Here is a 70,290-nt window from a genome sequence, read left to right as displayed (position 1 = left end):
TTGTAAAGTTATTATTAAGCATTTGTCACCACAAAAGTCACTTTGATTTGGCTTTCCTTGTAGCTATTCTCCCTGCTCAATTTTGCTCCCTTGTCTTACACTGGAAGCCTGGGGAAGCTAGGGAACTGACCAGAGCACACAGGACAAACTGGAGAAGACCACTGTGCTCAGAAGGAGGAGGGAGAAAGCCAACCCTTTGGGGTTTGCTTGTCAGAGGAACATGATGTGGATTACAACGATAGCAAACACACACAGAGTCTTTACTGTGATCTGGTCACTGCTCCAAAGGGCTCAGCAACACTGTGGGGTAGGTGTTACCAACATCCACATTTTACAAATGTGGAACTGGCACAGAGAGGTTAAGCAGGTTGACCAAGGTCACACAGCTACTAAACAGCACAACTGGGATTGAGCCCAGGAAGTATGGCTCCAGGAATCAGGCTCTGGGCCAGCCTCTACCCAGTCCCTAGTGACCCTTGCAAGGATCTGAGAGAGAGGTGAGAGGTGGAATAAGGCTGCCTTCACTTAATCTGAGCAGGGATAGGGGTGTACAAGTGGGGATAACAATGCAGTAACCCCAGACTCTGTAAATATCCCCTGCTGATGGATTTTGAGGTGGGCAGGGGAAGTCCTGGGTAGATCAGCTTCTGAGGACCCTTAGTCAGAGGTGCTCTAAGCAGAGGAGATGAACATAGGCTTTGGAGGCACATAGACTGGGACCCCAGTCTCAGTTTCAAACTTCTATCTCTGTAGCTGGGAGCACATTCCTGTTGTTCTGAGCCTCAGTTTCCTTATCACTAAATGGAGAAAATATTTACATGGCAACTGGGATTATAGCAAAGATTCAAAGAGGAAATGGATAGGGAGTATCTGAGACACTTCAGGACACTGGAGTCCAAACTATCACCTCTTCTGTCATTCATTCATTCATTCATTCATTCATTCAGTAACATTATTGACACTTAATGCCTGTGTGGAGCTGCAATCAGTGTTGCGGGCTATCTAGAGTAAGACATAATCTTTGTCCTTAGGGATTCTCCAGGTGAGTAGGGGGAGCTAAGAGAGCTGGTGAATTCTAAATTTGAAGTGATTGAGTCCATCTGGAGTGATGAATAAGGCTCTATGAGGAGGCCAGGAAGGAGAAACAAGTATTCCAAAAGAGAAAACAGCATGGCCAAAGGCACCAAGGCAAAGAAGGATATAACTGGTGAGGGGCATAGTGGCTGAAGCGGGGAGAAGGTGTGTGGCATGCACAAATGCTGAACTGACTCTGAATTAGTGTCATGCACTAACTCTGAAGCTGAGGGAACTGGAGTCAATCCTGTAGGCAGTGGGAAGCCATAGATGGCTTTATAGCAAGAGTGAGACATAGGGAAGCTAAAAATCACATTTGAGAAGGGGGATGGGAAACTGAAGTAAAGATTCCCATCTTAAGAGAGTAGGAAGGAGAAGCTGGGTTTTGATCCCAACTCTGAAAAAGGCTCTCTGTGGGGAATCAAGTAAATTGTCTCAAGCTCTGGGTCGCACGCCGCTACCTTTAACACTTGTGGATTTCCCAGACTGGCCTCTAGCAGCCTTATCAGTCTATGGTGTGAGGGCTTCCTACTTCACAGCAGACCCCAGCTTGCTCCTGGATCCTGGCTCACCTCTGTCACCTTCCAGGCAGCCCAGCCTGCCATTCTCCCCTGAAAGGAATCCTGGGCACTGCCAGTCCCAGAGCTGGCTCAACAACTCTGTAGGGAAACAGGCAGCAGTTCAGGAGGTTTTAAAGAGAAGTTGGGCCCCTGATTCTTCTTCCATCCGCACCTTAGCAGATAAGTTGGCTAACAAGAGAAACTAAGAAAGTTGTAGCAACATTGAGAGTTTACTGCCATTCATACACCTTGCGGGCTGTGGCGAACACAAAGCACCCTCTCTCCCTCCCTCCCCCTCCCCCTCCTTCCTCTCCTCTCTCTCTCTCTCTCTCTCTCTCTCTCTCTCTCTCTCTCTCTCTCTCTCTCTCTCCTTCACATTGACCACAGCTTTGTTCTGGAATTAAGTGAAGTGGGGGTGGGGAAAAAAGGACAGGAGAGCACAGCACAGCCCTCATGGCCAGAGTCCAAATCTTCCCTTGGCTGGGTGCCCAGGGGTGGTCCTAGCTTAGCTTACTCTCCGCATGTGCCAGAGAGGAAGGGAAAGGAGTTGATCGGACTCAGGGTTTTGCAGAGAGTGGGGGGATGGAGGGAGTACCCTGCCTGACAAGAGCAAGAGGTGGAGTGCTCTAGGGAAATAAAAGCAGTATACCCCATAAACAAACGCTTGGGAGGGCACCTCATTTTGTAGTTAGGGTGTGTCTGTGTGTGTTTATGTGTGTGGCTGTGCACATACTCACACACTGATAAGATGCTCTATAAGCATCCCAGTCTTTATAAGCATGCCATGTGACGGGGTGTGTGAGCGGCCACAGTAATCATGGGGTCACAGGCAGACACCCGTGTGGAGTGCTATGCCTGCTGGCCTCCCCACTCTCGCTTCCAGATCCAGCCCAGCTCTCCACGCTCCAGCCACCCGGAAACACTCAGTCTTTTGATCACACTGTATCCCCCCCAGACTCCAGGCTCTTACAAAAGCTGCTTGCTTTTCCTACAAGCCTCTCCTCGCCGCTCCCCATCCACTTTTCTAGCCCACACCACTGTCTTTGCTTCCATGCAACTCAAAGCTCACCTTCTCTAGGAAACCCTCCCATCAGCTGTAAAACCTATCACCCCAGTTGAGTTAGGCTTCCCTTCCTCCAGCCCCCACTGCCCTGTGCTTTCCTCCAGCACTCACATCCTGCAACGTAATCTGCGTCTGCCCAGTCTCCTCACCCACGCGACAGCAGGCACTACCTTATTCAACTAGCATAGCTCCAGACTCATGGTGGTTGGGAAACAACTTATTTATTAATAGCTATTAATTGGGCACCCAACAGAGATCAGCCAAGGGGCCTGATACAATGGGCACAACACAGACATGGGACCTGCCATCCTGAATCTTCCCTCTATAGGAGGAAATGCAAGCTTGATCGCAGGAAACTAGGGATGGGGTGTGGGTAGTATCAGGGAAGGCTTTGGAGGGTAAGGATTGCTCAGAGTGAGGCAGCATAACTGACGGAATACATAAATGCAACTGAGAGTTCAAGGTTTGAAGAGCTGGAGTTCAAGGTCTGAGATGAACCAGCAGTCACACTGAATCGGGGTTGAAAGCCTGAAATCATGACCTGGGGAACCTTGTTCCCCATGTGAAAGAGAGAATTGGTTCCCAAATCCAAGGTCACCATTAACTGGGTAAGCAGCACACATTAACTGGTATTTAAAAAGACTAGAAGGTTGGTGTGATTATCCACGTTGAACAGATGAGGATGAGGGTCAGAGAAGTGAGGGGTTTACAGCAAGGCTGCAGAATGGGTGTTTGGGCCAGAGTGGCTCGGAGGCCATATTCTGCATTTGCACTAGATGGTATGTGTAAGACTGCTGTCCCAAGATAATTATTAATAGCACCCCCTTTTCCTCTCAAAAATTCCCCTTTTGGATCACAAATTATTTGGTCACTGTTGTGTGCTGAATTGGCCTCCCTTAAATTCATATGTTGAAGTCCCGACCCCAAATAACTCAAAATACAAATGTATTTGGAAGTAAGGTCTTGAAAGAGGTGGTTAAGTTAAAATCAGGCCGATTGGGTAGAGCCCTAATCTGATCTGCCTGATATCCTTCTGAGAGATGCAGGGATATGAGAAAAGACCATGTGACGACACAGCAAGTCAGCCATGTCAGCCTCCGAGGAAACCAGTTCTGCCAGCACCTTGATCTTGGACTTCCAGCCTCCAGACATTTAAGAAAATAATTTTTTTGTTATTGTTTAAACACCCCCATCTACAGTATTTTGTTTTGGCAGCCCTAGCAAACAAGTACAGCCACTTTATGGGACTGGAACCTGTGCCTCTGCTTGCAAAACCACACACTATCCACCATGCAGTGCAGGCAGCATTGACTCCTGTTCACTGCAGGTCACTGCCCAGCCTGGATGCCGAGGCCCTGATCAACTGCTTTTAGTTGCTGACATTCTCCCTCTTAAGGATCAGCCTGCAGGGGCTGGGGTGGGGGGGGGGAGCGCTGGTTATAATCACCACATATATGTATAACTGTGTATTAAAATGAGTGTGTGTCTAACAGCATGTAAGTGTGAGTTTGGGTGCTGTAGGAGGGCGGTGAGAGGCTGAATTGCTCAGTTTGGTGTTGCAGACAGAACAGCACTCTCTGGTAGGGGCCCTGTGCTCCTGGAGCACCCATGTAGGCCTCCTTCACACCACTGTCCTCCCTGCCTGCAATGGCCTGGTTTTGCCTGCTGCACCCATTGACTGTAAAAGTCATAGTAAAAGTGGTTAAGTGGGTTATATACCTGGATTTTGGAATCACATACATCTGGTTTTGAGCGTTGGTCTGCTTTCTAGCTGTGTGACCCTAGGCCAGGAACTTACCTTCTCTGAATCTCATCTGGAAAGTAGCAAGAATAATAGGATCTACTTAACAGGGTGGATACGATAGTGGGGACCCAGAAAATGCATGCAAAATGCCCAGCGCAATGCCTGGCACATAAAAAGCTCTTAATAGTGGGTGCTCAACATGCGTTTGTGGAGTGAAGATCTTGCACTTCCCCTTCTGGGTCTTGCCTCTCTCATTCAACCTATATGTACTAGCAGCTCGTACAATGCTTCCTACATAATTGGAGTTCAATAAGAAAGTGAAAGTATTTAATAAAATGACAGAATGAACAAGTCTCACTTTTTGCCCCTGTAAAAATGAGGGGGCAGGCTAGCTTAGGGAATCTCTGAGCCCCTCTTCCACCGAGCCAAACTAGGAATCCTAGGTGGCCCTGAGAGCCTCTAAAATGGTGAGGTCCCCTTCCTGATGCCCACATTGACCTGTCCTATCATCTTCTATTGGCAGGCATCCTGAAAAACAGGAATGTGCTGACAAGGCAGATGTCACTGGGTCCGCTGTGATAGTAGGGTGCGGGCAGACAGAGGAGGAAGTAGGTGCCAGTTTCCATGTGGGTTTTTGAGAGGCATCCATGCAAGGCCGAGGGTCTTAGACAGAGTCCACTTGCTGCCCGGCTGCCAGGCAGAAGCCTGGGGCTGTTCAAGCGCCATCTAGGAGCTCGGAAATGAGGAAACCTCCAACCACTGCCAGTCCTCTAGTTAGAAATATATTTGGAGGGCCTCCCCGGTGGCGCAGCGGTTCGCCTGCGAGGGTCCCACATGGCACGCAGACCTCTCCTGCCACCCACTGCTCCCCTCAGCAGTGTACTTTGTCAGTCTGCCTGCTCTGCTCTCTGCTCTAACTCTGGTGAATTCTCTCACCCTCCTGCGCTTCTTACTGTGCCCAGTGCTTGTATAAATAAATAAATAAATCTTTTTTAAAAATAAAAGAAAGAAAGAAATATGCTTGGACCCAAAAAAGTTGGAAAAGCAGAAAGGAGATGCCACTGCTTTAATTAACACAGTGCTATTTGGGGCAGAAGAATACATACCTGCCAGGTACCTGCGCTAGCCTGGGATGGCTCCTCTAGCCTCCCCTACCCAGATTCCAGTATTCATTGCCAGTTGGGAAACCATGACCCAGGTCTCACAGGTCACTTCAGAGCAGCCTACAGTTGTGGGAAGAAAGGTCAAGGGAAGGTATGAGCCCTTGCCCAGGAAAACGACATGTGGAATTGGAAGAGCTGGGGCAGCTGGCTGGGTCTACATCATGTCAGTTGCTTTCTCCCTGAGCCCTAGAACTGGCATTGCCCAGAGTAACAGGTCCACAGGGCACTGGAGTTGGAGTCACATGGGCATTTAATTCCCGGGTGGACTATCGACAGTCCTGTGTTTCTCTCCAACAGGGAGGAAGATCTGCCATTTGCAGGATCAGAGCATGGTTAGATATACTGACCTGACAGAAGGCTCTGGTCCATGAAGGGTAGACCCACATAGGAAGTACTGGAAGAACCCGGGGCTGAAGTTGCATTCTCTAAAGACAGTAGGCTGCCCTCACCCCACCTTCCTGGCCCTGGGTCTCAGTCTTCTCCATAGGATAAGCAAAAATGTAAGCTGCCTCATAACTTTACCCCAGTTGTAGCCAATTATCAGTTTAGTGTCTGTCTTCCCTCTAGAATATAAGTTCCATGGAGACCAGCTAGGTCTGTCTTGTACACTTGTGTCTGCAATACTGGAAATACTCACTATACTGTTGTGAAGGGAGGAAGGCAGGAGAGGAAACTGAGTAGGCAAAGGGAAGCCTATTTTCCTGTCACCTAGAGACTACAGGAGGCGGGTGGGAAGAAGAGCCAGAAGTCTGGGCTGATTTCTAGAGAAGGCTCGGAGAAGAGGCTGGAATTGCTGATCCTCAGACCCCATGTCAGCCACAGACATGTGTGGACAGGAGAGGTGAGTTTACATCATTGGGCAGTGGGTCCTCAGTTCAGAAAAACAAATGTCTCTCTCTTCTGCACTCACTCTTTACAAGGCCCCATGCCATTCCATTTGGCTGGGTGGGCAGGTTGGAAAGACCACCCTATTTCCCTCCTCCTCTTCCTGAAGCCCTTCTGTCTCAGGAGGCAGCTTCTTTCCCCCTATCTCCCACACACAGAGTCTGATTGCTGGCTTGCTTCTCCATGGATGGTTAATAAACCCTTGGGTGACATTAATTGCTATCAGGCACTAGGGACCTAATGAGAATCACCTTCCTTGACAACTCCAGCACCTTGGATCCCCAGGGCCGTTGAAGGCCTGGCCAATCTCTCCCCAAACTGCACCTCCAGTTCCAGACAGATGTGGAATGGGAAAGGACTGAAAATACTCTCCCCAGGCCCCAGGAGAAGCGGAGGCAGCAACAGCTAGCAGCTGGAGGAGGGAGGATTCCAGGAATGGTTCAAGTCTATTTTCCAAAAAGAAAATGTCACTTTTCTGGATGAGAGGGAAACTCACAGGGTCAAGAGGTCTAGGACCAAGACAGGCAGACAGGAGACAGAGATGGAGCACCCTGCCTGGCCTCCCTGTGACCCACCTTGCCCCACACTCAGTCTGGCTGAATGCTGAAGTATGGGGGCTGACCCTCCAGATGCACAGTCCCTTCCTCCCCTAGGAGCTATGTTCACAGGAGTGACGTACCTACCCCTCCAGAGCAGAGGGGAAGTAAGTCCCCGCCCTTGGGGGGGGGGGGCTGGAGCTTTATACCCAAAGACGCTATAAATTACGGCCATTGATCCAATGCCTGGCTGAAGGTTGATGGTTGACTTGTCGGGTCTGAGCTGGGTTGGGCTCCAACGGAAAGGCCTGCGGGTGGGAAAGAAGGCCACCCCGTCCCTCCTCCCCCTAGTCGGCAGGAGCCTGAGTGAGATGCAAGAGGGGTATTTCCAACCCCCACTTCATTCCCCTATAAAGGTTTGCAAAACAACCTGTAGGAAGGGACGTCCTTCTTCTCCGCCCCACCCCCAGCGGCAGCAGCAGCAAGCTTTTTCCTCGTTGCACCTGGGACTTATCCCCAAACGAGCTGAGCTGGTGCGCTCTGGAAGGCCGGAGGGGGCCAGGGCGCGGAAGCTCCGCTGATTTCCACCCCGTGGCCCCGAGAGCTCCAGGCAGGCTCTGGGGGTGAAGGCAGGGTGCCCCCTCCCCGCGCCTCTGGAAAGCAGCTGTGAAACACCTCCGCGGGGAGATTGCATCCTTTGAAACGGAACTTCGGCGGCTGCGGTGGCGTCCAGCGGGGAGAAACGCAGCCGCCGCCGCCAGCCCGCCGGCCTGGGCCCCGCGCCGGCCTGCAGCGCGGAGGGAGAGAAAACCTCAAACAGGGCCGGGCGGAATCGCGAGGTCGGCCCTCGCCAGCGTCTCATTAAGGAGCGGCGCGCGCCCCCAGGCTGGGAATGCGGGATGGACACGTGGACAGGGGAGGGGGAGACGCAGGCTCGGGGTGTCTCCGCCGCGCGCGAGTCGCGGGCCGCGCGCTCCGGCCACGTGATCACGGGGACTCTGCGCGGGGAGGGGCGGGGCGGGGAGGGGGGAGGGGCGGGGCGGGGAGGGGGGAGGGGGCGGGCGCGCAGGGCTGGGCGCCCGCGGCTGCCGGGGTGGGCGCGGAGTCGGGACGGGGGAGGAGGGCGGGCGAGCGCGAGTGTGTGTCTCTCTCGAGTCATTTACGGCGGAGCAGCCGGCGCGAGCGCGAGGAGGCGGCGGCTGCTTCGTGCCACGGTGGCTCCCCCACCTTCTATTCCTCTTTGCTCCTTGATTCTCCCTCTCCCCCGCACACACGTCCATGGGGTGCCGGCCCCCCCGCCGGCACCTCCTCTCGGTTCGGCCCGGTAGGCACCAGCTGCCGCCTCTGTGGCCGCGGGCTGCGCGGGCGCCGGGTGCCCCGGCACCTGGCGCGGCGCCCGCCTCTCGCCGCCCGCAGCCGGGGCTGGGCGCGGGGCTCCGCTCGCCCGCGCGGACTCTGGGAGGGCGACAGCCCGTGCCCGCGCGCGCGGAGACCACCAGCTAGCGGCGCTCGGGGCAGGTGGGGGCGGCGGGGAGCAGGAGGCGTCGGAGACGCTGAACCCCGGAAAAGTTCAAGGTTTGTAAGGTCTCCTCCAAAGAAAACAGGGGGCGAGGCGGAGCAGCGCGCCCCTCTCCGTGCTCAGACGGCGAGACCTGCGCGAGCGCGGGGCGACCCGGGGCTGCCGCGGGCTGGGCGAGCCCCTCTCCAGCCCCTGCGCGGACGACCCGAGGCTGGAGTCGGCGCCCGGGGCCAGCGAGGCTCCCGTCCGGCGCCCTCACCCGCTCGCCGGCCCCCTCTTCTCCAAGCCCCCTCTCCATGGGGCAGCGCGTTCTGGCCCCGGCACCGTTGCCCCAGCCGCGGGGCCGCCGCCCGCGCAGGCTGCGCTGAGCCGGCCTGGGTGGCGCCCGGGCCCTGGCGGAGGCCGGGGAGCGCTCCGGAGCCGGGGAGCGCGCGCGCGAAGGGCCGGCCGCCGGCCTCGGGTCTTCCGTCCCAGCCGCCTGGGGTGGTGGCGACCCGCGTCGCCGGTCTCGGCGCTGCACGGAAACTTTTCCTTCTCCGGATGGATTAAAGTTGCCTGGATTTTCTCTTTGCGAAAGAAATCGTTCGTGTGCACCTAGCCCGGGATTTTTATGCTGGAGCTGCTGCAGGGCGCCGGGAGAAGGAAGCCGCGCGCTCGGTGCAGGGTGACTGCCGAGCCCGAGGACACCGGGGCTTGCCTTGGGCGTCTGCAGCCTCGAGCGAGTTCGGAGCCGAGCCGGGCCGCGGGCTGCGAGATCGAGCGCTTGGCCCTCGGCGCCCGGGAGACGTCCGTGGCCTCCGGGACCGCACGTGCGGCTCCCCCCTCGCGGCACAGATCCTGCAGGGGGCACCAGCCCGGCGAGGTGGAAGCGCCTCCCGAGCAGAGCTGCGCCCCCACCAGCTCCAAGGGGGTAGCCGCCGCGCCTGGGACGCCCCCTCCGCTCAAAGTGTCCCCGAATTGCACTTCCTGGCCCCCAACGCCTCCCCAGAGACGGCCAGACCCCACGGACACCCTGAATTGGATGTGACAAAGCCCAGCCTGGGGCTGAGTCGTCGACGTCTGTGGCCCCCTCGGCTCCCTCCCGTTCCCGCATCGGCCATGGCCCGGGGATGCCGGGCCGCGGCGCCGCCCTGCTCTGCCTCTCGGCGCTGCTCGCCCACGGTAAGTGTCGCGGCGGAACCCGAGGGAGATGCGGCGGCGCCGCCGGGCTGGAGGGGCAAAGAGGAGGCTGGAGAAAGGCGACCCCCCCCCCACGCACACACTTGCAGCACCCGCTCCTGCTCGGTATCTCGGCCGCAGCTCGAGTCACCCACGGTCCCCTGCAGCCGTTCCTTGGGAGGGAAGCCGCGAGCCCCGCCCTGGGGTCCGGTCCAGGTCCAAGAAAAGGGAGTGTGTGTGGTGCTGCTGCTGGTGTCACTCCGGTCCTCTCCTGGTTGGAAAAAAGGCTCCAAACCCGAGAGTCTGGGGGCGTGACCGCCCACGGGGATCTAGCGGGATCTGAGGGATCCCCCGGATCGCGCCCCGCAGCCCCTCCTGCCACTTCTCCCACCGCAGCCGCAGGGGCCGGGGCGGTTGCGATCCGCTGGGACCGTGTCTTCCCCGCCCGTGGCGCGCGGGCTGGTGCGCAGCGGCGCTGCCCGCTGTCTCGCTGCCTGCGGCGGTCCCCGGGAAGGGAAGTGGACTGACAGGGGCCGGGGAGCAGCGGCGGCTGCCCGCCCGCCGTCCTGTGAGCTGCATCTAAATCGCTGCCTTAGCAGGGCCGGAAAGGCGGGGTCTAGGCAGCGGGTGCAGGCTGGGGCGCAGGCGGCTCTGGAAGGAGCGGGCTTCGAGCTCCAGCGTTCTGCAATCTGTTGCGTCTGTTCCCCAGGTTCGCCCCGGGCTCCCCGAGGAAGGGAGTGGGAGAGGGAGGGGTCGGGGGGTGGCATGCTTTGCAGTGGGACCGCAGGGTAGGGGTGCTGGACACCCCTAGAGTGGGAACTCTGACCGACGGGAGGAGGCTGCGGCGGGTCTAGCGCAAGCTGGAGGCGCTCCAGGAGGCGAGGGGCGCTGACAGAGAGGGGAGGGAGAGAGCTGGAGGGGAGGAGAATGGAGAAGAGAGGCTCTCTGTCCCTTATAACCTGAAACCTGGAGGCCTGGAACACATTCCCTGCGGGGGCAGGGGAGGGGGAGATTGGTTGCCCCACCAGGAGGGGTGAGCCTCGGACAGGCGTACATGGAAGGGAGAAGGGCTTACATGGAGGGGAGGTGGGCTCTTTGCTTTGGCAGAGGACTCTGTGTATTGAGCTCAGCTTTTGCCCACATCTGCCCTGGCCTAGGAATCTGTCCAAACCGTTTTGAGCACACCCAGATCTCTAACCAGCAGCCTCTCTTCCCCTGCCCAAGGTGCACTCCTCAAGGTTGAAAGACTAGGAGAAGAAATGGACCCTGGGAATCCAGGGTCCCAAGGCCAGGGTGGGGAGGACGCGATGGGGGGGGCGGTGGCAAAAGGGAGGAGGACCTCTGATCTCTCCCAAGGGGTGGATTGGGTCTTCTCTGCTGGGGGCTGTTCTGTATTCAGTTCTTTAGCCAGACAACCTTAGTTCTTTATCAAAAGAATGGGCAAGGCAGCGCAGGGAGGGCAGGAAGAGTGTAGCAGGAAACCAGAAATCTGGGCTCACCAGGAGGGGGTGAGGAGGTGGGCTTTTCATGTCTGAGCACTGGAGCTGCAGGCCTGCTCTGGTGACCCTGTGCTGGAGCGGAGGGGGCTTGGGAGCCTAGCGGAGAAATGGAGAAGCTCAGACCTGGGTCTAGGCGTGGTTCATCCAGCTCCCGCATCTTGCTGCCAGAGTTCCCTTCTCAAAGCCCAGCCTCCTTCCTGGAGCTCAGGTCCTCTTATTAGGTTCCAGCTGCCATCCTCCTGACCCCTCTGCCAGGTATTAAGATCCTTTCTTCTCCCTGGCCTGCCAGAATCTTGCCTGCTTTGTAAGAGCCAGCTCCAGTGGGGCCTTGCTGTCCTGGCTCTGCTCTTGGGACATTAACGACCAGCTTCCTTTTCTTCTTAGATGTTGTCTTGATGCCCTGCTAGTCCTGGAGTGATACAAGCAGAACTGACGGCTTAGTCTGCTCTGTCCCCCACGCAGCCAGTGCTTAGCCCAGTGCCCTTATCTGCAGGGTCCAGGGTTGGCTGGGGATCAGAAGATATTTGTGGAAGTGGGATGGGATGCCCCACTGAGCAGGCATTTCCCCCTCCTGATTGATCATCTCTCTGGCTCCCTTGCCAAGCTCCTTCCCTGAATCCTGAAGTCTTTCCCATTCTATATCTCAGTCCCCCTATCCTCACACGGGGACTTCCTCAAATGCTCAATGCTTGGGGACCCCCAAGATGGATAAGGCCAGAATCACAGACATTCCTGCCCCCTAAACCCCACCTCCCCTCATCCTTCCTGCTCCAAGACGGCCTAACACTTAGCCCCCCAACTGGCCCTCTGTCAGGAAAGGATATGTGGGGTTAGTCTCACTTCAAGTTAACTCTTGGTTGGGATTTCTGGGCTCTTCAAAGATGCTGTGTGTCGGGAGGTTTGGGGGGTAGCAGATTTTTGTGGCTACTGAGGCCACAGGCTTCTGACCACACAGCCAGACTGGGAGCCAAACAGCCTGGATTTCTGCCTGACTGTGGCACCATCCAGCAGGGTGACCTTGGATTGCCTCCCTTGTGTTCCCCAACTTCCACAAGCAATGCAGCCTGTGGCCTATCCCTCCCTGCTCACTTTCTGATGGACTGCTGGACAGATACCAGGACTACTGGGTGAACAGAGCCCCGGCTCTGCCTATGATCAGTCTCTTTGCTCCCACACTCAAACTTTCTGCCAGGAAATATCTACGAAGGCCATTCTTCTGCAGCTGGTCTTTGGGAAGGTTTTCAGTTCCAATTTTACTTTGAAGAGGACTTTGGGGGAGCAGGATGGTGGTTAAATTGATTAGACAGCTGGTTATGTCCATCTCCTACTCAGTAATCTTCAGAGCTCCCTATTGCTAATAGGATCAAGGATATACTCTTTGCCCCCTGTAAGCCCCCTTTATGATCTTATCTCAATGTACTTCTCAACTTCTAGGCTACTGCCGTCCCTCCTTCCTCCATGTACCTTAGGGAGTATTGTTCTCACTTTGCTCTTTTCTGCTTTTGCACCCACAGCTCCTCCATACATCTCCAGGGTCCTTTACCATATATCTTTACCATATATCATGTCTCCAAGAAGCCCAGTGCAAACATCACCTCTTCCAGGGAGTCTACCTAGATTACTCATTGGTTTCTCACAACAGCTCTCCTGCTCCCCAACAGAAGTCACTGATCTTTTTCCAGTGATCACGTGGCTCCTCACTCTGCCTTTCCAGCACTCCTCACCAGCTGCAGAATATGTGAAGGGAGAGCACGGGCATATTTATGTATGTACCTCTCTTTATCCCCACATTCTTACATTTATGTCAGGAGCCATGTCTTCTTTGTTTTTGCCCTACTCTTCTGTGTTTGACATATGGTAGGTGCTCAGAAGAAATGAAATGAATGGGATGGGATGGGAAGAAAAATCTGTATGGGTAACTTCTCCATTTCAATTGAAAAGCAACTCAGGTGTAGGGCAGAAAGGGGAGGTGGAGGAGACAGGCAGAGACACCAGGAAGAATATGAGGAGGTACAAGGGGCAGAGCCATGCCGTACTCCTTGGGTGGTACATACAGGATGCATGTGCCTAGGTGCCTGGCAGTAACACAGTTCCACAGCATGTGAAGGATGTGTCCCCTGATGCTCTGAATGCATGCTCTCAAATGTGGGTGTCTGTCTCCACCGTCACCAGCCGAGGGACTTCCTGATTGTGTCTACACTTCTCCCCACCTTGTCACTCCTCAAGGTCCCCAAGCCTTAGCTAATGCTTCTCCATCCTTTGGAGATGCAAGAGGGATGCAGCAGGAGGACAGAGTCCATGGGGGTGAGGGCCTTGCTGGCTCTGAGGAGATGCTGGCCCACCCCTCACACACCCATCTTCTTCCTGGCCACATGGATCCCTGTGCCACACAGTCCTGTTAATGTTTAAGACCAGTAGGTGGGGATGTGTTATAAACTTGGTGGCAGAAAATGAGCTTCATAGGAATCCATTCTGAGGATGGCTCAGTGCTTGGCGGTGGGAGGTAAGGCCACTTTGGAATTCCAGAGCAGAGTGGGAGCCAGGCATCTCCCAGGCGCTGGCTGGTGGAGGGGGTGCTGTCTGGAACTGATGGACCCCAGGCTGGAGATTTGTAGTGAATGCTCATGAAGTGCAGAAATTGAGACCTTGAGAGGCACCAACTCCAGCCTCCAGGGTTTGCCCACCCACTTGGGCAGGGGGCCAAGTGTTGAGGAGAGGGGGTCTGGCTTTGTTGCCCTGAGCAAAATGCTGTTCATCCATAATGCTGAAAGTGAAAGATATCCCAGAATCACCAAGTCCAACCCTCATGTGGATGAGGAAAGAAAAGGACTGGCCCTGGTTATTCTGCCGGTTTGTTCTGGAATAGGGGCTGGCAACAGAACCCTGCATTGACAGTCTGCTCCAGGCCCCTGGGCAGAGATTTCAACACCTCTGTTATCCTTTCTCTGTGGCTTCTTCCAAAGTTGGGCTTCTGGCCTCCAGCTAGCCTCTAGCCTCTAGCAGTGAAGATAATCAATCACCAGTAGCGTTAATCAACCTTGCCAAGCACTACAGAGGGAACGCGCAGTGAGCGGAGACCCGATTTTAGCTCCCTTTCATGAGCTCGAAGTTCAGTTGGGGAGATGAGAAAAAAGTCTTGATTCTAAAATTCAAGGCAGTTTGAAACCAGAGTCCTCAGGAGAATGCCTCAGATTCTGACTTTGCCATCAGCCTGCTGTGTAGCCACAGGAAGTCATTCCACCTCTGACTCCGGTTTTCCTCCTCTGCCAAACGAGAGGAGATGCCCTACACCCCCTTCTGACTCTCACGCTCTTTCTGTGATGGAGCAGGCACTGTTCCCTCCCCATCTATTTTCCCTGCATGCCCATACCTCCCTCCACGGATGCCCACATCAGATGCTACCACATGGATGCGATTCTTCCTCCCCACTCCCTCCCCAGGGTCTTCCTTACTTCTTCCCTGCCAGTGCTCAGCACAGAATTTTAATAAGAGATTAATGAACCAGTTGTGGGGGATTTTTTTTTAAAATAAATTTCTTTCTCTATTTTCCTGCTCTGTCTTTTTAAATGAAAAGTAGGCCTCCTTATCATCAATTCAGCTGGCTGTGCCATATTCCGGCAGTCCCCACGAATGGGGCAGTGTTTCAGGGAGCGCCAACACTCTGCTAGTTGCTGCACCAGTCTCTGAAGGACAAATGGATGGCTAGCGGAGGGAGGCTCTGAGACAGCAAGGCCAGTGTGGTGATGGAGCAGGGGCAAGCCCCGGTCAAGACACAGCAGCTGAGAGTTCAGTCCAGCAGGCATTCTCTCCTTTCCTGTATGCCCCTTTCAGCTCCTCCTCCTACCCACCTCCAACCCAGGCCCTGCTGGCTGGCAGACAATCCAGCAGGGTGAAGTAGAAAATAAAAACAATTACCTGGATTAGTCAATGCTTGTTGCACGATTGAATGAATGCAAGAAGGAATAATTCCATGCAGAAAAGGGTAGAAAAAGGAATTAAAGAAAATCCCTCTTTGCCTAAATTATCTAGATAATCATCTGCCTTTGGAAAGTTCTGCTTTTTATCACATTTGAATCCTTCCTGCTGGATTCTGGCCCACACCTTTTTGACCTGTGAAGATAAGTAACTGGTTACTCTCTTCTCCTGAATGACTTCCCATCCAGGTCAAGCTGGGGCAGTGGGCGCTCTTTGTGCTGGGTGATGCTCATCTCTGTTTTCGGGGTTCATCTTTCTGGAGCCTCAGAGCTAGGAGAGTGCTGAGCCCAGGGTCACCTGGATAGATAGCAGGGCACTGAGAATGGTCCAGGGTGCACATGCAAACTGGTGCCATAGGCATCCCTGTCCAAGAACCCAGGTTGGAACAGCAAGACCCTACAGGGCAGGCTCTGGCCTGGGTGAGAACAGGCAGCCCAACACCCTTCCCTGAACACGAATCAGCCACAGTCTCATTGAGTGACAACCTCTCTGCTTCTCTGAGGGAGAAAAGGGGAGGAGGGAAATGGTTTCCATCCCCAGGGGGATGTCCAGTTTGACAAGGAGCACTCAGTTTCATCTTCAAAAAGGCTTCAATCTGACAAAGGGTGCATAGCCCCAACCTTCAGATGTGACCTTTGTCCCCTTGCATTGCAAGGGTCTGACAGGGAGCGACAAGGTGTCTGCTTTTTGCCCAGGGACTGTAGGACCCCACCTTGCAGGCCTCCCGCTCCGTCCCCTGGCCTCTGGCTCTGGACCAGAAGTGAGTGTATTTTTGGTAGCCCAGTACAGACAATGCAGCAGACTTGTCATGACAGAGCAGTGCGGTGGAAACCAGCTTCCCCAGTGGCACTCACCTGCACAGTGGTGGCACACACCAACATGCTCGAGGTTCAAGGGATCACAGATCATGACCTCATTTGACTCTCAGTGACCACTAAGTGAAGGCAGCAATTATGATCACCATTTTACTGAATGCTAAGCCAAGGCTCAATGGAGTCCTGGCCATACCATCCTTTGCATCAGGTTTTCTGACCCTGAGGTTGGAGGTCTTCTAGGGGTTCCTCTCTGCCTTGTGCATGCAGAGAACAAGCACAGACATGGACAGACACACAGACCCATACACCTGAGGGAGGCCCACCCCACCTGACCCTGCTGATCTCTCCAATCTCCGGAGTCCCTTCCTCCTTGCTGTCTACCTTCTTCTAGTCCCTCAGATGAATCCTGCTCTTTTCTATGTCAGAGCCTCTGTACCTGCTGTTCTCTCTGATCACAACACTCTTCTACCCATATCTTCTACTTAGCTGTCAGGCCAGAGTGTAGCCACGTTGGAAGCCCACCCTGATTCTCACATGAACAAAGGCCCACTACCCCCTGAAACTCATCTACAATTTGTCCTGTTTGTAACAAGGCTGCTTGACTTTCCTGCTGGCCAGGAACTCCAGTGGACCTAGGAGGCATGTGACCTTTTCCCTGACTCTGTATTCCTGGGGTCTATCATGATCTCTGGCATAAAGTAGGCATTTAATGATTTGCCAAGTGAAACCTTCAAGGCACACTTGTGGACAAGCATGTACACATAGACACCTTCCTTGTCACTCAGATATTCAGTTTATGCCTCGTGCTGTGTTCTAGGCTGCCATAGTCACAGTCTTAACCTGTGAATACAAAAAAAAAAAAAAAAAAAAAAAAAATCAACCCATACTTACAGTGTCTCTATTTTGTGGGGATGGGGGGAGAGCAGACAGTAAATAATAAATATATTAAATAAGTGCATTATAATATGTTAGAAACCAACAAGTGCTAAGGAAATAAGGAAAAAGTAAGGTAAGGGGAATTAGAAACTCCAAGGCTGTGTGTGGGGGTGGGGGGTGGGGGGAGGGCTTGTGCAGTATTAAAATTAATGATCATTCCATAAAGTATCATTAAGCAGACTAAAAGGACCAGTCTTAGGGCAGGAGTGTACTTGACCACTCAGAAAACATTAAGGAGGCCAGAAAGACTAGAGCACAGTGTGGGACGGGAGGACGAGGGCTGGAGTGGAGAAGGAAGGTCCTTGGGGGAACATGGACCTGTAGGCTGAGTGACGTGGGGAGCCATGGCAGGGTTTGGAGAAGGAGTGACCTGAACTGACCTGCAGCTGCAGGCTTGCAGAACTCCAGAACCTGTAGGGATAAGGCACTGGCCCCCTGTGGGACCTTCTCTCTAACCCCTGCCCCTCATATTTCTGGCTGTGGCTGTCCTGCCACCTAATCCCACAGCCATAGTAAAGGCAGACCAGGATGTGTAGAGAACAGACTGCATAGCAGCAGAGACCAGACAGGGACTCGAAAGGCTGTTTTTCAGACCTCTCCGGCTAAGCTAACTATAGAGCCACCTAGGTCTTCCCCCTGGGCTCCCAACTCCTTTCTGTAAAATAGGGTTCAGCATCAGCTGCCTCCATAGCTTTGGCTGCTCAAGACCTCACCATCACCTCCGTGATAGAAGCCAAATGCCTGTGGCCTCTCTGCTGCGGCATTTAGGATGCTCAGCAAAGATTCTGACTTTTAAACTAATTATCTGCCTTTACAACAACTTTGCTGGGGGCGAAGGGGATCACCAGCACTTGTTTGGGCAGTCTGATGCAGGGAATATGATAGCTAGGATGTCTGCAGGCCCTGTGTTCAGAGAATGAAAACCCTGATTTTCCTGGATCGCTGGGTGACCCACAGCAACTCCAAGTTACCTGTGGCTTTGATCTCTCTAACTGTAGCTGTTTGTATCTGCAACTGCTCCATCAGAACCTCTCCTCCCACTACCAGTTCCCTGTCACTCTGGCCACTGCTACCCATGCTTCTTAGCCAAGGAGGTGACCTGCCCCAAGATGACCTACACTCATCCCTGCCCTGTCCTCCTAGGGAGAGACAGGCATATGGGGCCTTTGTCCAATAGAAAGGGACTTTTGGATTGGAAATAGAAAAAAAATTGCCATTTTCTCAGCTGCTAACATAGCGGAAAAATGATCTCAATTTTCTGTGGCTGTTCTCGGCAGGAGAAAAACTATCAGCCACCAGCCACATGCAGGAGAGGTCTGACATACCAGGAAAAGGAGGCTAGATCTGGGAAAGGTGTTGAGGTTAAGATGAGGTTGAGGGCCTCCCCTGGTGGCACAGTGGTTGAGCGCTGGGCTGCAAATCTGCCCGCAGCCTCTGCAGAGCCAGTTTGATCCCCGGCCGCCAGTGAGGGTCCCACATGGTGAAGGTCCCGCATGGCGCGCAGACCTCTCCTGCTGCCCGCTGCTCCCCTCAGCAGTGTACTTCGGTCCTTCTGCCTGTTCTGCTCCCTGCTCTGGCTCTGGTGAATTCTCTCACCCACCCGCGCTTCTGACTGTACCCAGTGCTTGTATAAATAAATAAATAAATCTTTAAAAAAAAAAAGCTGAGGTTGAGAAGCAGGGTGGCTGGCATAGAACAGGCTGGTCTCCCCCCGAGAGACTGCAACTCTCCCGCCTGCGAGTATTTCCCCACCCCAGCCCTCACTGACCCTACCCCTATGTCCGAACAGCTATTGAACTGTCTAGTCATCTTAAGCATCACTTCTATTAACTGAGCATCTACTGTGTTCCGTGCCCTGGGCAGGGCAGCAGGGCTCATTCTCTCAGAGCCAACCCGTCAACTCTGTTCTGGTTTATCTTGGTGCTGATAGCTGTCTTCCTCCCCTTCTCCCTTTCTCTATATTCTGCTCTGAAATCAAACTACCAGTCTCCACATCTTCCTATGCAATTTGGGGCAAGTTATTTAACCACTTTGCACCTCAGTTTCCTTATCTGCAAAGGCCTATAAAAATACCCAATTTAGAGGGTTGTTGTGATGATTAAATGAGTCATTATACCATGGCAAATACTTAGAAGAGTAACTAGCACATGGTAAGTGTCTCAAAATGATAGCTGTCAATATTAGTGTTCTAACTACCGTTAGCACACGCCAGACACTGTGGTAAGTATAAAAATGAAAATACGGTGTGTGTCCCATGAGGCTTTTCAAAGGTAGTGTCCTGGGGAGATGAGCCACGTTTGTACAGATTCTGATAAAATGCCATCATAGACATGTTGGAAGGGATACAAAGTAGAGGGAGAAACTCATAACTTTTGAGAGATCAGGAGAAGCTTCATGGAGGAGGTGCCATGTGAGGATTCTGCCTCTGAAGACTAGCCAGTCAGCATCTGCTATCCTGGGAAGACAGAAACACAGGACAAAATCAATATTGGCCGACCAGCTCTGAGTGGAGGGGATGAGAGCCAAGGCCTCCTGTGAGGGATTGGCAGGCTAGAGGCAGGATTCAGGGTCATTCTAGGTGGTCTCTTCAGAGCTCTCAGAACTGTGACCCTATATTTCATAGAGTACTGGAGCTATTGAGAGTTGTGGAGTGAGGCAGTGACATGGTCGAAGTGGATGCACAGCATTACCTTGGTCAGGAGCAATTCAGATGGCAGCAATGTTGAAGGAAGCTGTTGCAGCAGCTGGTCTGGGAGTGAGGCATATTGGGATAGGAAATGACTAGAAGTCATTGGAGGCAGCACCACATGGCAAAAAATCCACTGTGAGAACCAGGGAGAAGCGTCTGAGTGTGGGTGCCAGCTCTACCACTTGCCAGCAGCCTGACCTCGCTTCTCTGCTCCTTGGTGCCCATGTCTGTAGACTGGAGGGCATGTGTGAGTTACACAGCCCTCGGTGGAAGGCTCAGTATTGGAGCTGTCTTCATTGCTTTAGCAGCTAAACCCCAGAGAGCAGGAGCACTTGCTTATGACTCACAGCCTATGACCGTTGGGTGCGGACAGAGTGTCTTTACTTTAAGGTCCAGTAAGAGACCTGGGGTAAGTGGCCAAGTGGCAGAACTAAGACAGACAATGTCTCCCTATTTTTAACAGAGAGAGGCCTAGCTGCCCTTCTTATGTCTACCCACCCTGGCTCAGGGGGCAGTTCTGCCCAGGAGTTACTATCAATGTCTGGGCTCCAGGGAAGCCTCTGAAAAAGCCAGTCATGTCAGAGAAAGGTGGTGGGTTGTGGAGTCATGCAGACAGGGTTCAGTCTTTGCCCTGTTGCAGGGTATTGGGGTGACTTGGGGGCATTTGCCTGCTTTGTCTCCCTGAGTCTCAGCTTCCCCGTCTGCAGAATGGGGTGATAACGTGCTCCCTCTCAGGCTGGGCTGCTGTAAGGATGAGATACCTCAGCTTGTGGAAGTGCCCACAACAACATCAGTGTGCCTGCTGGAGGGGCTCGCAAACACTGTCAGTCGATTTGTTTCCTTCCTTCCTTGCCGGGAGCCAGACTTCACTGCCGTTTAAGACTGTGCCAAAGACTTCCCGGAGAGCTGTCTGCTGGTGGTTGGATTTTCTGTTTTGTTTTGTTTGGGGTCTTATTTTTTTTGCCCTTGATGCCTCCTAGCAACATGCTGCTTGTTTTAAAAACAGCAGCCGCAGCTGCTGCCCACCCCACTCCTCTGCCTTTCGCCCTTCCTTCCATCCCAGGACTGTCCCCCATTCCCACTGCCTCTCTCATGGCAGGAAGGAGGCACAGCTGGGTCTGGCAGCTGGACCCCACCACAGCGTCAGGGGTCAGGGTCCTACCTAGCTGGCAAGGCCACAGCTTTCCAACATTTGCATTATTTATCCTAAAGGTGGCTTAAAGGCTGTCTGCACACCTCCAGGACAGGCACACCTCTGCCATGTCTAGGGGTTTAGAGTTGTTTCTGACAAGCTCCCAGGCCTCCCTAAAACACTAACTCTGAGGCACCCTGCAGCCTAAAAGCTGTCCAAGTCTCAGACCTTAGAACTGCCTCTTGTGCTCACTCCTTAATCTCAGCCCCCTCGCCTGCAAACAATAGGAAGAAAAGCAAACCCATCTTGTAGGGGCTTGGGGGTTAGGGTGACAGTCCCCTGGCACAGACAGGACTTGGTATGGGGTTGTTGTAACCTTTTGTTATTATTCATCCGGAGCCCTTAGGAGTCACCAGGAGCAACACAGAGGGCCCCTCCTCTGCTCAGCACCTTCTTCCCCTCCTGGGTCTTCTCTCTCCATGGCCAGTCTCAGCCAACAGTGCACCCCTGGGACAAATCCTTTCTCCCCCTCCCTCTGTTAGAGATCAAGGTTTCTGTGCTGTCCGACCAGAAATGTAGCAGCCCTGCATATTAGATTTATGTAATTTAAATATTTCTAGTTATCCCATGAGAAATGGTAAAAAGAAACAGGGATGTATTTTAACCAATATACCCCAAAGATTTGCATTTCAACATGTAAATCAGTATAAATATGATTAATGAGGTATTTTATATTCTTGTTTTTTCTTTTTGTTTTAAATCTTCGAAATCCCCTGAGCAGTTTGCACGTGCAGCAGCACATCTCAATTCCAGCTTCCCCCTGGCAGCCCTCAGTAGCCCCGCACTTGGAGAGTGGCAGCCTTCCGAGATAGGCAGGGGGAGCCGCTCCCCCAGCAAGTACTTCCTCAGAGGGGAGGAGGTGTTTGTGCCCCTCCCCACTCCATCCTAATTCCCTCAGCACTTCTGCTCTGGGGACTGGTGACAGCCCTTGTTCTGAGTGTCTGCTCAGCCCTGCCTGAGACCTGGCCAGGAGGCTTCGTCCAGCAGAAGCAGCAGTTCCCACCTGCCTCGCAGGGCCACTTTCCTCCTCCCCGTGCCAGGAGAGCCTTATACCACAGGTCCCATCATGTCACTTCTTGCTCAGAACCCTCTGCCTCGCTGCCAGTGTAAGCCAGAGTCCTCCCGCCAGCTGCTAGGTCGGCATAATCTCATCCTTTCCGTGACACCGCCTCTGACCCTGTCTTCCCTTCTCACCTGCTTGGCTCCAGAATGCCAGGCCCCAAGCCTCAGACATGAGCCTCGCTGCCCCTGCCGCTCTGCCTGGCCTTTCCCCTAAACAAGCATGACTCATTCCCCTGCCTCCCGCAGGTCCCAGTCAAATGCACCTTGACAGAGTGACCACCCCCCATCCAAAAAAGCCCTGTCTGCTTCCCTCTGGCCCCTCACCCTGCTCCATTTCTTTCACCTGATAGACTGTGTAGCTGTATGTCTTCTTGTGCACACACTGAGACGAGCCATTAGGACGGAAGCCCCTTAGAGCAGGGGGCATACTCTTTAGTTCACTGCTGTACTCTCAGCACCTGGACCCTCGCCTGGCACAGAGGAGATGCTCAGTACAGATTTGTGGAATGAGTAAGCCAAAAGATTGCCCCTTCCCCTCCCCTCACCCTTTCCAACAAGGGGGCCACTAGGAAGTGAGATCTGGGAGCTAAAAGGGGTGGTAGGCACCAGAGGGGAAGATTCATTCATTCATTCATAAACTCGTCTATCATATCCTACTTTATGGTCTTGGGATTTAAGTTACTGCTCTGTGGCTCAGTTTTTGCATCTATAAAATGGGATGATCAGAGTATTTTCTTCTTAAGGTTGTTATAATAAACAAATTGATACATGTAATGTGCTTGGAGCAGTGCCTGGTTTGTAGTCAGTGCTCAGTAAATGGTAGCTAGGATTTCATTCAGTGCTTGTTTTTATTTTTTAATTTATTTTTGTTTATTTATGCGTACAAGAACCGGGGTATAGGCCAAAGGTGTGGGGGGTGGTGAAAGGATTCACCAGAGACAGAGTAGGGAGCAGAACAAGCAGATCCACTGAAATACACCGCTGAGGGAATTAGCGAGCAAGACAGGAGAGGTCTGCTGCGCTATGTGGGTTAGCTCCCTGGCCAGGGATTGAACTTATGCCTCAGTGACTGGCGATTGCTTGATAGCACTGAGACCTTAACCCCTGAGCCACCAGGGAGGCCCCAGTGCATATTTTTAAACCCTACTCCACACTAAACACTATGACAAACACTGAACTTGCAGCAATGCACAAACTGTCACCAGCTGATGTGGACAAGGATGCAAATATTTGCAGCATAAACAATGCCCATGTGGCTGAGGTGCAGAACAGACACTGGCCTCACCTGGACTTTGGAGAGGACAGATGTGGCTTCCTGTCATTTTGCAGCAACCACTGCCAAAATCTATGTGAACTGCTGAGTTTTGTTCCAGCTGCACCATGGAGTGACCATTTTGTCCGGAGCCTTGCCTACCCAGCTGCTGCAGTATTCTGGAAAGAGTACAGCCCAGAGTTAGAGAACCTCAGCTGTCACCAACCTTGGGGGGGGCACTTCTGTTCCCTAAGCCTCAGTGTTCCTCTCTGTAAAAGGGGCTGATAACCTGCCTTTTACATCATGGGGATTCAATGAACTCATGCATGTAAAGAGCCCAGTATTACCTGGGTACTAGACAGGAGATGCTATTTTACCCCCATATTCCTGTAGTAGTCGAAGAGCAGAGAAACAGGTATGGATCTTCTTACCAGTGCCCCGTGTGTGGCTGGAACTCCACTAGTGCCTGTAGAATGCACTGAAAGCTGGTTTGCACTCTGAAGCCCTCTCTGGACTGTGTCACTGAGGGGTTGCTCAGCACAGGAAGATACTTAAAGTCAAAGAAACTTGGGTCAGGGGAGCAAGATGGGAGTTCAGGCCAATCCAGAGTAAGGTCCAGAAGGGGAAAGATCTTAGCCCAGCTCACACAGCAGTCCCTGCTCCCTGAGACCCACTCCAGCGGACTTGTGATCGTGTCTTCAGACATTTTGCATGAAGGTGTTAGGGGGCTGCGTAACATGACCAGCAATCACTGGAGGAAGCTGGTTGGTCACAAATGGGGCACCCGTCGCCCCAGCATCCCCAGGGGTGGACTCTAGGAGATGTGCCTAGGCAGACCTGATGTTTACACAAAGCAACCGGATCCCTTCTCTGATAATCACATCACAGACAGCATGAAATGGAGCCATAGGGAATGTTTGCTAAATGTGTGCTTGGTTGGGAATAGAGAGGCTTATTTTCCTTACAGTCCCTTCTGTAGGATCCCACTGCTCTCCCTCCCACATTATACCCACATATGCATGCACACTCGAGTGTGCACATGCACGCACGCACACACATACACACACACAGCCTGCATTCCCCAGATATCCGGCTCAGGCCTCTGATCCCAGCCCAGTTAGGGTCAGTTATGTCTTGTCTCGATTTACAAGAGCAATCGCTCCTTCCTGGGGTGTGGGTGGGAGAGCTGGGAATATCTGAGGGTTCCCCACCATCCTTCACCATGATTAGCAAGTGTGGCGCCCTTGGCAGTTCAGAAGTGGCTACCACTCACCTTATCACACTTTATCAAATTTTCATAGGTAATTCTCATATGTGAAATTGGTAATCTTGGTCCCCATTATATAGATAAGGAAGCTTAGGCTAGGAAAGGGGAGGTGACTAGCTCAGGTCAACAGAAAGAAGGAGAGTGGAACCCTGGTTCCAGAAACTGTCTTACATTCTGCAACCCCACCCCAAGCCCTTAACCTCCTGACTCTGTGGTTCTAGAGCCCAAGGCCCTCCTCCAGACCCCAATGTCATAGAGGAAGGGTCACACCCATCCACCTTGGTCCCAGTGCTGTAAGCTCACCCATGCAGGCGCCCCAGTTACAACAGGGCAAGCTGAGGCACGGTAGCTCGTCCACTGGTGCCAGTTTCCCTCTTCCCGGTGTCTCAGCCCTCTCCTCAACAAACGTTCCCCACCCATCTCTTTTCATCGATCCCTGCCTGCTGCCTCCCAGTCTGACAGCCTGGTTTGTCAGACCAGAGCCTTGCAGCACCCCCCACCCCCAACACCCTTCAGAATCTAGATTTTCCCTCTCCAGATCCCTGCAAAGCTGATCTGCATAAAACCATCCCCAGGCCCTGCCTTTAAAAGTCTCCATCTTTTCTCTTCTCCCTAAACGGCCCCTAAATGATTTCTGTAAATTGCTCTAAGTAGCTCCAAAAAAAAAAAAAAAAGAAAGAAAAAAAGAAATAATAATAACTCAGCGGCTGGCTGCCTGACCAGAATGTCGATGGCTCTCCTGCCTGGCCGCAGCTCCCAGCTCCTTTCTGCTGGGCACTCAGACACATGGCCCCTCGGCTCAGCCCGGGAAGCAGGAGCGGTTTGCCCATGAGACCCAGATTTGCCTCCCCCTCCCCACCCAGGTCAGGAAGCTGCTAGAGTCAGGGTGCTGCCCCCAGCAGACAGAGAGCTCCTCAGGGCTGTCTTTCCTCTCCCACAACCCCCATCAGACAGAGGACTCTCCTCTGGGAGAGCTGTGCCCCCCTCTTCAGTTTGGGGTTCCTCCAGAAAAGACTGTGCCTCTTTTATCAGATGAAGGCCTTCCCCACGAAAGACTATGCCTGTCGTCTCAGACAGAGGACTCTCTCTGGGCACAACCATGGGGATCACTCAGAAACCCCTGATTCAAATTTTCCTTTTTCTGCAACCAGTCATTTTACAGAGCCTCATTTCATTCACTCCAAAGTAGAAATCTGGATCCTAATTCCTACACTGGGATCTATTCTGTTGAGTTAATCAAGCTATCATTCATTGATTCATTCTATAAAGCTTTCTTGAATATCTACTGTGTGCCAGACACTGGCTAGACATGTACCCTGCAGAGTTGTTCCCTTTGAGGCACTCCTGTCATCAGTTCCTGCTCCAGACATGGACAGGTTTTCCCTGGGTTAGGGCATCTAGCCAAAGGGCAGGGTCGGGCAACATCCCCCATAAACTTGAACTCAGCCTCAGCCCCTGGTCACCATCATGACCTCCTGGCCTCTTTTTAGTGTGGGGCAGGGGGAGGCAGAGGTCAGCAGAGGTAGGGCTCCACCATCTCTAAGGAAATGTCACTATGAGACCCTAGCCTGGTCCCCCCTCTCAGCTATAACCTCCCCCCAGTGACCCTTCTTCATTTCATACCCTTGGAACTCTACTATCTCCTGGCTACTGGGGGCTTTTGTTTTAGCCACTAGCCCCTAAAATGGCGGTATGACCTTGAGCAAGTTCCTTTTCCTTTCTGAGCCTCAGTTTCCATTTCTCAGATGTGACAGAATTAAACTCAATGATTTTCTCTTTTTGACCAGGGAAACTATATGATATATATGATAGATAATTCATTATAACATATAATATGTAGTCTATATAGTTCAGATAGTATAAGATGCAGATCAAAGCAGAACTGCTGGTTGAATAGAGAATAGTGGTGGTTCCCCACTTTCCCCTATTACCCTGTGGCAACCCTGGAGACACCCCCCAATGAATTCAGCTGACAAGTCCACCCAATCCATACCCAAGGCCCTTCTACTCTGCCATGGGTTGCTTGATGGGGGTGAGGGGGGCTCTCTTCACCTCTCTGCTCCCTGTTCCCTGGCATTCTACTTGGCTTTCCAGTGGGGCGGGGTGAAGCCCATGAGAAGCACTGGCTCTTACCTGGGCACCCAGCACCCCTAGGGTCCTCAATTGAACCCAGCCTCTGATTAGAACGCTGGCAAGACAGCGGCTCAGAAGGCAAGGCAGCAGGTGGGGCCAACCCCAGCCAGCCCTGCCAGTCCCTGCAGAAGGCAGGATTGTTCCAGATGAGATAAAGCCGGTTTGTCATCCTCCCTGTACTCCCTTTGATGTGCAGGAGGAGGGAGGAGAACACAGACACAACCCTCCGTTTCCTTTCGGATTTAATTGGAACCCAATTAAGTGAATAATTGTTACAAATGTGAAATCACCTTCCTCCGCCAGAGGCACCCAGACTGGGACCAGCCCCTGCCTGGTATTTTAGAGGTTCCTAAACTTTCAGCTGACACCCCAGCTGGAAGAGGTGTAGGGTCACCCTGTCCTGCCCTGCAGCCACAGCACAGGCTCTGGCTCCCAGCCTCAAGGAGTCAGTCCAAGCAGACTTTCCGGAGCCACAATGTGGACGCCCCATCCCAGAACCCACAGACTCTTGCTCTCTCAAGTCCAGGCAGATGGAAATAAGTGTCACAGTCGAGGCCCAGACATGTTTCAAGGAGAGACAGAGAGGCAGCTGAGTGGAGCATTGACAGCCTTAGGCAAAAACTTTTAAGAAGGGGCAGGGGTGAAGTTCCTGGGGCTTTTGGGTCTCCTCAAAAACAAAGATGGGGGTTTCTCCATCAAGAGTATGGAGGGTGAATCAGAGCAGGGATGATGAATTGCTCACATTAGAAGCATTTTCTAGAAGTCTGCATAAGGCACACCCAACACAGGTGTCCACGTGACCATGCACTGTCCTAGGGCCAGTGGTCAGTTCTGTGGGCATCGAGGGCAAACTGTCCTCACCGTCAGGGGAGTTTGTGTGATGGTGACCCCTGCGCTGGGGCTTTTAGGTTAGGGTGTAAAAACCTCATTGGTGACGTCCACAAAGTGAACAGCTGAGGGTGTTCTGTGCAGTGCAGAGGGTAGGAGGAAGGACGGGGGGGCTGGTATGTGTTTTGGTGCTCTGTGGATTCAGGTGTAGGGAAAGGGAAAATTTTTGCGAGAAATAGAACAACTCAGGCAGAAATTCCTGGTCTTGGCAGTTCTTTAAAGGAGGTTTTTTTTTTTTTTTTTTTTTTTTAAATAGATATTGGTGCATTGAGTGCCAGTCCTAGAATTCTGATTGCACTCATCTGGGGTGCAACCTGGGCTCGCAGGTGATTCCACAAGGAAGCAGAGATGGAGACTCACTCTGGTGCAGGGTTTCCTAGTCATATGGGCGTGGGGCAAGACTCACTTCTCAGGGCCCAGGCAGACCTTCTGAGTTAGGAGGGCTGGGCAGGGTGTTGGGAGCTGCATTTTATAAAACTCCCTAGGGTTGGGCCAGGCCTCCGGGGGTCCCCCTATGCTGGGGCCCCAGGTAAGGAGAGGCAACCAAGGGAGAAGTGTAGAAAGGGTGTGGAAGAGGAACTTGGCCTCTTTTTAAACAATTTAAAAAGAATCTTTTAAAAAATTTCTATCTCCTTTCTCTCTCACACATTTAATTCTCTATTCCAGGACCCAGAATTCAAGGTAATACTCTTAGAAACACTGTTTAGTCTCATTATACACAATGTAAGTGTTCAATACATAATTATTGAATGAATTACAGGTAAAAGCTGTTTGGTGGACTAGCCAGAGAATGTAATGCTATTGTTCATATTATTTCTATAGCCAAAGGTATTACCATGTGTCTCCAAGTTCTAATGGCTAATTTCCTATGAACTTTTGATAAGTAGCCCACTTACAAGTGAGTAACTGAGAGAGAGAGAGAGAGAGAGAGAGAGAGAGAGAGAGAGAGAGAGATGTTTTCTGTTCTCAATGAATCTCATGTGGACTGTTCCAGGAATGGGGGAGTAATGTCAGCACCTAGACTGAACCCCCTGGGACATCTGAGGAGATGGCAGAAAGGAAGAAGAGGAGAACCAGAGTGATGGAGAGGAGACAAGCAGCAGGGAACAGCCAGTAAGAAGGACTGATGTGTCCAGGGCAGGCAGAATGGGGACAGGAAGGGCTAGAACTGCTATGTGGCCTAGGCAGAGCTGGGGAGCCAGGATGGAGCCATGAAGTGCCAGAGAATTTTTCACAGGCCAAGCATGCAAGGGCAGCTCTGGCAGATCAAAGACTCCAAGCAGAAAAAAGACAGAAGCAGCCGCAGAAGGAAACTGTGAAGGGGAGGCCATGAGGTCAAGGGAGCAGCTGATAGGCAGTCCCCAGACCCAGGCCTGGTCACAGTGGATGCTCTATCAGTGCTTCTTGTGGGAGGGGAAGGCATTGTGCCCACCAGGGAACAGAGAGAAACCGGAAGGGAACCGGATGACCGTCCTGCCATCTCCTAGTGTGGAGTTTAGGCTGTAACAGCTGACAGGAATCCTGGGGAGTGTTATAGGAGACCAAAGAGGGCTTTGGGTCACACCATCCAAAGTTTTCAAGAAGACCCTGATTTGACCATCCGGTGTCGTAGCACATCTGGAGCTGGATAGAGCCGCCCTTCCCTGAGTGTTTCCCAGGAGATTCAAAGGTCAGCTTGCCCACTTTTTAGCCCTAGTGCATCCCTCACTTGCCAAATGGTGGCCCTTGAGTTTAGAATGAAGGGTTTGGGACCTTCACCACCTAGGGTCTGTCCCACCCCAGACCAGGCTCTCTCCTGAAAGCAGGCTCAGGTCTACAGAGCACCCTGACCTCCAGCCAGAGGCTGTCTTTGTCCCCAGCATTCCAGCCCTGCTTCTTATTGACAGAGGACTCCAGAGAGGCAGCCATTCACAGGGGAGATGACCCCGATGGCCTTGAGGGAGGGGGGCTGTCCATGACCACACAGGGTGACAGTGATTAAATGTACCAGCAGCTGGGCCATCGGGCCCTTCCTGCTGCTAATTTGGGTCAATTAAGCCAATTTGTCTTTGTCGACTTGAAGTCCCTTCCCTGTAATGGCTCAGGCCCCTGTGGGGCCTCCGAGGAAGGAAGTGAGAGGAGGCAATCCTAGGCTATAAGCTTCCTCTCTCCCCCCCCCACCCCCATCCCAAAGCCCCAGGCTGGGGACTTTCCTGAACCTTGTGACCCTCCCCACTGCACTGCCCAAGGGTGTCCACAGCTGTTGTGCCTGCAGCTGCCTCTGAGATCCCTCAGGCAGGGTTGATCCCCCTTCCATAGATGAGCGACATGAGTCCTCCAAGTGCAAGACACAGGATGGGAGCCCTGGTCCTGTACTCCTGGACTCTACAGTTCCTCAAGGCATTTGTTTTGTAGTTGGCCCCAGAGAAACTGTGCTGTCAGGGTCCCCTGAGGGGATCCTAGGAACACAGTTTGGAAAACACTTCCTCGCCTCCTCAGATTCTACCTTACATAAGAAAAAGGAGTCAGGCACAAAAATTGATATCTTCAGAGAAAAGCCAATCAATTGTCTTTGACTGACCTCCTAGCCAAGGAAAGAACACCATCTTCTTGAAGGGACAGAAATGCCACCGTGGAGCAGGCCCTGTAGGACATGGGTCTTTGTGCTCTGGAGCAAGCACAGGAGGCTGTGCCTCCCAGGCTCAGCTAGATGTTCCTCCCATGATCTTTTTAACTAAACCTCCATGCCATGCCAAGTGCCAGGAAGAGAAGATGTGTGCTGTTCTGCCAGCAAACAGGGCACACAGTGATGGTGGTGGTGACACCCAGTGGGCCGGACCTGGACCCTGGAGAGAGCCCTCCAGGGCCATACTTCCCTGGGTGTGCTGTGGGCACACTTCCCTGACCAGCTCTTTCCCAGGGGTGTCCCATGCTGCTTGCTCTGCTGTCTCAGCCTCACTGTGGCTCCTCTTCAGCATGCACAGCCCTGTGCTGTGGGGCCCTGTGGAGGCCTCCCCATGCACTGTCGCAGCCGTGCTCAGAGCCCCAAGCCCCAGACCTGGCCACACAGACACTGTCTCCTTTGGATAGCCCGTGGCTTCCTTGCCATGGCCCCCCACCAGTGGGCCCTTCCTGTCCCCTTGCCTCACTCAGTGGCACTGTCCTCCTTCCACCCAGAGGCCAAAGTGGGAGAGCTGCCTGCCAGCCAGGTCTCCCTTTCCCACCTCCTCCCCCTGCAACTGGCCTTGGAGTCTTGGCTTTCAAGTAACAACAGCTTAGTCGGCACTTACCGGTGCTTACCCAATACCAGGCATTTCTCTAAGGGCTTTGCACACAGTAGTAGCTTGTTTAATCCTCACAACCCTTTGAGTGGGTACCAGTGCTGTCTCCACTTGGCTGGCAAGGATACAGTTCCAGAGAGGGTGGTAACTTGCCCAGGGCCACACAGCTTCTGGTAAGTGTGGAGCCGGCATTAGGCACAGGCAGATAGGCCCTGGACTATGTGCTTCTCAGAAGAGACTGCTTCCTCGCCACCACCACCTCCCCTCACTCAGACATCCCCCCCCCCCCCCGCAATCTCTCCCCTGAAACACTGCCTGGCCCAGGCTCTCTCCTGCAGACCACCTTTCATTTCAAAATGAAATCTGGCCTCCTCACTACCACCTGCTTTGCCTTTAATAGCTCCATCTCCCATTCCTGTGCATAGGTGGAATCCTCTGAGCTGCTCACAGGGCAGTCCAAGGCCCCCAGAATCTGCCATCGCCATGCTCCTGTGTCATCACCCATCTCTCTGATCTCCTTTCCCCACCCCACCCCCCGCCGCCCAGGCGCCATCCTCATGCCCCAGCCCCTTGCTCTCCCTGACACACTCCTACTCACTGTCAGCCAAGGGGTGAGCTGGGCGCCCCAGGCGTCTGCAGAGCATTGTGACCAGCTGCCCGTGGGTCTGCCCCCTCAGAGACCAATCATGACCTCTCTCTTTTCCTGGCACACGGAAAGCCCTTGAAGGATGGGGGGAAAAATGGAATGCATTCTGGGGAAGATAAAGTCCTAAGCCTAATGAGAATGCTTTATTATTAATAGCAATCACTCACATTTATTACCGAACACTTATTCTGTGCCAGGCTCTGTTAGAAGCACTGACGTTTTATCCTCACGGCAGCCCCACGAAGTGTCTGTGGCCGTTGTCAGCACTTTAAGGAACAAGTGGCTGAGGCTCAGGGAAGTCAAGCAACTGCTCAGGGTCACACAGCTGGAAAGAAGCAGTTATCTAGTCCAGAACCTAAGCTGGCAGACCTCTGCCGTCTGACCCTGACGCCCGCCGGAGCCCGGGGGGCGGGGGGGGGGCAGTGGATGCTTAGGCAGCACTGAGGGGGACATGCCTTCCTCCTCTGCCTAACGAGTTGCTGCACTTCCTGCTGTAATCAGCCGTGAAGCCCTAAGTGAGCAGACTCAGGTCCCTTGTCCCTGACTGTCACACGGGCAATTGGGGCCCTCCAAGCATGAACTGTATGATGAGCGAGGCTCAACTCAACCCAGAACCACATAGCTCCTCTGAGCTGGACCTGGAAGGTCTCCTTTTGGAATCAGAGGCTCAGAAGTGCGTAGCATCATCCTCACCTCTGTGGGTGGGATTGGGCTGGAGGGGTGACCCCTTCTAAGCCAACTGCTATCTCTAAGGGTCCTTCCTCCATCCAGAGCAGACCCCATTGATCCAGCCTCCCCCAAATATACCCACCATCAGGCCGTGGCAGGCATGTGTCTGACCCGGCACATACAGTTATTGGCTGTGTTATGCCAATAATTCCATCGTCCCCATGGGGAGAGAGTGGTCCAGAGTCAGAGCCAGAAGGGGAGGCCCGGGGAGGGCACGGGATGTGCCCCACCACACAGCCAGGGCTGGCAGAGCAGAAAGCAGACATGCGTGCTCAGGGCCCAAGGTTTGTTCTGCCTCCCAGCCCTGCTCCTTCTTCACCCTCAGGAACTTCTGGGGGCAGGTCCCTGGGAAAGGGGTGCCCAGACCTTAGTTAATGCTGGGGACCCTGGCCTGGGGGAAGGACTGGCCATCTGTGCTGGGGCCAGTGAGCCACATGCTTTCATGCCGTACCCCACAGGCAGACATGTTCTTTGAGTTTCTCTACCGCAACCCCATCTGCCCTCTCTGGCTGCACCTCCCTGGCTAGCAAGACAGCACAGGGGCCCTCCTCAGTACTTCCACCTCGGTATTTCCTGCTCACTCCAACCCTCTGTTCTTTCTTTGCCTTCTTCCTCTCCTCCACCTTCCACATAGTAGGCAGTTTCTAAGAACGGCAGCTCACAGAATCTCACAGTTGGAAGATCTTCCAGGCCCACTGTCTGCCTGTGCAGAAGTCCCTGTGCCATGTCCCTGATGGACATTGATCAGCCTCAGGGGGCTTGGATCCTTCCAGGGACAGGGAGCTCACTATCCCATGAGACAGCCTTTTATTGCTATGCAGGTCTGACTTATGCTAAGAAATTACCAACTCATTTTCAGTTCCACATCTTCCTCCCCCAAATTCACTGCTCCTAGTTCAACCAATGTTCAGGGGAAACACTGTGTCCCTCAGGGGCTGGAGATACAGAGATCAGTCATTGCCCACATCCCCAAGTGGCCACAGACCACAGGGTAGGCAGACAAGGATGTGAGGGGACAGGTGCTCAGGTGGGGGGACTGTAGTTGTCCTGGGAAGGACAGCTGACCTTTCTGGGACAGCCAACAGATCTCTTCCCCAGGATGCCTGTGAAAGCTTTGGTTCTGGCCACACCTGGGTTTGAATTCCAGATCCTTCATCTATTAGCTGCGACCTTGGATGTGGCTAGGCTGCAGCGTCCTCTGTATAAAACTGGAATAATGGATGCACAGTCTCGTGGGAGAATGGAAGGTAGAATACATAAAGCACTTGGCACATGGGAGCTCAACAATGGCAGTGTTGTTAGTGTTGTTAATTGCGCACCCCAAGATGGAATTAGCATTTAGCACATCTGCACTCACAACATTAAAACGCTGACCTTCAGATCAGGACTTTCCACCTGCCCTCAACTAGGAGTCAGCAAAGAACAGTTGGGAATGTCACTCTGTTCTCTGTCTCCTGTCACTTCCTCTCAGAAATGAGAACCGGAGAGAGACCCAGCTGTGGGCATCCTGACCACACACGAGTTAGAGCATCTTTTCAGCAAAGAGGAGGGAGCAGGTGGCCTGAGCTTTGAAGAGAATAACATCTGCTCTTATGTGGCCTCTTTCAGAGCTATAGGGAACCTCAAAAATGTCTAGTTGAATACCCCATCTAATGCTCGGAGTAAAGTCAAGATCTCCTGGAGAAGCAAGCCGCTATTTCCCCATCCCACACTCACAGCCGACGTCATTCCATCAATCATGAGCCTCCCGCAGTGTGGCCTCAGCTTCAGATTCAGTCTCAACTCAGCCCCTTGACAGAAAAGATAAGGATCCCTTGACTAGCCTGGCTCTACAGCAATCCAGACAGGCCTCCTGAGGGAGGCGGGATTTCAGGATCTTTTTAAATGGTGGGTGAATCACAGTGAGCAGAAGTATGGAGAGTAGGTCCTAGGTGTGGAATATGGGGGTTTTCTGGGCATCATCCATGCTGAGTTCTGCATGTGGCCCGGAAGAGACACCTCCCCACCTGCTCTGCTTGGGTAAGGCAGAGGAGGGGAAGAAATATGAGAAAGGGAATGAGGTGGACTCAAGTGGAGTCAAATGGGCATGGGAGAAGGAGAGCAAGGAATACAACTGTGAGCAGAAAGGGCCAGCCTGCTGGGTGAGGTAGAATTTGGTGGGAGGCACCTGCCAGGGCTCCTGTCCCTTCACCTCAGGCTTCCAGGAGCTGAGCCTAGGGCAGCGATCCCTTTCCGCTCCAGCTGGGCTCCATCACCCTGACAGGCTGTTGAGATAACATAAGCCCAGGAAATTAATTATAGAACTTGCTTCTCACACTATGTATCCGCCCCACGAAGCAATAGCTTCTTCTATCTTCCCCACATCCACCCTGCTGTCCAAGTGCATGTGGTGAGGGAGGGGATCAGGGAGGCAGGGGTCAAAATCAGGTACCACCTCATGGCATCTTTCAGTTGTGGCTCCCTGTTGCTCCCTGTCACCCAAGGCCTGACAGGCACACTTTTAAAGGCCTAGAGGCTCTTTATTATTTGAGGGAAAGACTGTGGAAATCTATGACTATGAAAGCTGCTCTGGATCCCTGTGATCCCTCACCTCCAAGGAGCACAGTCTGAAAAACCATAGGAGAACATCCAGACACCTCCACCTGGCATCTGAAGCCCTTTCCCCCACCCCCTGGTGCCACCCTATCCATCCAGTCGCATCTCTCCCTGTTATGCACCCTGCAGTCCAAAGCTGAATTCAATCCCTGGCCCCACTTGCCACTGACTCTTCACCTGAAAGGCCCTTCACCCTGCCTAGATCAAATCATTCCCTGTCTGCTGTTGAATTTCCACCTGTTCTTCAAGACCCTACTGCTCAAATCTCTTCTCCACCTCCACAAGTTTCTGGTGCAGGCATCTGCCTCTTAGAACACCCAGGGAGCCTCCCTCTCCTCCAAACCTCACAGCACTTCCTACCTTTTACTGTGGTTATTTATGTACTTGTCTGGTCTCCCTGTTAGCCGGTAAATTCCTTAAGGGCAGAAACTGTCTTCTTTATCTTTGTCTCCCTGGCAGTTCCCAGCAGTGGCTTGAACACAGAAGGGGCTGAATAAATATTTATTTGTTGGATACCTTTATTGAGTATTGGTTACAAGTCCTAGTATTGTACTAGGTAATCAGGTTGCATGGTAAAGGACTGGTCCCTGCCCTCAGCAAGACTTTGGTCTGAAAGAAAACAAAATATGCAAATTGATTAATTGTGATACAGAGAAAAAGTGCAGAATGATGGATCTGAGCACCTCAGAAGTCAGTGCTAGAAACCAGCTTAGGGATGGTCAAAGGAGGCTTCCTAGGGGAGGTGTCACCTGAGAGAAGTCAGAGAATTGACTCCTGCCAGGCAGAGTACGTGAGGAATAGCACAGCAGACAGAGGGAACAGAGGGTGCAAAGGCACAGGTGACAGGGGGGACATGGCCAGAGATAGGGGTTGAGGAGTAGGAGGAGATGGCTCAAGAGCAGGAAGGGGCAGATAATTCCAGACACTATGAGAGGAAGAAAACTTATGGGAATATTAAATGGGGAAGGGTGAAGGGAAACACCCCATGGAGAAGAGGAACGAGCTGCAAAGAGGCAAAATGGGTAACATGAGGGAAGAGGGAGCTGTGAGATCTTGAACAGGATTTTTCCTTCTCTGAACCTCAGTCTTTTCATCAATAATTGTGTGGTTTGAAGTCCCCTTTCCAGCACTGATTTAGAGATGCCAGTGGAGCATCAGCCAGACAACTTCTAGCCAATCACTGCAGTGCCAAGAGAGACTAGGAACAGTAGGGCCCAGGCTTTTAGGGGCCCTTAGAGCAGGGCAGAGCCAATCAGGGAGGGCTCCATGGGTTGGGGAGAGGGAATTCCCACATTTGCTCTTTACAACACCCATGTGAAGGAGGGTATGTTGAGGAAGTTGAGGCTCAAAGATCAGGAACTTGAATCTGAGGCCATGATTTTGATCCTCTGAGTCTGTCCCCAACTGACAGACAGATCTCACCCTCCAGAGCCTCCCATCTCCCACCTCCCTACTTGGGAAACTGGCCCAAGCCTCATAGTCATCTGTGTACCTTACAATTCTCTTGTTTAGGTCCCATCACCAACTGGGCCAGAAAGCGAAGGGGTTGTTAGCCTTCTTCTGGCTCCCACTGTCCCAGTCTGCTGGGGTGGGGGTGAGGGACTTTCAGCATTAAGTGTGTGACAGGCCTGAGCAAACCAGGACAAGTTGGTACTCCACATTCCATATGTGGTTGACCAAAGTCCAGATCACCCCTCACAGGGCACAGAGCCCTAGTCCCCAAGTCTATGCCATCCCACAAGGCACACGCACCTTGCAGCCTGAGGCCTCCCTTTCCCAAGCGCCCGGTTCTCAAGGCTTCCCACGGCCTGGCCTGAGCTGGGCCCACTGAAGAGTCCCATGAAAACTTGAGATCACTTGTAACTGAGTCAGGGAAACTGCACGAAGCAGGCTCAACACCTCGGGACAATATGGGCTCCTTTTCCAGAGCCAGACACCCCAACCCTGCATGGAATGTGCTCCTAAGCAGGTTGCTTCACTCTCTCCTCCCCAACAGGAGACTTCCTGAGGGGGGCTCACCTCACATGACCCAGGTGTGCAGTGCAGTCCCGGCTGCCCCACTTTGGGGCCAGCATCTGAGTTCCAAATTCACTCTGCCACCAAATCTCCAGGACAAATCCCTTTTCTTCCCTAGGCCTCAGTTAAAATGGAGACCAGCAGAGGACTCACCTGCCCTCAGGTGGGGGAATCCCTTAGTCAACAGTGCACTGTGTCCCACAAGAAAGCCCTATGTTCACAGGCACGCCCAGCTGCTTTCAGGTCTAGAAACCTAGTTCAGTTGCTCGATATATCTGGTCCCACTTCCAGGCTCCGTCCAGTGTTCTGGGAAATGAGCCCAGGGTCAGGGAAATCAGGAGGGCCAGGCCGAGGAGCCTAGTCCCTGCTATGTGTGTGTCCTTGGGTGCTAGAGTCTCTTAGACCCCTGAGCTGTGGTTCCTTCATGAGCAAAAACAGAGATGCTATTTGCCCCGGGGTTGGACATACAGGTGTGACACAGCCTGGACCTCAAGATCCCCAGGCAGCCTCTAAATAGGAGCTGGGGCCCTGCTGGCCCCTCCTCCCCCTTTGGGGACCTGCTGTTGCCCAGGGGCTTCATGGGCTAGAGGGGTGACATGGTTTCCCGGCTGTCCCCAGAGCTCCCCCTCCTAAGGCCCATTTCCAAATCTACCCCCACCCACTATAGGCCTCTCTCTCTCTCTCTCTCTCTCTCTCTCACACACACACATACACACACACACACATACACACACTCTTTTTTTTTTTTTTTTCCACACACTCTTTCTTTTTCCGTTGTTTGCAGCTAATTGTTTATTAGGAGATGCAGGCGGCTGCGCCAGTGGGAAGGCTCAGCTTGCTCCGCTATAATTAGGATAATGCACATTAGTCATTTAGTGTAACTCAGAGAACAGCCCCTCCCCCGCTGCTCCTGCTGCAGCTCACTTAGCTCTCAGGCCAGTGCTGAAAGGGTTTGCACAGCCCCAAAGCCCTGGACCACTCCCAAACCTAGGCACCCTCCTACTCTTACTTCCCCTCCCCCCCCACCTCTTCCTCCTCACCCTTCTATCCTACTGGCCACCCCACCAGAATGGTGTCGCCTACCTGCTTTCTCCCTCTCCACTCTCACCTCCTGTTTTCTGTCTCCTTCTTCCACCTCTCTTTCTCTCCTTTTATCACCCTCCCCCAACCAGCTTCCTCATCCTTGTCTTCTTTTCCCTCTTTCTCTCTACCTCCCCCCAACCCTCCCTGTAGCCTGCAGCAGATGGGGGTTAGGCAGGCCAGCAGAGGCGGTCAGGCCTGCTTTCCAGGCCGAGTGTTTGATGTGGCCCTGTGGGAGGGTCCAGGCCCACCTCCCTGCAGGCTGCTGCCTCCCCTCTTCCCTGCCCCCAGCATTTGTGCTGGTGGAGGACTGGGCTGGCAGAGGCAGGCCTTTGTCTCCAGAAGGCCCTTCCCAACAGCACATCAGTGTGGTTCCATGGCCCACTTCCCCAATTTGCTCACAGTCTTCCTGAAATCCAAGGAACAGGGCCCCACAGGAGGTTAATTGTCTGGAGAAGCTTAGGGCTCCCACAGGGCTGGCTGGAGTGCAGAGCCCTCTGCCTCATGAGGCCTGGATCAGGCGGGGAGTGTCCATTAGTCCTCTAAGAGCAAAGGAGCCATTCCAACAGATTCCTACTGTCTCAAGCCTCACAGCCACTGGTAGACTCCAGGCGTGGTGACAGACAAACCTCCTGACTCCTATTCCTCCATCTCTGAATCCCCTTCCTGACCTTTCCACATAATAAGATTTTATATCAGGCCATTAATCTGGGCAGACTGTGCTCTAGGGTCAGTTGTTGCTGGGGACAGTGGGGAGGATGGGGGTCCCCTATGAGTTTTCAGGAGCTGTTCCAGGGGTAAGGGATGCGGCCTGGAAATACAAGGTCTTTTTATCCTCACAAGCCTGTTTGAGCCTTGGCCCCAATCCTGAGATCCCAGATGCAGAAAGACTAATGGACAGACACCTAGGGCCAGCTCACACAACAGGCACCAGGGGCATCCCTTGGCAGGGCGTCAGACCCCACAGCTGATAGCACTTCTGTCCTGGGCTTCTCTCCCCAGGAGCCCTGAGTGTATTCCCCAGGTTCCCCTCCTAGGGCTGCTGTCACGACTTCTACATCTTTTTTTTTTTTTTCCCAAAGATAAATTTTTTTTAAAGATTTTTATTTATTTATGCATATAAGAACTGGGGTACAGGCCAGAGGTGTGGAGGATGGGGAACAGGCAAACAGACCGAAATACACTGCTGAGGGGAGCAGTGGGCGAGTCCAGAGAGGTCTGCTGCACCATGTGGGTAGCTGGGATTGTTAGGGGAAAAGGATGTCCTAAAGCTAATTCCACACAGGCTTTGTGGACTCCACCCCCACCCCAGGCCAAAGCCAAAGACACTGGGAACTCCAAATCCCATCACCACCCAAGGGAAGGTGGCTGGGACCTGAGGGTGGGGTTAAGCAGCCAGGTTGGTATAAAGCCAGACACGTGGGATTTGGGGGTCCCCCATTTTGGCTCTCCGCCAGCTAGCAGTGTCCGGCCAGCTCTGAGTGACTTTGGGTTTCCGGGTCGGCGGATCGGGTAGGACGCATTAAAGACTTTATTTCCCTATTTTCTCCCTGAGTTGTACATTTTCCTTATTTCCTTTTCCCTTGTAAATAAACCTTTTATTAACCTTTTGTGTGTGTCTGTAGTGGAGTATTCATAAGTCCCTTTTAACCGCGCGGGTGAGGACCCACAGCCAGAAACCCGTTCAATATCGGGGCTGTCCTATAACAGCTTGGCGCCCAACATCGTCCTATAACAGGATCAAACCCGCACTGCAGTGGCTGTGGAGAGCTTCATAGGTTGTGTCTTAACCCCCTGTGCCACCAGGGAGGCCCGTGACTTCTACATCTTGAGGTCCCTGCCCCCAAGAGGGTGACATCACTTCCTCCCAGGCATCCCCTTCTCATTACCCCCTCCAGCCTGGACCCAAGGCTCCACAGCCCCAGTTCATGTGTAGCTACAGCATCCCACGAGAGCAGTCTGGAGGGGAATGAGTGACCCTGGCCTGGCTGGCCTCTTGGGGCCAGGAAACCAGTCCTCACTCTGCCCTTGCCATCACTTCCCTCTGAGAGTGAGGCTCTGAGGGCCTCCGTGGAGGTGCCCCTGCAACCAGCCGGAAGCCAGGAAACAAGAGCCCTGCTTTCTCCTGGGGTCTATCTACTTTGCCCCCTAGTGCTGTCAGGGAGCATTCCTAGCCCCCAGATTAGCTGAGGTTGGTTCATTCTTTCACTCACCAATATTCACTGCTCCCCCTCTTCTCTTCCTCCACCTGCAACCCTGATTTCCTCCCTTATTCTCAAAGATGAGAGGTGGCGACTGAGCGGCAATGTCTGCTGTGGCTGCAGGAAGGAGTTTAGGCTGAGGGAACAAAAGGAGTGGCCAGATTAGGACAGGTGTCCCAGCCAGGGGGTGCCTGCAGGAGGAGGACTGTTTGTGCGGGTGTGTGCCTGTGTGAGCGTGTGAGCGGTGAATGTGTGTGTGTGCATGTGTGTTAGCAAGCACAACCTCCCAGGGCCGCCCCTATCATTCTTTCATTCATTCGTGACTCTGTGGCTGGGAGCCAGGGAGGTAAAGACAGCAACAGGGCCCTGCCCTGAGGGCCAGGTCAGTCGGTGTCGAGAAGGTGAGAGTTGGGGTTCATATGTATCAGGGAGGGGAGCTGTCACTGTGTCTCAAAGGATCTCTGGGCCCAACTTAGGAGGCTGTGTGGGGACCCACTCAGTGCTAATGATAAGAACACCCAAACAATAGCTAACCTTTAAAGAGGGCTACCTGTGTGCCAGGCATGGTGGAAGCGCTGCACAGGCCATCTTAGCCTGTACCTTTCCTTTTCAGGAAAACCCAGAGAAAGAGGGGCAGCTGCCACCTCATTTTACCTTTTAGGAAACTGAGGTGAAGGACTGCTAAGCTGCTCGCCCAACATCACACAGCTAATAAATGGCAGAGCCATTTAGAGGAGGCCCTTGGTTTTCTCTTTAAAGTGTGTGGAAGAGACCCGAACTTCCCTAAGCCAGGAGAAAGGAAGATCCCAAGCAGAGGGCAGGGATTGACCCAGCCAATCAGCAGTGTTGCTGGGAGTGAGCTGGCAGGAGGCCTCTTGGGAGGGGGATTTAGGGCCCAGTGGGGAGGGGCCCCTCCTGCTAGCTCCTCCCCAAAGCTCCTGTGCTACAACATTATGTTCCAGTCAGGGAGAGGGTGGGAGTAGGCTCTACCGGGAAGCTGCCTCACCGGGATTTACTGCCTCCAAGGAAGCCAGCCAGAGCCTTGGGGGCAGGGGCTGCTGGTGGATTCAGTGCCCTTCTCCGCACCCACCACCCACCAGGAGAGTGGTTAGTTATTGCATATTCACTGGATACAAGTCCTGGCCCTGGAATTCAGGCTGCAGGCACACAGGGAAGGGGAGCCTCAGGGTGATGGGGGGACACAGCCCTGCTTTATGAAGGGGCATAGGGAACTGATGGAGGAGGAAGGTACACCAGGGACAGGGTGGGGTGGATATCTTTCTCAGGTCCCAGGCTTAAGGAATCCATTCCTCCATTGGGCTTCTGGACTTCTCACAGCTTCAGCCTGGGCGTGGGGGGATGGGGGTATAGACCAACCTATACAGGGGCATCTCTGTCAGCTTGGAAGAAGACAGAAACAGCCCCATACTGGTCAGACTTGATGAGCAGAACTGGGTGTTAGTCTCTGCTGGCTCCAGTATCTTTGTGCAAGACCAAATGTCTGAGCAATACACAGAGGCCCCGCCCTAGAGGGTGGAGAGGGCAGTGCTTGAGGACTGCTGGGTCCGCTGTCACCTTCCTTTACGCAGCTGCCCTGCCTAGACCAGAAGCCCTTGGAATCCCTGTCCATCCCTAGGCTCCTCTGTGACAGGCAAGATAGGAATTATCCTCTTCTTCCAGATGAGAAAACTCAGGCCTAGAGAGGTGAGGAAACTGTCCAAGGTCACACAGTGGGATAGGGGCAAAGCTTCTAACCACTACTCCAGTGGATTGAATCCCAGGGGCCCCAACAACTACTTCCAGCTTTTGAGCTACTTTTGAGGTTCTTAGGACTCTCTGCTTCATGCGTCTGTCATGTCTGTACTTGTCCTATTTAACTTGACAGACTTTGACAGAGGCCCTGCCCTGAGCTAAACAATGTAGGAAGTGCTACAAAACAAAGCAAAAAACAACAATAACAAAAAAAAAACAAACCCAAAAACCAGGTCAGCACTTTCCTTCTCTGACAACTAAATAACCAGTAAGTTGCATGAATGACTGAACACTGAACACCGACTCAGTACCAGAGCCTAAAGCAGGCAATTTGCTTATTTAGTCCTATGAGATAGGCTTATGATCCTTGTTGTAAGGGCATGAAAATTGAAGCTCAGAGAGGGTAAGTAACTTGCCCAAGGTCACACAGCCCAGAATTATCAGAGCTGGGATTTGAATGTAAATTTGTATGCCTTAAAACCATACAGGTTCTTTCTTTTGATAATTTCCTTTCTCTTGTTTTTTATTTTTTTTTAAATTCTTGGAATAGCTTCAAATACTTTCCTTCATTTTTAATGACATTTATTGTTTCCTTTCTAATTTTACAAACAATCCAGGTTCATTGCAGGAAACTGGGAAATACATAAAAGCATAAAGTAAAAAATAACAATCACCCTTGATTTCCCCCCACCCCCCACCCCAAGATAATCACCATTAGCACTTGGGTGCATTTCCTCTCAGCATCTACCTATTTCATATAAAATTGGTATCATGCCATATAGTCCCTTTTGCACCCTGCTTTGTTTGGCTCAAACTATTTTGTGAACATTTTCCCATCTGAGTAAATATTTTTTGAAAATTTGATCTTTATCGACTGCCTGTATCCATTCTTAGGCACTTGCTTTTATTTCACCATACTCTTTTTCTAGACATCCAGGTTGCTTCTAATTACCAGTAAATCTAGCATTGCAGTGACTATCTTTCTATATAGAGCTTTGAGCAGATTTCTGCTATTAGATTCCCAGAGAAGGGAGTTACTATGCCAAGGAGCATGAACAGTTTCCAGGCCTTTAAATCATATTTTGACATTGCTTTCTAGAAAACTTACCCAGTTTACCCTCTGATAGTAGGGCATGTGAATGCCCCAGTTCTTAAAACCCTAGCTAACACTGAGTATCAAAATTAAACAATATTCTTTCTCAAGACAGATTTTTTTCCCACTTCAACACCCCTCCTGCTGCATGGTTAATAATTCCATTTTGCCAATGGCAAAACAGCCTCAGAGAGCAGAGATGACGTGCTTGCCTTGGTCAGTTTCGCCCATTAGCCAAGGAAGAGTGGGACTGACACCAGGCATCTCTTTTGCCTAGCAGAGCCTTCGTCACTCACCCTGAGTGGAGAGCTTCCACTCCAGGGGCCTTTGCCCCATAGGTCACACCACTCTGGTGGGCCTGGAGGTCTAGGTTGGGGAGTCACTCTGCATAGATCATCCCTGGCCTTTTGCTCATGGACTATATGGCCCCTAGGATCTCCACCAGCTACCTGTATCCACCATGGCTCTTGCGCCCTCTCATTCATCTCATTCATTCATCTCTTTGTAGACTTGGCACCTGTGTGTGCTAGATGCTGTTCTAGGACCTGGGTGCTTCCTCATTCACTCTCAGCCATACCACCTTATGCCATGCAGGTCACAGCCCCTTTAGCATCTCCTAATCCTTCCTGCTTTGCACTGTATCTTACAGACTTCTGCGATGATGATGCCTGGGATGCTTGATAAACATACAGATCACCAGGTCTCTCCCCTGGAAATTTTGATTGTATAAATTTGGGGTCCTGCCCTAGAATCTGTTTGCTATTTTTCTGTTTGCTCCAGTGGCTGATTCTTACATTCAGGCAAGCTCAGGAGAAAGTGCTGAAAGATCCCCCAGCACTGACATGTTCTTGTATGGCTGACACTGGTATGGCTCTTGTACACACACATACACACACACACATGTGCATGTTTGCACATACAATGGAGCAGATCAAGCCCTCTCCTAGCACAGTCCAGCACCCTCAGGCCCTCTCAGTGTGCCCTGCTGTGCCCCACAGCCTCAGACTCACCAAAGCTAATGGCAATCTTTTTTTTTTTTTCTGATTTGCAAGTGATTAGTTTTAATTTGGGGACAATTAGAGGTAGAAGCAAGAGGCATCTGATCTTGATTAGAATCAGGAAGATGGCCAGAGGCGCCCCCACTCCCAGCTGACCTGACCCTAGACTCCACAGATTCGTATATCTATACACACACACACACACACACACACACACACACACACGTATATATTCAGTAAGGTGGAAAAGGGGGGCTGGTCTCTGTGCTGGATATCTGGAGAAAGTGCAAAGATATCTGGGAGGGGAGCAAGTTCTCGCTGTGGGCCCAGATTTGTCACACCAACCTGAGATGGAACGAGAGGGCCTCTGTTCAGCCATTTGCCCTAAGTAGGTGCCTCCATCTTTGTAAGAGCAGAAGTGACACTTGCTAAGCTTGCACTGTGTGCCTCACCTTGAACTGTGCAAAGCTGTCCAGATCCAGTGTCAGTCCATATCCTAATTCAGCTGGAAAGACATGAACAAAAAAAAAAAAAAGCATGAACAAGATCATGCCCTCTGGAGCTAGAGGTAGCTTGAGAGGACTTGCCTGGGGGAATACCCCCCAGGGGGCATTCCCGGAAGTGACTAATGAGCCAACTCACTGAGAATCTGAATCTCTTACATGCACCAGGGCCAAGCTCCTGATCAGAGGCAGAACTGGACAGAGCAAAGCAGCAGCAAAGCACCTCCTAGGTGGGAGCAGTGTTGAAAGAGCTGGACATGCCCTCCGGGGACTGTGGGAGAAAAGTGCTGGTGCAGCTGGGAAAGGCCACATGCTAGGTCCACCCTGGGAATGCCTCAGCCACCATGATTATCCCTATATGCAGAAACTATGATCCTAGCCTGTCTTTCTTCCCTCACATGGTGTCTCCACATCTTAACAAGGAAATTGAGACTGTGAGGAGCAGAAATAGCCCAACCCATTATGTTAGTCTGCTAGGGTAGCCATAACCATGTCCCATAGACCGGATGGCTAAAGAAACAGAAATGTACTATATTATACTTCTGGAAGCTGGAAGTCCAAGATCAAAGTGTTGGCAGGGCTGGTATTTTCTGAGGCCTCTCTCCTTAGCTTGCAAATGACTGTCTCCTCCCCGTGTCTTCACACTGTCTTCCCTCTGTGTGTGTCTGTCCTGATCTCGTCTGTAGGACATGGGTCATGTTAGATTCGGGCTCTCGGTTGCACTCATTACTCACTCGCCTCCCCACCCCCCGCCCAACATCCTGGCTAGGGTTAGGGAGCTCATTCAGGGAATCCCATTCATTCCACAAAGATCTATTGAGGGCAGAGGGGTGCATGTAAACACATTTCTCCAATCCCTTCCTCCACGGCTCTCTAAGTCTGCTGTCCATCTGGTGGCCCTGCCCCCGATGTTTTCCAGATGGCCAGCTGTGAGGTCGGGTCGGTGAGAGAGGGTCAAAAGGGACTAAGTGCACTTAGCAGCCTCTGGTGTCTCCTGGGGACAGTAAGCAGGGAAAGAGCAGTGGCTCTGACTTCCTGACATCCCCACCTGGCCACCAGCCTAGACAGCAAGCACATGCAGCTGACTGCAGCTGCCCCTTCCTCAGGACAAGCATGGCAGCCCCTTTCCGCCTCTACCCAGGACTCAGACCCTGCACATCCCACCGTGTGAAGTGGCGGTGCTCCTCACCCTCCTTGGTCTTTTAGCTACTCTCAAGGTCCCTCTGAGGGGATTGATGCCACCACTTCAGTTTTAGAGGTGGAGACTGAGAATCAGAATGGGAATTTATTGGGTTGTTGGCAAAATCATGACATCGTTTTTCTATGTTTTCCAAGCAAAAATGAGTCATGACTTTTCTGACAACCCAATACTTGCCCAGTGAGTCTATCGCAGAGAAAAGTCTTGAACTTGAGTCCCAAAACCCCCTGCTTCCAAAAGAGTTGACTAGCTGCCACGTCCTGGCTCAGACCATTACCTGGCTCAGACCATTACATGTGTGGCCGGGGGGAGGGACACCTCTGAGACTCCTGGGGTCACTCGGGAGGAGTCTCCAGGCCAGCCAGGAAGACTCTCCAGGTATCTTCCTGTGCTCATCTTGGACGCTGCTGCCCACCTTCACCCCACCATCAGCAGCCACATCCCTGGCAGGGCTGCAGAGCACCTAGTGGGCAAGGGTGGCCTGGGAGCAGTGTTCTTCCAGGAACGGAGGGAGCTCTCTGGTCTAAGAGCAGAGGACCAGGGGCCAGTGGTCCCCTAGCTGGTCCCAAGGGCTGCTCAAGAGGGCCCCTGCTGAGGTGTGTGTGTCCAGATGCTGCTCCTCTTAAAAGACTGAGCCCTAAGGCCAATTGTCTCATTTTTTTGAATGAGGATGTTCAACCACAGCTTTAAAGAAATAAAATGTAGGGCCTCCCCGGTGGCACAGTGGGTTGAGCGCAGCGCTGTGAAGCTGTCCACAGCCTCTGCAATGCCAGTTCGATTCCCGGCTGGCCAGGGAGATTCCCACATGGCGCAGCAGACCGCTCCTATCTCATCCACTGCTCCTCTCGGCGGTGTATTTCAGTCCTTCCGCCTGTTCTGCTCCCTGCTCTGTATCTCTGGTGAAATCTCTCACCTTCCTGCACCTCTGGCCTGTACCCCAGTTCTTGCATGCATAAAATAAATAAATCTTTAAAAAAAAAAGAAATAAAATGTAGATACCAGAGCCTCAGAGCAAGGAAATTTTAGTTCATCGCATTTAATTGGGTGTGAATGTGGGACTGTCAAGCTTCACTAATGGTGGTAAGATGATAAATGCCATAAACTGCATGTAACTGCCATTGCCCTGATTATGAGTGTCCTCCTGGAGACACAGGTCTCTGGGAATCACTCCGTGTAGAACAACTTTGGTTTGTTGAAGATGTGCGCAGGTGCATGGCCTTGTAGATGACTAACTCCCACATAAGGTTGAGGTCCCCTCAGAGAAGAGCAAAGCTCTCAGGAAAGTCCCAGGATACCTCTTGAAGGGCTTCTCCGAGGAGGTAGCATTGGAGCTGGACCTTGCTGGAAGATTAAGATTTGGATATGTGCAAATAGGAAAGGAGGCAGTTTGACACTGAGGGCATAGCAGGACCAGAGGCAGGGAGATAAGTCACTAGAAAACCCCCTCAGCACTAAAGTTGCCCAGCTATGTAGTGGGGCTTGGGGAGATTCCTGGGGAAGGGCAGCCCAAATGCCTGTTATAAAGGATCCCAAATGTCACTCTCAGACACAAAGTGAGTTTGAGTTTTATTTGTGAACAGAAGGGAGAGGCTTTTTAATCATACTCACACACATTTACATTGCATTGCACGGTTCATGGAGCTCTTTCTGATTGATTCTCAAAACAAAACAAATGACAGCACAACCCCCTACAAGACCAAGTGATTATTACTCTGATTTGAAAGGTGAGATCCAGAATTGGTTCTCAAATTTTGAACCTTCATGTCTTGGGCCTTCTGTTCCTTGACTGTGTCCAGTGGGTATATAGCTCGTAGTGAAGGCCCAGAAAGGTCTGAATTGTGTCTGTGAAAAACAAATCATTCTGGCTGCCACGTTGGGGAGAGGATGATAGAGGGGGTGTGGGGGGACTAGGGAGAGGGAAGACCCACTTAGGCGGTGTTGCATTGTCATAACAATACGAGTCAGGCCAGGGGTGGGGCAAGAGCTGAGGATGGAGGACAAGGGCAGGCCAGGACAGACCTATGAGTCAGTGGGTAGAATTCTAGAACTTGGCAGAATCCTACACAGATGGGGCAAGTCACCAAGAGGAAGAAATCAAACCAGAGGCCCACATTGGATTTGGGGAACTGAAGATCCAATTCCCAGGATACATAGTTCCTGGCAGAGGGGTAGTATAGGATCCCTGGGTCCCCGTGCCATTCAAGGCAGCTGGAGCAGTGGAAGACGGGTTTGAGAGTCAAATGGCCCGGGTTTAAATCCTGCTGCCAATACCTTCTCTCGTGTGACTTGGGTAACTTCCTCAATCACCATTCTCTGCCAGATGTAAGGACAGGCTCTCCAAAGAGAAGTTATTGACAGAAAACTAGTTAAGTCAATGGAGATGAAATAAGACGATGTGAGTATCAAACAAGCTAATGCACTTCGAGGACTGAGAGCACGGTAGCGGAAAGAGTTGTACGTCTCCGCGCCACATTCCGCTCTCAGGCGACTTTGGTAAACCCTCACAACCTCATTTTGAGGCAGAAACAATTTCTATACTCACTTTACAGATGAGGACACCAGGGAGTAAAACCTCTTTAAAGCTTCACAATGCTTTGCACTGGTATTAGCTTTTCCCCAACGTTTCAGATAAAGAAATGAAACAGCAGTGAGAGGGAATTAACACTAGCAAAGAGGGGGCCAACCTTGGAGGCCAGGAAGCCCAGGCCACACAAGGATGGAGCCAGGCTGAGCACTGCCTGCTGGGAGTGGCAGGGCCTCTGTGAGGGAGGGAAGCCGGGGTGCCCTAGAATCTGCAAGCAGCCTCTCCTCATCACTGTGGGGTCTTTCTTCTGTCTGTCCCCAGCTTCTGGCCGCTCCCATGCAGCCAGCCCCAGCCCACCGGGGCCACAGGCCAACCCGGTGCTGCCCGTCAGCTACCGCCTGTCGCACACAAGACTGGCCTTCTTTCTGCGGGAGGCTCGGCCCCCACCACCTGCCGTCACCAATGGCTCCCTGCAGCGTTCTGAGCCCTTCGTTGTGTTCCAGACCAAGGAGCTACCTGTCCTCAACGTCTCCCTGGGGCCCTTCAGCACCAGCCAGGTGGTGGCCCGAGAGCTCCTGCAGCCATCCAGCACCCTGGACATCCCGGAGCGCCTGACCGTCAACTGGAAGGTGCGGGCCTTCATCGTCCGTGCCCGTGTGCCTGCCTCACAGCCCGTGGCCCAGGTGTTGTTCTACGTGGCCGGCCGGGACTGGGATGACTTTGGTGTCACAGAGCGGCTGCCCTGCGTCCGTCTGCACGCCTTCCGTGATGCTTGGGAGGTCAAGAGCTCCTGCCGCCTCAGCGGAGGCCTGGCCACCTGTCTGGTGCGGGCAGAGCTGCCCCTGGCTTGGTTTGGGCCCCCCGCCCCAGCCTCACCACCCGCTGCCCGCCACAAGTCTTCAGATGGGCTGGAGCCTGAGGCAACAGGGGAGAGCCAGCAGGCTGAGCTCTACTACACTCTCCATGCCCCAGATGCATCAGGGGGCTGTGGGGCCATGCGCCGGGGGGCCGGGCCAGGGCTGGGGGCTCGGGCTGAGAGCCCTACCCAGCACCCTCTGCTGCGCATCGGGAGCATCAGCCTGTTCCGCCCGCCCCCCAGGAGGACACTGCAGGAGCACAGGTTGGACAGCAACCTCATGATCCGCCTGCCGGATCGGCCCCTCAAGCCAGGAGAGGTGCTCAGCATCCTCCTCTACCTGGCTCCCAACTCCTCCTCTCCCTCCAGCCCCAGCGTGGAACATTTCACACTCAGGTAGGGGAGTTGTGGGTCAGGGGCTGGCATCCCCGCCAAGGTCAAATGAATACCTGACCCCCAGTAGGGGCTCACCCAGATCTATCTGTCCAGCTCCCTGATCCTAGTGCTTCCATTTATCACGTAAACAGCCTCAGGAAGACACCCCACTTACCTGAACCTCAGTGTTCTCATCTGTCTAAGGACAACAAAAATTTCTGCCCTTACCTTTGTATCTCACAGAAGTGGTGTCATGTGAAGGGCAAGTGTCCGTTTTCAGCAGCGTGAATGTCCGGGATGACAGTATTGGGGCTGGAAGGGCCCTTAGACATCAGCTGGGGTAACTCTCCCCTTTAAGAGATGAGGAGCTAAGGTAAAAGTGGAGACACAGAGATCAGAGAGCAGCTCCTCTTCTGGGAACCAACCAAAATATGAACATGAGTGTATGTTCCCTGACATTTACCAATCCTAGGGTTGAGAGAAAAAAATTTTGGTCCCAGATCTTCCTATGCCCTGAGAAGGCTATAGTTGCTAAATTCATAAGTGTTTTAAATCCTATCACATCCCCCCACACACCAAAATAAAATGTGTCACAGTAAAAATCCATGATTTGAGGCATATTGAGTGAGAACATAGGAAAGACCCCATAAAATGCTTCCCCCAACCCAAGCACATGCTTGGAAGATGAGCCTCCAACTTCCTAAGTATTGTTCTTTTTCCTGAGCATACTACCTTAAAGTTCAAATATCTCTGTAAAGAGTCAGACTTGATTCAGTGATGATACTGAATGTGAATGTGAATTAAATCAGTCATCAGAGATCTTGGGCTGCATTAACAGAAGAAGAATATGTAGAGTTAGGGAGGTGATAATCATTCTGTTTTGGTCAGTGTTAATGAGAGCGTAACTAAGGCGTAGTAAAGGCTACTACACCTCTGTGTTTAGAGTATTCAGAGGGGGATAACTAGAAAATACCTTAAATCTATAGTAAAAATGTTAATACTGGAGAAATTAGAGATTTTAGGGTCTGGAAAAAAGAAGACGTAGAGGACACTGGCTTATCTTTTCAGCTATCTAAAGAATAGTTACAATTAAACTAGAGGAGAGTTATTTTCTCTTGCCTCACCAGAACCCATAGTGGTTACATTTCAGCTAAATGAAGAGGAAACATTTCTAGTCCTTTCAGTTTTTCTGAAAATGGAATGCAACATGTACAGAAGTAGTGAATCCCCTGCCACTAAGGTATGCAAGTAGAGGTTAGGCAGGTTTGGCAGAGATGTGGCAAAAGCCATTGCGGCTTCCACTGGGGGTCAGAGGTTTCATTTTCGCCAGATTGAGCATTGAGTCTGGGGTTCCATGTAACTTACTCACCTGCTCCCCCTACTTCCAGTCCCAGCCTAGGGATATTGTCCAGGTGGGCAGTCACTGGCTCTTGCCTGACCATCTCCGCCTCTTCCTCCTTCCCTTTGTCCCAGGGTGAAAGCCAAGAAGGGTGTGACCCTTCTGGGCACCAAGTCACGGAGCAGCCAATGGCACGTCACCTCGGAGCTGCTAACTGGGGCAAAGCACTCAACAGCCACTGTGGATGTGTCCTGGGCACAGGGCTCACCCCTGCCCCCCTGGTGAGCCGAGGCAGCCTCCCTGCCCACCACTTTGTAGAACAGCATTTGGAGGGATGGGGGAGTTCATGATGGAGACCAAGCTTGTGGAAGGGCTGGGGCTTAGTTTTCCAGAAGTCAAGTTCAGACTGGGGTACTTCAGGTGGCCGGAGAAGCAGCTGCGCGCTGCCAAGGAGGGCATAGGTCCCACGGGAGGTTTCAGAGCTTCTGAGATGCTCCCAACCCTTCTTCCTTCGTCTGCACTCCTTCCTTCTCCCACCCTGCAGGGAGGGCCAGGGACCCCTGGAGATCTTGCAGCTGGATTTTGAAATGGAGAACTTTACCAGTCAGTCGGTCAAACGGAGGATCATGTGGCACATCGACTATCGTGGACATGGCGCCCTGCCTGACCTGGAGCGGGCAGTCACCGAGCTGACAGTCATCCAGAGGGATGTGCAAGCCATCCTGCCACTGGCCATGGTGAGCGGGGCATGCGACCAGACCCACGATGGCCATGTCTATCGTGGGTACATGTGTGAGAGACGGGAATGTGCTGAGTATGTCTATGGAACATCACTTGTGTGCCTGTGAACCAGCGCCTGAGTGTGTGTGCAGCTGCCTCCTGCACCCCAGTGTGCCATGTGCACAGGGACATGTGTGCATGCACAGGAGGCAGGCAGTGCTCTGCACCTGGTGCTGGAGTAGAAGAGATTCTGAGGGACACAGGGGAAGAAATCAGTCACAGAGGGACCACACCTTGGGAGAAGTTGCCTGGAGGAGGTGGCCATGCAGTTGAGCCTTGAGGGTCATGCAGGAGGAAGGGCTCATGGCATTAGAGAAGATGAGGAGCGTGTGCTGGGGCAGGGCTCACGTGGGCAAAAGGGGACAATGGGCATATGAGTAGTTCGTTCCAGGGAACAATGAATTTAGGAAGACTGTGGTGGTGAGAGCGGAATGACCAAGTGAGACCATCCCATGGCATCTGCAGTGGCCAGGGGGATGTGAGTCCCTAGAAGCAGGGGAGGTATCGAGGGGAAGCATTTGCTGGCAGCAGAGTAAGGTGGGCAGGAAGGTCACTGCAGTGAGCAGAGTGTCTAAGGAGCATGAGCCTGGGTGGATGCACCTCTCTGCTTGCAGGTGTCCCCTGCAGTGGGCAGCAGCAGTCGGGGCCTTGCCCGTCCTGTCCTGGGAGAGGAGAGGATGCAAGCACCTACATTAGCAGGGCCCCAATCTTCTCTTCTTCCCACAGGACACAGAAATCATCAACACGGCCATCCTTACTGGCCGGACAGTGGCCATCCCTGTCAAGGTCATTGCCATCGAGGTGACCGGCCTTGTCCTAGATGTCTCTGCCTTAGTGGAATGCGAGTCTGACAATGAGGACATCATCAAGGTGGGCTTCCTGGAGGTGGGGTCCCTCGATGTTCAGGGGACCAAAATCTCAAACCAGAGGGGAATTCACATCTGGGGAAGGTCTTCTTGCTAGGCAAAAGGAAGAGAAATAGGGGAGGTTTGGGGAAGAGGTATGGGCATCCCATATCCAGCCTGAATTGGATGAGGGAAAAGCCCCAGTATTACTGTGGCCAGTCCCAAAGGGCTTTCTGGAAGGATGGGGCAGGCCTAGTGAGAAGGCAACAATGAATTGCACTCATTCCACTCTGGCAAATCATTACTGAGTCCCTGCTGTGTGACAGACAAGGCAAGGGGGTGTAGGGGGAAAGCCGGCCCCTCACAGACATTCCCCCAAACCTGGGTGCTGGGGACCAAATGGAGGAGACCCAGCTCAGGGAAGAAGCTTTCAGAAACATGTAAGTTAGACCAGGACTCCTCCCGGCACACCCCCACCATGTCCTCCAACTCCCGAAGACCCCTTCCTGACTCAAACCCCGAGACTCTTTCTGCACCCCAGGTCCTTCAAGGCCCAGCAAACAGAACATTGGTCTCACTCAAACAGTCCAGTTTGCCACCCCCCAGGAAGGCCTCCATCTCACCCTTCTGGCTATGGACAGTGGTCAGAGGAATGTAGCAGTGGAATGTAACAGTATGAGAGGGTGCCCAGCCCCAACACCTGTGGGGTGGGTGAGCTATTTGCAGTGCCCGCCCCAGCAGGTGCCAAAATCAGATGATTAGACAACTGAATATGTGCCTGTCCCTGTAACTTACTGGGCTTGAAGGAGAGTAGGAACCTTCTCTCTCGTTCGCCAGGGCCAACCTGGAGAGCCTATCTTCTCTCTCTCACCATGCTCTGTCCTAGATCCTTCCAGGTCTGGGAAGGCTGAGGCTCACCTCATCCATCACCCCTATCCGGGAGGAATATGCCCCAAGTGAGCCCGAGCAGATGGCTTGGTGCCACACCCCCATTATCTCCTGCAAATTGGAAACCTTGTGGGAGGGAGGGCAGGGCAGGAGTGGGGTGTTCTCTGCTAGCAGCTGGGATGGGAAGAAATGAGCCTGGCCCCAAGAGCCCTCACCCAGTACCTTCCTCTGCCTCCGACTCCTCCACCCCAGCCCCAGAGCAGCCCAGAACAAAGTTGTGACGGCTTCGATTCCAAAAGGAATTAGCGAAGATTCTAAATGGAATTTGTTTCCTTTCTCAATGAAACACACTCAGTTCTTTATGGAGTTTGCCAACATTCTAAATGTAATTTGCCAGCCTTCAGATGGAATTGTCTGCCTTCTCAGGTGGGAAATGAACATTTCTGGCAAGGCTGCTGTCCCACTTTCTTCCACCCACCCCTCGGAGATGATCAAGGGAGCTGGCAGGGATCTGGGATGGTCCAAGAGCTCGTCTCCACAGATGAGCCAGAGTCCCTGCACCCTCCTAGCCCCCACCAGGGTCCTCACAGTGTCATCAGCCCATGGGCTGTCAGACCTACTCTCCCTGAGACTCGAGGATGTGTGCCCATGGGTGTGTGCCAGCAGGAGCACCCAAACGCCTAGCACGGGATTTGCTCCAGGATGTGCCAGGTGTGTGCGTGGGCACTGTGATGCATTCCCATCTGCATCTAGCCTGAATGCTGGCATCACATCTCTGTGAGTGGGCACAGGTGCACACCAAGACGTGTTCAGTAGGCATGTGCCCATTGCAGCACCTCTAGGAACAGCTTGGGGTCAAGGTGGGTGTGCATTTGCACAAGCTGTACCCATTGGTGACCACCTCCCATGGGCTGTGCTTAGGGTTCTCTGGTTCACATTTTTCCTCTCCCCCTCCCTCACCTCTACCCTTGGCTAGAGTAGCCCCCTTATCTGAAATTATCCACTGCCCACTCTCCAGGCAACAGGGGCCAGGGGCCAGGGGCCTGCTCCTCACTCCTCACCCCTCGACCTGCCCTCCTCCCTGCCCAGTTGACCAGCAGCCCCTCTGTGCTGTGGGGGACTCTACATGCTCCAGACCCAGGCGAGTCAGGCTGGGGTGGGAGTCAGTCCTGGAGGCCCTTGGCCTGAGGCTTCCCCGAGGTAAGACTTGGCATATCAGAAGCAGCCCCTGGTAAAAATATTTGCACATTGGCACCTTGCCAGGGAGCAGAAGTCTCCCACTGTAGCCACTGGGAGATGATCTCTGGAGAAGCAGAGTGGAAGCAGGGATACCCAAAGCTGACTCCTCCCAGAATTTAATTACTTCGCCTTCACCCACCTTTAGCCTCCAGTGACTGGCACTTTCTGTCTCCAGTGGCCTTCCTGGCCCCACTAGTTGGATTAAAGTGCTCTGTACTGCCCCACATGCCAACCAACCTCCCTCCACCTCCCCAGGTATCCAGCAGCTGCGACTACGTGTTTGTGAGCGGAAAGGAGTCTCGAGGGTCCATGAACGCCAGGGTCACCTTCCGCTACGACGTCCTCAATGCCCCCTTGGAAATGACAGTCTGGGTCCCCAAGCTGCCCCTGCACATCGAGCTGTCAGATGCCCGGCTCAGCCAAGTGAAGGGCTGGAGGGTACCTATCCTCCCCGACCGGAGGTACAGCCCCTCTGCACATGGCGGATGCTCGGGACGCTCGCGGTGGACCCAGCCCCAGCACACAGTCTGACCCGCATGTGTGTATAAGGCCCTAGGTGTCTAGCAGGTCCTTGAATAACACCGTTGTTTGACTTCGTTTTGTTATACTGTTGGTGGGGGGCAGGGGGCTCATCCCCAGCTAGGGCCTCTGTCTCTGTGGAGCTTATGCTCTCCATGCCTGGAGGGTTTCCTCCCACTTCCCAAAGATGTGCACGTTGGGTCATTGGCGTGACTCAGTTGTCCAGGGTAAATGAGTGTGAGTGTTCATGCACGTGTGTGTGCATATGTGCATTTGTGTGCATCCAGCCTAGGTCCCCTGGGTTGTCAGGATAAGCTCCAGCCTGCCTGAGACCCTGAACTGGAATAAGCAGGTCGGAAAATGGATGTATGAATGAGTATGAATGATTGTTTAATATTAGAAATATCCGGGGCATTTCTTTAGAAATTTAGTGATATTTTGTGATCAGAAATGTGCCACAGGAACTTTTAACTCTTGTTTATAAAATTGGTTTCATTATACATCTTTTCACTTAAAGTCGCTGCTCCCAAGTTCTTGTTGGCAATGTTAAGTGAGGATTTACTGTACACAATCTGCAGGTTGGTTGTGCAATCAACAAGCTTTTATTGAGTAGCTGCAGTGTGCCAGGCACTGATAGATGCTTGAGAGGTGTGGTGAATGTGACGGGTGCATGTACATGATAGCCTGACTACTGGACCAGTCAGGTTATCATGTACGTGCCACTGAGTATGGTGGACACGTAAACCCTGTGTGCAGGGAATCAAGTGGCACAAAGGAGAGAACCACCCAGTTCTCCAGGAGAAATCAAAGCAGGTTTCCTGGAAGACATGACTATTGAGTTAAGTCTTAAAGGACAAGTGAAAAGGCATTGACTGAGAGACAGGCTGAGAGAGCACCCAGGCAGCAGGCAAGATGAAGCAGACATGCCAACCCAGAATTTGCACACCTACACATGCGTGCACTTGCGCAGGCACAACAGGAGCACACATCAACCCAGGCACACATGATTCGCATGCCTGTGCACATCTGTGGGCCATGGGCTTGGGCTCTCAGAGCACTCAACTCACCCACTCACGGCTGCTAGAGAGAAGAGCCAGCAGGGGAGAGAAGGGAGAGCGGCAGGCAGCTCAGAGCCAGAGGGGAGGGGTTGGGGAGAGAAGCAGGCAGCCAAGTGGAAGTTGGACTCAGTTCAGTTCTGCAGCGATTTGGAAAAGCAAGGCAGTGTAGATCAGAGCTGCTCAAAATTCAAAGTGTACATATATCGCCTGAGGATCCTGTTAAAACCCAGGGGGTTTGGTCGGAATGGAGTCTGATTCTGCATTTCCAACCAGCTCCCAGGTGATGCTGATGCTGGGTAGTGAGGGCACAGTGAACTCTGAAACCAGACAGCCAGGATTTAAATCCCAGCTCACTCATTGGGTGACCGCTCTGTGCCTCAGTTTCCTCATCTGTAAAATGGGCACATTAACACCTCATAGGATTGTTGTGAGGGTTCAACTAGTTAACACAGTTATTCACTGTGTGTGAATAAATGTTCTCGTTGTTTGGTCCTTCTGAGACTCAAGCAGTGCACAACCCACACACTTCACTCTCTCCAGAGACCCTTCCCTGGTAGTGGATCTTTGGCAGTTTCCCTTTTGTTACCCTCTTCCCTCAATGTGTCTCTTTCTCATCTCACATCTTACTATGAGCAGCAAGAGGAACCCAGGTTGCACCTACCATACTTTGGAAACCTCCTCTGCTAATCACTTATAAGTTCATCATTTACAAGTCTGCTGGTCACACAGCATAGGCCACAGCTCAGCCCAGCTCCTGACATGCCAACCAGGATGGCCTTTGTTCCAGCTCAGCGCTGAGAACAGGGCCAGTACATGCTTAGTGCTGAAAGAGGCAGCACTTGTTGTTAGGATTCAATGCCAGCTATGGCCAGGCGTGGGTTAAGCCAAGCACAGAAGGGCAGGAGCAAGGGTAGTCAAGACAATACCTTTCTAGGGAAGAAAAGACTGAACTCTTGGCTTCAAGCTTGTCAGAGACAGAAGGAAGGAATCAGGGTGGGGGTGGGGTGGGGGGGCTTGCCCTTTGCACAGCTTCTTCTTTGGGGGCGGAAGGGAGTGGAGAAGGGGGTTTGACTGAGGAGGAACAAGCCAAGGGTGATGGAGTCACCTGTGCCTGTCAGAGCCAGGCTGAGGAGCCAAGACGTGTGCCTCCCCACCCCAGGTCTGCCCGGGAGAGTGAGGATGATGACGAGGAGGAGGAGGAGCGGCGGCAGAGCGCCAGCCGGGGCTGCACCCTGCAGTACCAGCATGCCACCTTGCAGGTCTTCACCCAGTTCCACACCACCTCGTCCGAGGGCACCGACCAGGTGGTCACCATGCTGGGCCCAGACTGGCTGGTGGAGGTCACCGACCTGGTCAGTGACTTCATGCGGGTGGGCGACCCCCGAGTGGCGCGCATGGTAGACAGCAGCACGCTGGCAGGCCTGGAACCGGGCACCACGCCCTTCAAGGTAGGCACTAGGGGCAGTGCTGGGATTCTTGTTTACCTGTGGGGGTAGAACACAGATGTCTTTATGATAGGACTCCCAGGGCCCTCAGCCTGTGGGAACAGTCCAGCTAGATCCCAAAACATTCTTCCTTTGCAATCTGCCTCTCTGCTTAAAATTCCACCATCAAAGCTTCACTTTGGTGAAGGGTTTCACTCGAAGACTTACCAACCTTTTTCCTATGTGGCTCAGTGTGAGAGCAGGTGTGGATGAGCGGAGGGAGCGATGAAAGGGGTCAGCCAACATAGAGGCCAGGAAAGAGAGGTTTGGGGATCTAGGAGGCTCACCTTTGACCTTCTTGATAATCAGGTGCCTGAGTAGAAATCACCTACCTAAGAGATTGTATAGTGTGACCTATGGGCTGGAATCTTCCTGCAAATGTATTTATTTGGGAAATAATTCAGTCAACATTTAAAAATCGGGAATGTTCTCATTTTTATTTTAATCTAGATTTCTGGTTTACAAAATATGAATCTGACAACACTATATGTACATTCCCACTTGGCAATAATCAGCCAAAGTTAATACTAGTACCCCCTTTGCCATACTCCCATTTGCCATACTCCCCACCGCTCCCTTTTTTTCTCCCAGACATTGAGACTGAACATTAGTTGCTATTGGTCACTGTGTGGAGGTTGCTGTTTTCCTTAAAATCTACCTACCTCTTGGGCCTCCCTGGTGGCACAAGGGGTTAGGATGCAACCTATGAAGCTATCCGCAGCCACTGAAGCACAAGTTCAATCCCTGGCCAGGGAGCTACCCATATGGCATAGCAGACCTCTCCTGACTCACCTGTTGCTCCCCTCAACAGTATATTTCAGTTATTCTGCCTGTTCTGTTCCCCACTCTCTCTGGTGAATCCTCTCACCCCGCCCCTACATCTCTGGCCCATACCCCAGTTCTTATATGCATAAATAAATAAATCTTTTAAAAAAATCTACCTACCTCTCTTATCTGTGCTCCTACCTGGGTCCTGAGCTTCTGGCCCTTGCTTGGTCTCTTAAACTTGACTCCTGGTTGCAGACCTAAGGTAATGCCTAGTAATCCAGGCTCCCAGCCTCCCCCACTCCTCTGAGCCTCTTTTGCGGCCACATTAGGATTCCTCCCAAGTTGGGGACCCTGGGGGTACTGATTTATAAGCCATCGCCCATCCCTTCTCTGCTCTGCCTCAGGTGGTATCCCCACTGACGGAGTCTGTGCTAGGGGAGACGCTGCTGACAGTGACAGAGGAGAAGGTCAGCATCACACAGCTGCAGGCCCAGGTCGTGGCCAGTCTTGCCCTCTCTTTGCGACCCAGCCCTGGGAGCAGCCATACCATCTTGGCCACTACAGCTGCCCAGCAGACCCTTAGCTTCCTCAAGCAGGTAACTGGATGCCCGGCCTAGGGAATTAAGGTGTGGAAGAAGAATTTGCAGGACTGGTCTTGCACTATAAGTCCCCATTTGTGGATTTTGGATAATGGAGGATGGTTTCCCCTTCATGCTCCGCATGCCTGCCCCACCCCATCTCCCTGCCATCTGTTCAGGGAATCTGACCTAGGTCTTGCTTTCTGCACCCTTGCCCTGAGATCCTGCTGAGGGCTCCCTCTCTCAGATTCCCAGAGGACCCATCACCTCTGCCACCCCAGGAATTATCCTCACTCCTCTCTGGAGCCCAACTACAGCCCCCCACAGATACACTAGGACACTGGCTACAGGACAAAGTGGAAGCACAGGGAGTAAGAAAGCGGGCATGGAACATGGAGCCAGGAGTCAGGACATGGGAATCCTCTGCCCCTAACTTGCTCTGTGACCCCAGGTCAGTTCTTTCTCTCTTGGCCCTACTCCCACCTCTGCAGGGAGGGCAGTTCTCAGAAGGATTGAACAGATGGAGGAAAAGGCTGAGGTGGGGTATGTATTCCTGATTTCCAAGTGTCTGATAGGGCTGACCCTAGGTCAAACGTGGAGATGTGGGTTACTCCTGCAGCAGAGGGATTTGAGTTAGACCCGTAGCAGAACCTACCTCCATCTTCTCAAGGGAGAAGGGTGAAGTGGACAGGTCACAGTTCTGGCACTGGGAACGCAAGAGGGTGTCAGAGTATCTTGACCTCACAGAGATCAGGATCTAGCCGAGAAGGCAGCAGGACTAGCTTTGTGACTCCTGTCCTCTCCTCCTCCAGGAAGCCCTCCTGAGCCTCTGGCTCTCCTATAGTGATGGCACGACGGCCCCACTCTCCCTCTACAGCCCCCGGGACTATGGGCTGCTGGTGAGCAGCCTGGATGAGAGGGTGGCTACAGTGACCCAGGATCGGGCCTTCCCCCTGGTGGTGGCTGAGGCCGAGGGTGCCGGGGAGCTGCTCCGTGCAGAGCTCACCATTGCTGAGAGCTGTCAGAAGACCAAGCGCAAGAGTGTGCTGGCCACGACCCCCGTGGACCTCCGGGTGCATTTTGGACGGGATGAGGAGGACCCCACTTATGACTACCCGGGTCCCAGCCAGCCAGGGCCTGGCGGAGGTGAGGATGAGGCCCGGGGCGCAGGCCCGCCAGGCACGGCGATATCCCCACCTGAGGCCCCAGGCCCGGGCACTGCCAGCCCCGCCATGCCACCCACAGAAGACTTCCTGCCGCTGCCCACCGGCTTCCTGCAGATGCCGCGTGGGCTGACGGACCTGGAGATTGGCATGTATGCGCTCCTGGGGGTCTTCTGCCTCGCCATCCTCGTCTTCCTCATCAACTGCATTGTCTTCGTGCTGCGTTACCGGCACAAGCGCATCCCTCCCGAGGGCCAGACCAGCATGGACCACTCTCACCACTGGGTGTTCCTGGGCAACGGGCAACCACTACGAGTACAGGGGGAGCTGTCACCGCCCACTGGCAACCCCCTGGAGACAGTGCCTGCCTGCTGCCACGGCGACCACCACAGCAGTGGCAGCTCGCAGACCAGCGTCCAGAGCCAGGTGCACGGGCGGGGCGATGGCTCCTCCGGAGGCTCTGCCCGGGACCAGGCCGAGGACCCGGCCAGCTCTCCCACCTCCAAGCGCAAGCGCGTCAAGTTTACCACCTTCACCACACTGCCCTCAGAGGAGCTGGCCTATGACTCTGTGCCTGCTGGGGAAGAGGATGAGGAGGATGAAGAGGACCTTGGTTGGGGCTGCCCAGATGTGGCAGGCGCCACGAGGCCTACGCCCCCTCCAGACCTGCACAATTACATGCGCAGAATCAAAGAGATCGCATAGAGGCATCTCCCTACTGGTGGGCTCTGTGTGGGACACAGCCAGGACCCCTGCTCACTCTGACAGGCAGCTGAAGTGGATTTTATACTCCCTGCCCTGCAGCTCTGCTCTGTGCAGGCGGCCACCTCCCGTCTGCTCCTTCCTGGCCCTTTGCCTCAACCTTACCCTCTCCTGCCCCTGCAGGTGGAGGCTCCTTCCTCCTGGGGCCTGCAAGCAGGAGAGCAATCCCAGCCCGCGTTCCCTTTCCAAACCTCCTTCCATCCTAGGCAACCCTCCACCCCAAGAGTGAGGCACGGAGGCCAAGCTTGGGGCAAGGTGGGTCCACACTGTGCCCCGCCCCTGCCTCCCTTGTCCCCCATCTTTCCCCTGTGTGGGGGACTCTGGGGGGGTCTTGTGTCACAAGCTGCACAAAGACTTTTCTCAAACCACTATTCAGGGATTTCTGTCCTGCAGGGTGGGGAGGTAGTGGCTGCCTGCCCTGCCAAGGATCTTGCTGTGGACAAAACATTGGAGGGGTAGGGGACACTTAGAGCTTCTGTTGGCTTCTGGGTGCCCCCTGCCCCTTCCCAGGACCTGGGAGCTGACTCTACAGAGGGGCCTGGCACCAAGCCAGGTACTTCCTGAGCCCTCAGGACTCCCTTCTCTGCCTCCAAGGGCTGTGGGCAGGGCCAAACAGGAGTCCTCCATCCACACTCCAGAGCATCACGGCCTGGGCCAGCCCAGGGAGGCTGGGTGCCTCTTGCCTGCCCACAGCAAGATCAGCACTACGCCTTAGCTGCCCCTCCCACTCTGCTGATCCCTCCTTCCCTCTCTGCAGGGGCAGCCACCCCCACCCCCCAGGAAATGGTATTGTTGGATGGGAGGGGGGGAGAGGGCATCAGAGAATGCTGTGAAGGACCTTGGGATGGGCAAAGGCAGAGGGAGTTGGGCATCTCCCCTACCCATCCCACAGCCACTTTTCTCTCTCGGGTTCTACCCACCACTGTGTTGGATTTTTCTTAAATAAATGGAGGCGACCAGATGGGGTGGGAGCAGCAGCTCCTGGAGAACAGACAATACATGGCACCTGACTCTGTCTTCCTCATGTGTGTGCACACACCTTGCGCTGTGGGCGCACTGAAGCGGCCTGTGCAGACAGTGGCTCTCAGCTGCAGAACTGTGTTATCCCACGTGGAGGTCGGGGGAGGGAGACATGCTAGTCTACAATGCCGAGGCCTCTTCCAAATAAAACCCAGTGAGCAGGCCAGAGAAGAAATGGATATTATCATGGTGGTGTTCACCAGCATCCATGCCTACACAAAGGGAAGCAAGGAAGGAAGTTTTTTGGGGGGGGTGGTATTTAAAGGCACATCACAAACCCATGACAGAATCAGAATCCCACCAACTGCCCTGTCCTATAATTTGCATCCTGGTCTCTTCATCCCTCACCTCCTGTCCAAATCCAAGAACTCAGAAGCAATTCTAGAAATGGCAAGTCCTGACCCTCACGCAGTTCAAGAGGGAGCAGGCTTAGAGGAATGAGGCGGGACATTAAGTTAACAGCCCCTCTGGAATGGCCCTGGCACTGAACTCCTCTTTAAAAATTTGTCTTCAACCCCGAAAATGAATCGAGGGACCTTGTAAAGAATAGTTATTGACAGAGAGCTGCTCAGGGAGCACTGGGGGAACCAGGCCCATGAATCAGCTTGCTAGCAAAATGAGATGTCTCAGACAGCCAGGGCTGGAGAAGGCAGCCAAAGAGATGCAGAGAAAGCACCCCGAGTCTGTCTCTACCCTAGCGCTCAGCTCCCCGACCCAACCCCCACACTGCTATCTTTCTCCACACCAGCCCTGGATCCACCTACATGCTGGTCTGCAACAAATATCGACAAGTGCCTACTACATGCAGGCACTGGGTCCCCTCCCCACCTCCTCTCCACTTGCCCTTAAAAGAAGTCCTCTAGGTTGAGGAGAGAGGTCTTGAGACCAAGTTGAGAAAATTGAAAATACAATAATAGATTAGAGCTGGAAACTCTCATTTAAAGGGTTGAAACTTCCTTCGACAGGTTGGCAGAGATTCCTGGGGTCTGTCAGTGCCCTTGCTGTGTGACCTTCAGCCAGTACCTCAGCAGCTCTGGGCATACAGACATGGAAATTATCACTGCTCAGCAGAATCCACAGACCCTTGAAGAGGCCCCACTGTTTGAACATCTGTATTGCTAACAGGAGTAAAAGAGAGGAATTTCTAGACCTATTTGCTAGATGAGGAGCAGGGACAGAGCAAAGGCAAATAACTTGCCCATAATTTCCAGCTTAGAATTGAGCTGGTGGGCAGCTCCAAAACTACCTGTTTCCTGCCACATCCTGAAGCAACTGAAAGCAAGTAAAGGGGGATGAGGCTGAGAGACATGGTGGTGGAACAGGGAACGAGAGGGTCTCTAAGTATTTGATGTGCTCAGTGATGGGGACAAGGCTATGAGACCCTATTTATGGCTTAGGCCATGTAGAAGATGGAAGACAGACTACAGCATTCATACATTCAGATAAACAAGTGCAAAGTGCAAAGAATATATGTATGCACTTAACCCACAGAGCAGAGGAAATAAATGTGGAAGCCAGGCAGTTCATCCAGAAAGGCAGGCTGGAACAGGTCTGTAGGTGGTGTTAAGGGGAAGCCTTAGGGAAGGCCACCAGATGGCTGAGATGTCAGAAACAAAGGTTTGAGGAGGTGGGATGGATTTTTTTTTTTTGGTTGGGTAGCAAGAATGGAGCCCTGAAGGGGCCTGGCTGAAAGAAGCAGGTATAGGGAGAGAAAGGAAGTGACCCTCCCCTAGGCTTAGAGCACTGGAAAGGTGAACCTGAGGAGTTCTGGGCCTCTGGGCTGCAGAGGAAAATGCCTCTGCTGTCTAGATATGGGCGAGGCCAGGAGGAGGAATCTAGTACACAGGAAGGAGCCCAGATGGGGCCAAGAGACCCGGCCTCTAGGCCCACACCCCCAGTATAACTTTACATAAGTTTCTGACCTTCCTGTGAGATGTTGTCTGAGGGTGCTCCCCAGACTGATCCTCTGTGTGCACTTGTGACCCCATCTGCAGCATGGGTTCAAGTACAGAAATCAACCCTCCCAGGGTGTGGATTAGGGCTGAAGTTGGCATGAGCCTCAGCACCTGGTAGAGCTCCCAGCCGGCAGGGCAGACAGCTACAGAACCTTCTGGAAGCATAAGGCCAGCAGGACCTGGGTCCCTGTGTGACCTCAAGCAGCCTCCCTCTTTTTGGTCCCACTGTGGGACTGGAAGTGTCCTTCCCATCCTGACATACAATTCTAGAATGACTTTCTTCTCCTTTACAAAAGTCTCCAACAGGCCTTCTACCACTTGTACTAGGCCAAGGCTACTGGCAATGAACCTGTAGCTTCTCCTACCAGGAGGGGTCTCACCAGCTAGGAGAGGTGACCAAGAGCCAAGGGAAAGTGAACAAGGCCTGGAGAGTGGACCTCTGTCCACTCTTTACTGCAACCCAGCTCTCATGTCCCCCAAACAGATTCCACCAGCAGACACCCAGGAAGGAAGGAGGGCAATGGTGGCAGATGGGTGGAGGGGGCAAGTAAAGGGTTCCTCTTTCCTCTAGCCTCTCTGTTTTTCATTATTTATCCCCCACCTCTATCTCCATCCCTCCAAGTGGCAAAGCGGAGGCCACCCAAAGTGGATGCAATTCATTATTGCTGTTGGGAGCTCCTACCTGACACACACTTCCCCTCTGCTCCCCTCCCCCCAGGCACAGCTCCAGATTCATCCCCTGGGGGGATGGCTCTCCATAAGGGAAGGGGTGGGCACAGGACGGAGGAGCTGGACTGTGGTTAGCCCACTGGGCAAAAGCCATGTCCCTCAAGGAAGGGGAAAGAGGAGGTGAGGGGGAGCAAAGAACAATACAGCAGCACAGTTCCTGGAGGAAGTCTCCAGATGTGCCAGAGCCACGGGGTGACCCTCTATCCCAGAAAGCCCCACTGCAGGAACAAAGACAACAAAGCACCAGGTGCAACCAGTGATTAAAGTGACATCTTTGTCAGAAGATAAGACACTGGGTTCTGGCGGGCAGCCGGGGCTAGCAGAAGACACATGTACACACTCCCTACACACATGCAGAATACACGTCATAAATGCACACTCCCTGGGCTGCCCTGTTCATCCACACACCTGCCAAACTGGCAGGCACACCCTTCTACACCCACACACACGTGTACAACTGTGCACACAAACTATGCATGCACACTGCAGTTGGAGGCCTATCACCCCATACCATATGAAACGTACATGGCGCTGAAGCCTCACAGCATCTCTGCTTCTGGAGGGAGGGCAGAGGTCCAGGCAGAGCTGTGAGGGAAGGTTGGTGGGCCTAGTGGAGAGAGGCTGGAGTAAGATAGGTAGCACTCTGGCTCTGGTATAGCCATGAGGTCTCTGCAGAAAGGGGCTGCTATTCTTCTGCTAAAATAATCTTCGGGGCTTGTTGATTGCAGAGGAGTTTGTTGGAGGGAGGGATGGTCAGAAGCCTATTTATCCCATATGTAAAACAATAAATCGTCTCAGAACACTCAGAAGAATACCCATTTACATGCAAACCATCTCTGAATTAATTACAAAGATTCTTATCTGTTCATTAAAGCAGACTGGAGGGCCCACTATTTGCAAACACTTTGCAGTTAAAGGGACTATGTTATTAAGTCTAATGAAATGATTTATTTTGGACCCAGGCCTGGTGAGGTAGAACCTGGAGCCAGAAGTCTTCATGGAGCAGTGTGCCCTGGGTCTCCGGGCTGGCCTTCTTTGCATGGAAACCAAGAAGATTTCTGGAGGCCAGGGACAGAGATCCTGGAGGGAGTATTAAAACCTGTACTATGGAGAGAGAGCGTCCTGGCTGAGGCTGGAAGGAAAGGTCCCCAGGTGACTCAGGCTTCATCTGGCCTGGTCGTGGAAGGCAGGAGCAGAATTGATTTCTCCCTGAGCTCAGTTCCCTGTCTAGGAAACAGAGATAAAATAGCCCTGGTCTCATAAGGTACTTGTGAGGATTAAATGAGTTATTGCATGTGAATGACAGAAAGTGTCCAGCCCACAACTCACCTTAGTAAATGCCAGCTATGATTGTATCATTTTCCAAGGAAAGATGAATTTTCTCAAGTGATGTGACACAGATCTGATCTGATTCTCCAGCTGAAGCTCCAATTTATTCTATTTATTTATTTGTTTGTTTATTTATTTATTTTTGGCTTGATGTTTAGATGCTCTTTGGACTGAGTCATCTCTCTGGGAAACTGCAGTGATTTAGAGGAGAGGTTGGTAGCTGCCCAAAGAAAAATGTTGAGGTTTTGTTAATTTGGGAACAGGAGAGGTTCGAGCAATTAATCAGACAACCCAAATGACATCTGACTCCACGCTGGGGTCATCTGCCTAAAAATTTAAAATCTTTATTGAGATAGATTCATTATGCGGAGTCCTTGGAATTATTCTAAACTTAATAGGCCTGAACTGAATCTTCTGGGGGTTTTAGATGTAAAGGGGCCAGTACATTGATCTTCTTGGTCCAAGTGATACCATATCAGGTAGGAATGCTTCAATAGGGCAGCTCTCTGAAGTTGAAGGCAAGAACGCTCAGCTCACAGAAGCAGGCCTGGGGTTGAGGCAGGGCAGGCAGGGGTTTGCCAGGCCACACAGCGCCCTGCCTCTGCTCCTCAAGCAAGTACCAGCACTGACATGGGGTTCAAAAGTCCACTGTGGGTTGCCAGCATCCAGCCAGGCAGAGATGAGTATCTGCAGGGGGAAGATAAGGCTCAGCCTGATGGCAGAGTACTTATCTCTTGCTGGCCCGCCTCTGGGCTCTGCTCACAGGCTGGTGAGGACAAAACTGTCTGGCCAGCTGCCTCTGCTGCCCACTTCACCTTCCCACTCATGTCCTCCTCTCAGGCCTGGATCTCAGGACCTCTAGTGGCACTGTGCCTCAGGATAGGGACATTCCAGCCAGGCCAACCAGGGTCCCTTCTGGAAGGAGTAATCTGCGGTTGGAGTCACCAGGGTAGGTGAGGAGGGAGAACCCATGGTGAGAGCTGGTGTGGTCCAGGATTCTCTGGTGTCTCTAATGGGTTCCCTTTCCAGGGTGGGAATGGCCCAGCCATGCCATGCCCTATCCACAGTGTCCTCTCCTTAAGCTGGGCTATGGGCCCTCGTCTTGGGTGTGGCCACCATTCTGTGCAAGGGGATGTGTAGACTTTGCCTCCCAGGACAGGTCCAGAAGAATGCCTTCAGCTTGTTCCCTGCAGTACCCAGCCAATGCCCTTGGCCCCTGAAGTCAGTTTTGTGAAAACTCACCTTGAAGAGGCCTTTCAGGACCTTATATCCAGTGGGAAAAGCCAATGATCTGACAACCTGGCTCAGCTGTCACCTCCTCGGAGGTGACCTGACCCCTCCACCCAAAATAGCAACCCTCTGTCACTTTCTAGTTGGCTTCAGAATCTGTCACAATATTTCCAGCACCTAACCCCGCTTCATGTTCTGTCTACTCCTCCCGCAGTGAGAGGGAAGGACCCACGAGGCAGGGACCTTGGCTTATTCAGCACTGTGCCCCTCACTTCTGGAGCAGGAACTGGCCCACCAGAGACTCTTGAAGCATGTGTTAAATAAATGAGACCCTACAGAGTTGGCTGCATGTGGGCAGACAAGGAGTGAGACTGTGATGAGGCTGGTATCCACCACCAGGGAGTGTCTCCCTCCCAGAGTGGACAGGAACCTGACACAGCAGGCTCTGGGGGGGCACACAGCCTCCATCCCAGCATCCCAGCCTCATCAGGGGTCATGTTCCCCTGGGGTAGCCCAGGGTGTGTGAGGCAGCTGAGCATGCTCCCAGGTGAGAAATGTCCACCACCACCAGGGGCCCAAGGCCATGGCAGGGCAAGGGTGGGGGACTCACAGGAAGATGAGATGTGGGAAGGAGGCCATGGCTGAGGGGATATGGACGAGGCATGGGGTCTGAATTCAGGCCCCGGAGCACGTTTGTGCTCTGTGGGGCAACAGGTTTGTGGAAGAGCTTCAGGGAGTCACAGCCTCCTGAAAGGTTCATAAAATGGCATGTGTGCACACTTACACACCTGATTTTCTGGATTTTGTCAGAGTCTTAAAGTAGCCTTGACTCTGAAAAGATTAAGAACTGGAGGCAGGGCTTGGGGGAGTGTTTAAGTCTTCACTTCAGGCCCTGCTCAGCCCCCTCTAGCCCCCAGACTCCCAGCAGAAGCCCCTCCCCAGCTCACCCATGAGGGGAGTGCATTTCAACAGTCAGTAAAGCCACTCATCTCAGCAAGGAGTGGCAGTGACAGTCCAAATAAAATAAAACAAAATCTCCTGCCCAAAGTAGCTCAGCATGCATTCCCACACTGAGTGGATAGGAATTGGAGCCTGATTCCACGGGCCCCACTCTGTCTTCTGGTCTCTCTGTTAAAGGGGGTGAATGTACAGTAACTTTGTTTCTTGTCCCCTGGGAACCCAGGGAGTTTGGAAGGCACCCCCAGCTGGTCCCCAGCTGACATAGCAGGTGACTCCTGCATTCCCCAGTCTCCCACAACCGTGCCATTCAGCAGGCATGGCTTGGGCTGCGTTCAAATGCTAGAAGAGCCCTTGCCCTGGATCACACACACTCACCCCTATAAAAAACAGTCACTAGTAAGGTGCAAAATAACATAAGAAGTCCTGCTGGCAAGAGATGAAACTCAGACTCAACAGAGGCCCAGAGGTGAGACTGGGCCTAGAGATTTGGCAAACCCATAGGGTTCTCCCAGCTGAGCTCTGCAAACAAGATGGAAAGCAGGCAGAGAGCTGGGAGTGTGACCTTTATTCTGAGGCCAGTGTGCGCCAATGGAAACTTACCCCCTGTCTCATACGGCCCTGGTCCTTCCTTGTCTCACTGCATCATAGTCATCTCTCTAAAATCCAATCTCAGACCATGGAGCTCTGCAAGATGCTAGCTGAGCCTGGAAATGGAAATGCTTCACCAAATGGCGCTTTCAAATTTCCCAATCCCTCATTTATTCCTCTGCAGATTTCCCTAAGGTCTATGTCCCCAAGATTCTCAGTGCCCCGGCATAGTTATGTCACCTAGCAAAAGGAAAGGGCTCAGGAACTACAGGGCTGGATTCAAATCTTGATTCTACTATTTACTTCTTGCAAGTCACTTCATATCAGTATCTCTATTTGCCTTACCTATAAAATGGGGCTGAAGCTGACTTCTTCCCAAGATTCTTGTGAAGATCAATGGTTTTTTCCATCTAGTCTTAGGCACATACTAAGTGTCAAAAAATGTTGGAACATTAATATCACATCTGTAAATTCCCAGCACATCACCAGTCACTAGCGCTGGAAGGAATTCATTCTAATTTTGGAAGAAAACAAGACTCAGAGCAGTGGAATGACTCACCCAATGTCCTAGAGTTCCAATGATAAAGAATCTAGGGTTCAGACCCAGGTCTCCCACACTGCGCCAGCTTCCCAGCTGCCTCACCCCAGACCACTTGGCCTGCAGACCCAGACTACCCTTCATCAGACATTAAGATGTGTGGCTTATCAGGTGTGTTGCCAATGCCTTCTCTCCTCCTCTCCCTAATCACAGCCTGATCTTCTCTGTCTGGAAGCATCTGCTTCTAAGTGCCATCAGGCCCCAGTGCACCAGTCGCCCATGGAGCGGGTGGAACTGGAGGGAGATAAGTGCTTTCCGAGGATGAGGATGAGAGAGGCTCAGCGTTCATCTTGTCTCCATTCTCTCCCTTGGGCCCAGAGCAGGGCTGAGGGATGGGCCTGTGCTCTGTCAGCAGCTGGGCGGGGATGGATGTGGAACCTGGTAGGATGGTGTCGGCAACACTTGGTGAGATTCATTTTCCTGCTGCTAGGGGAGAAAAATGTGGCCTCTGTGTCATCCATCTGCTCTGCAGCGAAGTGGTAAACAGGCGAGCTTGGTGGAAAGCAGTCTGCAGTGAAGCCCGCTTCGGTTGACTTCCTGCAGGGCTGGGAGGCTGGGATGAAGCAGTGGGATTCATTTCCTTGGGTTCCCAGTGCTGGGAAGAGTTCTGGGTGTGTGCCACCGAGCAGGACCCTCAATGGAGTCACATATACCCTCAAGAACCTAAACTTAGGGTGTCAGATGGACCAGGATTCCACTTTGTAATGGTTCTCACCTCCAGGATCGGTCCCCATGGTCCTGAAGCCCTGGCTGTGCCCCTGCCACCCCTCCATTCAGCTGTTCTGGTCTCTGAGTCACTTTCAGGGCCCCACCCATGGCCAGCCCACAGGGAGGGAAGCCTCCGCCTGTAAGGAGCCTTCCCAGACACACTCAGTCTTGTCTCCCAGAACTCCCAGTAGGTATCTTACAATGGAACTCAGCTTTAGGTAATTGAATAACTTTTATTCCATCTCCACCTCCCACAGCTATATCATTTCTAAGCCATGTACCTCCCAGCTTCCACTGCGGTGAAGGGCAATCAAGGGCATCCCAGGCAACCAAGGACTGGGCTGAACATGCATAACACCAAAGTCCATGGTTTCCCTCCCAGTTCAGAGCAATCTTGCAGATGCTGTCAAATGCTCTTGTCAAGTTCATTCTTTCCAGGAACGACACTAGACACCTTGGGTGTGTTGGGCTCATCCTCCTGACCGTGCTATCACTCCCTTCTTCCTACCACTGC

At 52.8% G+C, this 70,290-nt stretch overlaps 1 protein-coding gene and 1 long non-coding RNA gene across 2 annotated transcripts; one reads left to right on the top strand and one right to left on the bottom strand.

Moving 5' to 3' along the window:
* Window positions 1-35,149: 35,149 nt before the first annotated feature.
* LOC129144840 (uncharacterized) lies at window positions 35,150-44,224 on the bottom strand. The gene is made up of 3 exons (XR_008549555.1): window positions 44,126-44,224; window positions 39,950-40,073; window positions 35,150-35,249 (listed from the first exon to the last, which is right to left on the bottom strand). It is a non-coding gene; the product is annotated as an uncharacterized LOC129144840 (long non-coding RNA).
* A 2,790-nt stretch (window positions 44,225-47,014) lies between these two features.
* Window positions 47,015-61,657, top strand: TMEM132E (transmembrane protein 132E). Its single transcript, XM_054688600.1, has 9 exons — window positions 47,015-47,034; window positions 48,271-49,257; window positions 50,710-50,856; window positions 51,120-51,312; window positions 52,082-52,225; window positions 54,583-54,788; window positions 57,064-57,352; window positions 58,561-58,752; window positions 59,547-61,657. Exons 1-9 carry the CDS (start codon window positions 47,015-47,017, stop codon window positions 60,600-60,602), a joined length of 3,234 nt encoding a protein of 1,077 aa, XP_054544575.1. The 3' UTR covers window positions 60,603-61,657.
* The last annotated feature ends 8,633 nt before the right edge of the window (window positions 61,658-70,290 follow it).

Source organism: Talpa occidentalis, unplaced genomic scaffold, assembly GCF_014898055.3.
Source record: "Talpa occidentalis isolate TD23 unplaced genomic scaffold, MPIMG_talOcc4v2.1 talOcc4.7, whole genome shotgun sequence".
Taxonomy (NCBI): domain Eukaryota; kingdom Metazoa; phylum Chordata; class Mammalia; order Eulipotyphla; family Talpidae; genus Talpa; species Talpa occidentalis.
This window is presented reverse-complemented; position numbering and strand designations above follow the sequence as displayed.

Bases quoted from the DNA above. Each gene is read 5' to 3' on its own strand.
- TMEM132E (XM_054688600.1), top strand. From the start codon at position 47,015: ATGTCACTCTCAGACACAAA. The intron at 47,035-48,270 runs GTGAGTTTGAGT...GGGGTGCCCTAG, and splicing joins ATGTCACTCTCAGACACAAA to AATCTGCAAGCAGCCTCTCC. The intron at 49,258-50,709 runs GTAGGGGAGTTG...CCTTTGTCCCAG, and splicing joins GTGGAACATTTCACACTCAG to GGTGAAAGCCAAGAAGGGTG.